This window comes from Capricornis sumatraensis, chromosome 14, assembly GCF_032405125.1.
Source record: "Capricornis sumatraensis isolate serow.1 chromosome 14, serow.2, whole genome shotgun sequence".
NCBI lineage: Eukaryota > Metazoa > Chordata > Mammalia > Artiodactyla > Bovidae > Capricornis > Capricornis sumatraensis.
In genome coordinates, this window is record NC_091082.1 from 29,113,836 (window position 1) to 29,185,924 (window position 72,089).

The following is a 72,089-nucleotide window of genomic DNA, read 5'->3' on the forward strand; positions in this document are numbered from 1 at the left end:
CGGTCATCCCCTTCTCCTCCCTCCCCCAATCCCTCCCAGCATCAAAGTCTTTTCCAATGAGTCAACTTTTCGCATGAGGTGGCCAAGGTACTGGAGTTTCAGCTTTAGCATCATTCCTTCCAAAGAAATCCCAGGGTTGATCTCCTTCAGAATGGACTGGTTGGATCTCCTTGCAGTCCAAGGGACTCTCAAGAGTCTTCTCCAATACCACAGTTCAAACGCATCAATTCTTTGGTGCTCAGCCTTCTTCACAGTCCAACTCTCACATCCATACACGACCATAGGAAAAACCATAGCCTTGACTAGACGGACTTTAGTCGGCAAAGTAATGTCTCTGCTTTTGAATATACTATCTAGGTTGGTCATAACTTTTCTTCCAAGGAGTAAGCATCTTTTAATTTCATGGCTGCAGTCACCATCTGCAGTGATTTTGGAGCCAAAAAAAAAAAAAAGTCTGACACTGTTTCCACTGTTTCCCCATCTATTTCCCATGAAGTGATGGGACAAGATGCCATGATCTTCATTTTCTGAATGTTGAGCTTTAAGCCAACTTTTTTGCTCTCCTCTTTCACTTTCATCAAGAGTCTTTTTAGTTCCTCTTCACTTTCTGCCATAAGGGTGGTGTCATCTGCATATCTGAGGTGATTGATATTTCTCCCGGCAATCTTGATTCCAGCTTGTGTTTCTTCCAGCCCAGCGTTTCTTATGATGTACTCTGCATATAAGTGAAATAAGCAGGGTGACAATATACAGCCTTGACATACTCCTTTTGCTACTTGGAACCAGTCTGTTGTTCCATGTCCACTTCTAACTGTTGCTTCCTGACCTGCATACAGATTTCTCAAGAGGCAGGTCAGGTGGTCTGGTATTCCCATCTCTCTCAGAATTTTCCACAGTTTATTGTGACCCACACAGTCAAAGGCTTTGGCAGAGTCAATAAAGCAGAAATAGATGTTTTTCTGGAACTCTCTTGCTTTTTCCATGATCCAGTGGATGTTCGCAATTTGATCTCTGGTTCCTCTGCCTTTTCTAAAACCAGCTTGAACATCTGGAAGTTCACGGTTCACATATTGTTGAAGTCTGGCTTGGAGAATTTTGAGCATTACTTTGCCAGTGTGTGAGTGAGTGCAATTGTGCAGTAGTTTGAGCATTCTTTGGCATTGTCTTTCTTTGGGATTGGAATGAAAACGGACCTTTTCTAGTCTTCTGGCCACTGCTGAGTTTTCCAAATTTGCTGGCATATTGAGTGCAGCACTTTCACAGCATCATCTTTCAAGATTTGAAATAGCTCCACTGGAATTCCATCACCTCCTCTATCTTTGTTCTTAGTGATGCTTTCTAAGGCCCACTTGACTTCACATTCCAGGATGTCTGGCTCTAGATGAGTGATCACACCATTGTGATTATCCGAGTCATGAAGATCTTTAACTTATATGCAGAGTACATCATGAGAAATGCTGGGCTGGAAGAAACACAAGCTGGAATCAAGATTGCTGGGAGAAATATCAATCACCTCAGATATGCAGATGACACCACCCTTATGGCAGAAAGTGAAGAGGAACTAAGAAGCCTCTTGATGAAAGTGAAAGAGGAGAGTGAAAAAGTTGGCTTAAAGCTCAACATTCAGAAAATGAAGATCATGGCATCTGGTCCCATCACTTCATGGGAAATAGATGAGGAAACAGTGGAAACATTGTCAGACTTAATCTTTTGGGGCTCCAAGATCACTGCAGATGGTGACTGCAGCCATGAAATTAAAAGATGCTTACTCCTTGGAAGAAAAGTTATGACCAACCTAGATAGTATATTCAAAAGCAGAGACTACTTTGCCAACAAAGGTCTGTTTAGTCAAGGCTATGGTTTTTCCTGTGGTCATGTATGGATGTGAGAGTTGGACTGTGAAGAAGGCTGAGCTCCAAAGAATTGATGCGTTTGAACTGTGGTGTTGGAGAAGACTCTTGAGAGTCCCTTGGACTGCAAGGAGATCCAACCAGTCCATTCTAAAGGAGATCAGCCCTGGGATTTCTTTGGAAGGAATGATGCTAAAGCTGAAACTCCAGTACTTTGGCTACCTCATGTGAAGAGTTGACTCATTGGAAAAGACTTTGATGCTGGGAGGGATTGGGGGCAGGAGGAGAAGGGGATGACCAAGGATGAGATGGCTGGATGGCATCACGTACTCGATGGATGTGAGTTTTAGTGAACTCCGGGAGTTGGTGATGGACAGGGAGGCCTGGCGTGCTGCAATTCATGGGGTCGCAAAGAGTCGGACACGACTGAGTGACTAAACTGAACTGAACTGAGTTACACATTTTGTGGTTCCATTGCTTAGCACTATTTTTTTAAACTAACTCTTTCCCATTTGGGGGTTTGTTGTTATAAATTATTCCACAGTCTTTTATAGTGTTTTCTTAGCGAGATCATTTTTTCAAAAAAAATTGAGAGTAATATATTTTTGTTTGTTCTTGTCCTGTTTGAGAATGTTTCTATTGCTTTTCATATAAGTGAAAAATGAATAGTATATAGAATTTTGCCTGGTGTCTCCTTCCATCAAAATTCTGGGAAGTTTGTTCCAAGCATTTCTAGTTAAATTTAGTAGTGCAAGGCAAAATCCAGTCCCAAGGGGAATTGTTTTACTTTTGCAAATATATGTTTTAAATATTCTTCCATATTTTTCTTGCCTAAATAGGTATAGATGTGTTTTTCTTTATCTTTTAAATTCAAACATCCCACCAGCTTAAATATATATATATTTTTTTTCCCCTTTGGTTTTCTCTAATCTTCAGTGAGCACTTCTAATATAATTTATTTATTCATCCAAAAAATATTCATTGAGTACTTTTTGTGTACCAGTCACCGTAAACTCTAAGGACATAATAATGAAGAGAAAAGACAAAAATCCCTGTCGTTGGGGAACTTACATTTCAATAGGAGAGAAACAAAACTGAACAAGCATTAGATTTTGTTACACAAAATTTCTATTTTTAAGTAAAAAAGTGGACTAATGTCATCTATTTCATATGACTCAACTTATTAAACTTATAGTAGGTAAGATGGTGGTGGGCTGAGGAGAATATTAAGTCTATATAAGGGGACTGGAGGTTACCTGGCAAAAAGGGTGGTTATTTTTCTCCATCGTCCATGGCACTCTGTATTTTGATGAAGCACATCAAACACATAACGTGGCTGACAGACTTTCACCTGCCCTAACTCTGCCTCCTTTTTCCAGTCTCATATCAATTCATTTTCTACCTCTGATCCAGCTGTACCGTTTGTCTTACTCTCCCCATAAATACGTCTGTTCTTTCTCTCCTAATCAGATGTCTCCAACTATTTTAAAGTTTATTCTTCCACTTGCATCGTTTTCTATTCCAAATCCTGCTCTTGTGATGTCCCTAATTCTACTTAACTCAGTTTCATATACTCCCCACTTGCCTGAGTCGTACTTTGAAAATCGGTTGAGAACCCCATATCCTTCAGGTCTGAGAACTGTTCTGAAGGGGGTTTGTCCCTCTGGTAATTAACATCATGCTCTAGTGGTTCTCCGTCTAGATTTTTTTCATTTAGAGGCTCTAAAAAATATCAGTCCCTGGCCGCATCCCAGAGGAATTAAGTCAGAATTTCCAGAAGCAGAGTCCTAGTATCATGACTGCTTAAAAACCATCCCAAGTGATGATAAGTTCTAAAACTTATCATCTGAAGAACTGAAGAAGCTCTGAAGAACTTTATAACCTCCCAAGGCCTTGTGTGAAATCTAAAAAAAGTATAACAAACCGGTAAGTATAACAATGACAACAAAAAGCAAGACTCACAGATATAATATGCAATAGAACAAATGAATGGTTGCCAGTGAGGAGGATGAAGGAGACACACAGTGGCTGGGAAGAAGGAGGTCAAATACTGACTGTAGGTGGAGATATATTAGACAAAACAGGGGAAATTGCCAATATTATATAATAACTGGAGCTGGAAAGTAAAACTTTTAAAATTGTGTAAAAACTTAGTTTTGGACTTCCCTGGTTGTCCAGTGATTAAGACTCCATGCTTCCACTACAGGGGACCAGAGTTCCAGCCCTGGTCAGAGAAGATCCACATGCTGTATAGCAAGGCAAAAAAAAAAAAAAAAAAAGCTTTTTTAAAAGAAAAAAATTTTAGAAAAATTCTATATTCTTAAAGAATATTTGGAAAAGTGGATATGCTTTTCTCTAATTTTTACCTTAATTCATGCACTTTAAAGATGTGACAAACTAAAAATGTGGAAGGAGGGTTGGGGAGAACAAACAGTGACACCACATTTATAACACACACACACACACACACAATAAGCAAATAATTCTGATCTGTTGATTTAGTAAAAAAGAAGAAAAATCCTAATGCCTGAGGCTCACCCCCTAGAGATCTGATTTGATCAGTTCTGGGGTTCTGCGTTAGTTGTTCATTCATGTCCAACTCTTTGCAGCCCCATGGACTGTAGCCCTCCAGGCTCCTCTGTCCATGGGATTTTCCAGGCAAGAATACTGGAGTGGGTTGTCATTCCCTTGTCCAGGGGATTTTCCTGACCCAGCGATCAAACCCAGGTCTCCTGTATGGCAGGCAGATTCTTTATGTTCTGAGCCAAAAGTCAAGATGTAAATCCAGCCTGGGTCCAGACTTCACCCTCACTCATCAGTCTAGACTACCTTGCCTCTAAGTGGCCTGGAATAGCCCCAAGGCAGGTTTTACATAACACTAAAAATATTTTTTAAATGGAACTTGACTCAAACTTAAATAAAACTGCATTTATAATTGCCTTTCTATATTTTATTTGTACATAAAATAATCCAACCACACAGCTGAACTCCATGTTCTAACCTGAAGATTTTGAAAATGTAATCAAATCCGTAAGTGACGCAGTCCAAGGCTATGTTTTCTAAAAGTGTCCTTGAAGACAGTAAAGAGGGAACATGAAATATTTTCATTATTTTTTACATCCTAATGCAAATCACATTAAGAACCTGTTTCATTTTGCCAACACAGGTCAATAAAGACGTCAACTTTTCTTTTGTCTGGAATTTTGAATACTAAAACTAGGATCTCCACTAACCTAAAACTGTCCACCAAATGTGAGCATATTCAATTATCTGAAAATAGACAAATGACCCAGTTATTATAGGCTGGTTCAGTAGACACAAACTTTCACAATACTGGGTACACAGAAGAAATAATAAAAGAATTGTTTGTAAAGAACTAGACGGCAATAATATATTAATTTTCTACAAAGGACAGAACATGTTAGTGACAAAGTTATTCAGAGACTCTGCTCACTTCTATCCTAGTTATTTGTAATTTTTTTTTCCATTTAGACATTAGGGCTAGTACAGGAGAGTTCATAAAAATGGTCCATCTTGCTTAACCAAGAAGTAAATGTGATGGCTCTTGCCATGAGGATGTTTGAGGTTGTGTAGCTATGGCTGAGTCTAGGACATATACTTTCTTCTTTCTGCAAGTATACTTTCTTCCTCTGGAGTTGCTATCTCCTATGTTGGGGTAGTCATGTGTGGATGTGAGAGTTGGACTGTGAAGAAAGCTGAGCGCCGAAGAATTGATGCTTTTGAACTGTGGTGTTGGAGAAGACTCTTGACAGTCCCTTGGGCTGCAAGGAGATCCAACCAGTCCATCCTAAGGGAGATCAGTCCTGCGATTTCTTTGGAAGGAATAATGCTAAAGCTGAAACTCCAGTACTTTGGCCACCTCATGCGAAGAGTTGACTCATTGGAAAAGACCCTGATTCTGGGAGAGGTTGGGGGCAGGAGGAGAAGGGGATGACAGAGGATGAGATGGCTGGATGGCATCACCGACTCGATGGATGTGAGTCTGAGTAAACTCCGGGAGTTGGTGATGGACAGGGAGGCCCAGCATGCTGCAATTCATGGGTTCGCAAAGAGTCGGACACGAATGAGAAAATGAACTGAACTGAACTGAACTGATGTTGGGGTTATTCTCAGGCAGATTCCTCACATGGTGACATAGAGCCCCACTAGCTACATTCAGACTAACTGGTCGGGAAGAAATAAAGAGTGCTTCTTTCTTGAGATTGCCAGTAAAATATTTCAGGAGAGCATGGATGGGACACTTTCAGAACTTGGGAGTAGAATCAGCCCTACTTGGTTCAAGGGGAGGCATTTTCCCAAAAAGATGTTAGTCTGGCCAATAGAGACTTCCCTAGTGGCTCAGTGGTAAAGAGTCTGCCTGCCAATGTAGGAGACGTGGGTTCATTCCCTAGGCCGAGAAGATCCCTTGGAGAAGGAAATGGCTACCTACTTCAGTGTTCTTGCCTGGGAAATCCCATGAGCCAAGGAACCTGGTGGAGTCACAGAGAGTCCTTCACAACTGAGCATGTAAATAGGTATTGCCATACTGCTGCTGCTGCTGCTGCTGCTAAGTCACTTCAGTCGTGTCCGACTCTGTGTGACCCCATAGACGGCAGCCCATTAGGCTCCCCCGTCCCTGGGATTCTCCAGGCAAGAACACTGGAGTGGGTGGCCATTTCTTTCTCCAATGCATGAAAGTGAAAAGTGAAAGTGAAGTCGCTCAGTTGTGTCCAACTCTGTGCGACCCCATGGACTGCAGCCTACCAGGCTCCTCCGTCTGTGGGATTTTCCAGGCAAGAGTACTGGAGTGGGTTGCCATTGCCTTCACAGGATCTTAAAAGACCTTCAGGTCAAAGTTCATCTAACCTTTTCCATGTGACATTATTTTCTGTGAAAGTTTTCCTATTTATCAAAATCATATAGAAGCTCAAGTGAGAGGAAATCATATAGTTGAACCATAAATGTTTGTGCTTTCTGAGACACAATTCCTTCTGTTAATTCCAAGTACTTTTTTTTAGGCCTTTAATTTTAGGAAATGTATTATAGTCTTAAAAAACGATCTTTGAAGTTTGACAGACTGCTCTTGCATTTCCTATTATGATCTGGGCATTTTTGTTCTCTATAAAGAATAAACTTTGAGATTCGATGTTGATCTGTATTGATCACTCTGAACTTATGATCCTAAGATTCAACACTGCTTTGCAGTCAGGGTATTCAGATAATCATTTTCATCCTGAATGAATCACTGAATCATTGAATCTCATTTAACACCCTAGTAAGATTTTTAAAGCAAAGACCAGGAACCATGTTGGATTTCATGTTTCAGTAAACCAAATTTTAAAAATAGAGAGATATAAGCCCAACAATGAGAATTTCACCATACTTCTTATTCTTCTGCTTTTCTTCAAAATAAGCCTCCCCTGTTTGGCTGGTGTCTTTAACCTTCAAACTGTCCTTTCTCCAACAGCCCTACTCCTTTAGAAGATACATGTTTACTTAGAGAAATCTAATTTGTGTTTTGTTAATGTGTGCTGTCTCTACTTGCTATATTACATTAAACAAGAAATAGAGTTACTAAAAAAATCATATCACTTGAAATCACTCATAAGCTATCAACAAGGGAATCCATATACCAATTTCCTTTTTGCTTTATAACCATCCCCAGCACTAAGTTGACCTTTACCTAAAAAGGACTATAATTGCAGTTAAGATTATATAATTTACAATAACAACAAAAAATTACTTTGGAGGAACTGCTACTGGGCACGAATGTCTCACAACCATTAAGTGTATCATTCATCTTGAGAAGAAAATTATTCTTATCCACATCGACATTTTTAACATAAACTGTAGTACTCTCCATTGGCACCTTTTTACGTACCCATTAATCTCAATAGGAAGGCCTCAGTCTCACCCACCTAGTCTCTGAAGTTTGGATGTCACTACTGTGTACAATAAAAATTGTATATTCATGAACTCCATTTGTTTTATGTCCTTCTCTCTGTCAAAGCTTCCCAAGCAGCATATGCTTTGCTCTGTGGAGAATAAAATCAAATTTGTCTGTCTTGTCATATTGTCATCAAAGTGATAGTATCACAATTAGATTAACATTTTGTGAAGGAGCTGGAGGGAGGGAATGAAATAGGAACACATTATAATAAAATCCACTTAACCCTTTCAGTCACAAAATCCCTTTTTCTCTAGCACCCGGAGGCAAAGAAGGCAATCAGACTCTAAAATAAGTGACACTGTCAAATTATTATGATCTATGTTGGAATCAAATAGGTCAGTTACTAGGCCTGCGAGGTACATTTTCATTTGAAAGGACCATTAAGATTTTTGTGACAACAACAATCTGACGAAGTAAGACACTTTCTGGGGTTCTTTAATCAGTTTGGGATTAAGTCAGCAAGAACTGGTCAGAGTGACTGGTGACAATATTTGACCCTTATATTGGTACTCATTGAAGTCTTAGGTTCCAACTCAAGAAAAATGTCATATCCTGTAATGGTTTGGCCCTAGGGAACTTATTGAGCTAAAATTTTTATGGACAGCATAAAAAAAACTTTTTCCCATTATTCTGAATAGCTTCAAAAGACTCTGAGGTTCAAACAGCAATTTTTGTGAGCCAGAACAGAGGCATGAAGAATCGGTTGAAACTGGATAACAACTCTAGTGCCGGTTATTCTTTGGACAAGTTTTTGCTCTTTCCCATTGTGTGGAGAACAATAGAACTCACATGTGCAAGAAAGTCATTTCAAAAGTGGAAACTACCTCTAGTGAGCTATCTTCACACCAGACTGTCTTCACTAAGGGCTTCCTGGAAGGACAGGAAATTCCTTGTTCCACTGCCTGTGAGGGCGTCGGGTGAAAGCTTTTGATCCCTGGGGCTGCCATGGTCCTTATGACCGGCACTGATGTTGGACCACGGTAGCCTCTTTATGACCTTTCTCCAGGGAGGGGGCATCTTTAGAGGATGAGAGTCATAGTTCTTGGAGTACAGTCATATCCCAGCCAGCCTCTTACATAACCTTTCCTCATCCCTGAGCTGTCTCTTGCCTGTATCTTTTTTACCATCAATTAATCCATCACTAAATCGTGTACTATGTGGTATTTTTCTCTCATTAATTTATATCCATCAGTCATGCCTGCCTCTCCAACATCATTTCCTACCATTTACCTACAACCCTACAGGTCACCTTATTTCCCTCATCACAGCAGCTGCCTCTTCTACACCTTTCATAAACAATTTTTCTTAGGATGACCTCACCTTCCTTCATCTTCAAGACTTAGCTCAAGTGTTCACATCTCTAAAGAGATACCGTATAAAACCCACCTTTGGTCCATTCATTTCCCTGTCACAATTTCCCCATAAAATTGTGATGATAACCTATATTTCCTTAGGCTGTAAGAAACCGAAATGATACCTTGCACCTATTTCTTTAACTCTAATATACAGGACATTACCCAGCTCATAGAAAGTACTCATTAAACCAAAAGAAGGAAAGAATCAATTCATGAAGAGTATCAAAACATGTATGAAAGACAGTGATGGTCTCTAGCATGTCAGACGTTCACAGAGAAGTCATATACGATGGAAATTTGTCTTGTGTTTGGACTGGAGTTATTTACTTATATCAGAAGACGACATGTGCTCTTTATTTGAGCAGCACATGTGACAAGAACTCACTTTATTCTTGAGAAGAAGGAGATGAACTGTGGGCTGGTCCAACTAAATGGATTTGTCACTGGCAAAACAAGCAAGCTCAAATAATTTTGATTATTAGATTAGTATTTCCTGGAAAGAGATTTGTAGTAGCATGTGGAGTGGTGTGCAAGCTTGATCTTTTTTTTTTTTTTTTAGTTTTCTATTATCTTAAATTTTTTTATTAAACAATGATAATAATAATAATATTTTATCTGTTGAGAAAAAGTGAAATTTAGTCAGTCGTGTCTGACTCTTTGAGACCCCATGGACTATAGTCTGCCAGGCTTCTTTGTGACCCTGTGGACTGTAGTCTGCCAGGTTTCTTTGTGACCCCATGGACTGTAGCCCACCAGGCTCTTCTGTTCATGAAATTCACCTGGCAAGAATACTGGAATGGGTTGCCATTTCCTTCTCCAGGGGATCTTCCCAATCCAGGCACTGAACCCAGGTTTCCTGCATTGCGGGTAGATTCTTTACTGTTTGAGCCACAGGGAAGCCCTGAAATGTTGCGAGTTTATTGTAAACTCTTCATGCATTAATTTCCTCAAGACTCAGAAGGACTCTTTGGATTAGATAGTATTATAATCCCCATTTTATAGATAAGGAAACTGGGTCACAGTGTGCCTAATGACATTCTGATCATATCTTCAAATGACATAAAGCTGAAATAAGGAGTTATCTATTGGATCATAAAGGCAGGCTTTCAACAGAGCTCAGTAGACTGGATTAATGGAAGAAAAATTCAATTACTAGTATAGGGAGTCTATGACAGAAGTTTGTTTGTAGAAAAATAGAGCTTGTATTAAAGGTTTTAGAAAGATCCCAAATAATGGTGGTATTAGGAAAAAATTCATAAGTTTATTTACTGGCTCATCTTAAGTACCCTGCCAATAGTCAGGGAAATTTCCAATATCACCTCTTCTTGGAGATGGAACTCAATAATTTGACACCAGATGCGTCAGGCATTTCTGCACGAGGAATTTCTGAAGCCAATCCAAGTGCTATTACAACATTTCACTACCATATTCCAGGATAACCTGCCAATTTCACCTCTTGTCCTTCAACTTTGTCATTTATCATCCTTAATGATGTCGTTTCCCGGTCTTGGAAGGAGCAGCTGTTAGGTATCTATAGGATCCCCTCCTCAGTTAATTCTTCTCAGGTGGTATCCCCTCACTCAAAGTGTTAGGTAACCAAGGCAATTTACAGATATCCAAGTTCAATACCATGTTAGCATCATCATTTAGATCATTTAGACAGGAGCATTTGGAACTTTCAGGCACATTTTGCATGAAAATTTGTAGTGATTCTCTTCTTCATTTTTCTTGAATAGAAATGCCTACAAAATAAGCAATTTAGAATAAATTGCACACATGTTATCTCAATCTTTTCTTAGACTAGGATCATTTTTACACAACCCTGAACATCTTCACCTCTAGTAAGGCTTCTAGAAACCTTATAACAACAGAGAAATAAACTTGTACCCCACAAATAATTCTAGGGATTAGGTAGATCTGAAAGTTGTGGTCTCAAGGTGTTCTCAAGGGCAGTGGTAAAACAGCCCAATCATGGAACATGGCCTCTTAGAACCACTCTTCAAATCCATTTGTTGAAATGGAGCAAAATGATAAATTGTTGCTTGGGTTTTCAAATGACATAATATTGATAAAATCTGTCTGTAATTTCTTTTTAATACAATTTATCATTATATTTCTGAATAGAAAAGTTATATATTTAAATTATTTTAGAAATAATACTCTATATTTTAAAAAATCTTTCCAGCTGGGTGGACTACAACAAAATTGCTTCACTAAGAACTAAACATCAGCTTACCAGGTGGCTAAGGAGGCAAAGAATCTGCCTGCAATGCAGGAGCCCTGGGTTCAATCCCTGGGTTAGGGAAACCTCTGGAGAATAGGTCTCTGACCCTCAAAGGAGCAGGGCACCAGTGTTTCTTATCCCTTCCTCCCACTTCCCAGCTCTGTGTTGTAGAAATTATATTCTGGGTTGGCATAGCCTAGAGAACTGCATTCTTTTTCCTTCCCTAGCTCCTAAAGTATGCTCTATTCAGCATGCCAGTCAGTTACTGGGGCCTGGTGGCTCCCTGCTCCATATGCCTGATCCCAGCATTCTTGTAGCACAGAGTTCATGCCAGTTAGAGAAGTTTTGAAGATCAGAAGCTAGTATGCCTCTCTCCAGTTTCTACAGAGATATCACTCCAGGAGAAAATGGTTACTGTCCCTACTCCTATCTGTGGTGCTGTGACCCCAAGGTCCTGCCCAGGGAAGAGAGATAAACTGTAAAGATGGTAAGCTCCACCTGGGGGAACTGACTTTATTTGGAACACAATGCAGAGAACTTCATGTCTCAGGCAATGGAGAACTTGGTGAAGAGTGATTAAAAGGAGACTTCTTGTTCTGTAAAACAAGAAAAAACACAGTGCAGCCAGAAATTTAGAAGAGAGATAGCCAGAAAGAACTCCCCTGGGATCACAGTCAATTCTGGTCTGGAAGCTATGTGCATACACTAGACTGTTCCCATATAGGACCAGTCAAAGAAGAACATGGACAGACTTGAAAGCATTTTCAAAACCACACACAGATCTGCAAGGGATAGAAGCCTAACTGGTTCCAGAGACTTCAGTAGAACCGCTGGCAATGAGCAACTTTAACTCAGGAGCAACAAGAGGTTCCTCTGATCCAGGAACACTAGAAATCTAGGCTTAAAAATAAATCACACTCATCCTCAATAGCTGGGAAGATTGGATGCATGACCAAGGCTATAGTCTCTCAGAAATGATCAGAGACAACCCCTCTAAGCTTATGGATAAACAAAAGACACAGGCATGAACCCCTTGAACTATGACACAGCCATCCAAAGAGTGAAAATACAACTGGCTGAGGGAGCTTAAGCGTAAACTTTGCCCAGCAAATGACTTCTGTTGACCTAAGGTGACCTCTAGAAATTTAAAAGATAAAGCAAGGAAAAAGTCTAAGAACATCATACCTGGACTGTGTAGGGAAAATGGACTTCATAGAAGTAGTTCAACCAATCACTAAGCAAATAAACAAACAGCCAACTAACAATAACCAGCCCCAGGATAGAATCAATATCTGGAGTTGTTGCAATATATTAAATAAAGGGCTCAGGTTCAGCAAAATAATAAATAAAAGACATACAAAGAAACAGAAAACATGATTCATATCAACTTTGGTTTATTGATAGTAACAAATGCACCTTACTAATGTCAGGTATTAAAAAGAGAGGAAAAAAAGTGTAGGAACTCATTGTCTTTGCAATTGCTCTGTAAATCTTACACTGTTCTAAAATGAAGTGAATGAAAGACAAAACAAAACAAAACAAATGGAATTACAAATTTGAAAAGTGCAATAATCAAAATGAAAAATTCACTAGAGGGTTTCAACAGTAGATTTGAGTTGGTAGAAGAATCAGTGAGTCTGTAGATCAATCCAGACTGCAAAATGTGAAAAAAAGAAACAAGAAAGAATGAAGAGAAATGAACAGAACTTCACAGAATTGGAGTACACCATGAAGTACACAGAATTGGAGTACACCATTAAGGCTTCCCAGGTGGCACTAATGGTAAAGCACCCGCCTGCTAATGCAGGAGATAAAAGAGATGCTGGTTTGATTCCTGGGTCGTAAAGATACCTTGGAGAAGAAAATGGCAACCCATTCCAGTATTTGTGCCTGGAGAATCCCATGGACAGAGGAGCCTGGCAGGCTCCATGGGGTCGCAGAGAGTCGGACACGACTGAGTGACTTAGCACACGCACATGCACACATTAAGTACACAAACCCATACATAAACAGAAGTATCAGAAGAGAGAGAAAAGGGGACATAAAAAATTAAGAAAATAATGGTTGAGAATGCACCACATTTGATGATAAATACTAATTTCCATGTTCAAGAAGCTTAACAGTCCATCTGTGGCTCTGTAAACACCCTCAGGAGGAAACCAGTAAATGTGAGCCTCAACAAACATGATTCCTTCACCAAGGATCAAATCTCTAACACTTTCTGCCTGCTTTTGATCTCTCAATGCCTGTGTATACATATTTAAGTGTGCGTGTATGTGTACAGAATTTATTATTGTCATCAGTAAGAAAATGAGTATAATAAAAGCTACCCCCACCATTATATGAACCTGGGACTTTTATAATTCTTCTAAACGTGAACCGTGAACTCCCTGATGTTCAAGCTGGTTTTAGAAAAGGCAGAGGAAACTGAGATCAAATTGCCAACATCCACTGGATCATCAAAAAAGCAGGAGAGTTCCAGAAAAACATCTATTTCTGCTTTATTGACTATGCCAAAGCCTTTGACTGTGTGGATCACAATAAATTGTGGAAAATTCTGAAAGAGATGGGAATACCAGACCACCTGACCTGCCTCTTGAGAAATCTGTATCCAGGTCAGGAAGCAACAGTTAGAACTGGACATGGAACAACAGACTGGTTCCAAATAGGAAAAGGAGTACGTCAAGGCTGTATATTGTCACCCTGCTTATTTAACTTCTATGCAGAGTACAACATGAGAAATGCTCGACTGGAAGAAACACAAGCTGGAATCAAGATTGCCAGGAGAAATATCAATAACCTTAGATATGCAGATGACACCACCGTTATGGCAGAAAGTGAAGAGGAGCTAAAAAACCTGTTGATGAAAGTGAAAGAGGAGAGTGAAAAAGTTGGCTTAAAGCTCAACATTCAGAAAACGAAGATCATGGCATCTGGTCCCATCACTTCATGGGAAATAGATGGGGAAAGAGTAGAAACAGTATCAGACTTTATTTTTTTAGGCTCCAAAATCACTGCAGATGGTGACTGCAGCCATGAAATTAAAAGATGCTTACTCCTTGGAAGAAAAGTTATGACCAACCTGGATAGTATATTCAAAAGCAGAGACATTACTTTGCCAACTAAGGTCCGTCTAGTCAAGGCTATGGTTTTTCCTGTGGTCATGTATGGATGTGAGAGTTGGACTGTGAAGAAGGCTGAGTGCCGAAGAATTGATGCTTTTGAACTGTGGTGTTGGAGAAGACTCTTGAGAGTCCCTTGGACTGCAAGGAGATCCAACCAGTCCATTCTGAAGGAGATCAACCCTGGGATTTCTTTGGATGGAATGATGCTAAAGCTGAAGCTCCAGTACTTTGGCCAACTCATGAGAAGAGTTGACTCATTGGAAAAGACTCTGATGCTGGGAGGGATTGGGGGCAGGAGGAGAAGGGGATGACCAAGGATGAGATGGCTGGATGGCATCACGGACTCAATGGACGTGAGTCTGAGTGAACTCCAGGAGTTGGTGATGGACATGAGTCTGAGTAAACTCCGGGAGTTGGTGATGGACAGGGAGGACTGGCGTGCTGTGATTCATGGGGTCGCAAAGAGTCGGACATGACTGAGCGACTGAACTGAACTGAAACTTTATTTTAAACGTTAAAATTGTGAAACATTTTGCAGTTTCATATACTGAAACTAGGATCAAGTCCTTCGACATAAAAAGATACTTCATGTTGAATATCACCTCCAATGGGACTCAACTAAAACATGCAAGCCAGGAATGGCAGCCTCTTAATTTGGTGAACTGGGTCAAAGTTAATGAATTTTGGAATGCTATAGACATAGATTGAAATTGTAACTCTAAAATGTACTAGCTGTGCGAGCTTGAATAATTTCACAATCTCATAGCATCTAGTTTGTAACCTTCAAAATGGGGATGATATCTGCCCAATAGGAGTGTAAGAGTTAAACAAATGTATGTAAAGCAGATATTATGGTGCCTGATACATGATTTTACTGTCCTAATGTCCCTCCCCACCATCTAATACAGTTGTTGTTGTTTCGTTGCTGTCAGATTCTCTCTTTTGCAACCCCAAGGTCTGCAGCCCTCCAGCCTCCTCTGTCCATTGAGTTTCCCAGGCAAGGATACTACAGTGGGTTGCCATTTGCTTCTCCAGAGGATCTTCCCCACCCAGGGATCAAACCACATCTCCTGCATTATCAGGCAAATTCCTTGCCAGTAAGCTGCCAGGAAAGCCCTTCCAATGTGGTAAACCACACAAAGCAAACAAACAAACTTCCTGGAAAAAAAAGTTCCAAAAGCCCTTCATACAAGTTCATTGTTAAAGATCATAGACTGTTAAGCTCCTTGTCAGAAGTCACCTATTTCAACCTTCTTGTTTCAGTGGTCAGAAGACAGATGTGCAGATTCACTCTACATGACTATAAAACTTAAGCGAGGAACGTTCCTCAGTTCCTAAGCCCAACTGTAATGGATCCTAGTAGGTGCTGGATAAAAACTTATTGCAGAGCAGAATGAATGAGTGTGTGACTGTATGAATTGTCAAGCATCACACTCACCATGTTTTAATGACTAAAATACCATGTATTGTACCATTATTTTATGCACTGCTGATAAAGAAAAACACTGTCAGTTAAACTATATATATCACAGACAGCCAGGTGCATCCTGATTTCATAGATATTAAAAGATGGCCAAATATATATTTTAGAATCTATGAAATAAATAATTAATCAGGGGTAGATCCAAATCTCCCTATTTCCAGCCCATTTTTTTTAACAATACCATACCATCTCATTCTTTCAATAAAAACACTTTGTATCCTCAAAGATACCTTCATCTTTAAAAATCATTCCATTAAGATATGTAAGCAAAGATTTTCCTATTCAAATATAAATACTCATAGACTTTAAATTCTGATTAGATTTTATCCAAAGATTTATAATTTCCAGACCCAAACAAAAACAAAACAGAAACAAAAATCAAAATATCTTGTGGATATGAAACACATGATAGGCAATTTTAAAAAAGAAATTAAAAGGATACAGTTTGGAAGTGGATGATGAGAAGCAGGTAAAGGAAAATTGAGAGACTATAAGAAAAATACTCCACCAACTTAATTTTTGTCCTGGTTGTTCTTGGTTACTGTAAGTTTTGTTTACCATGAATCCTGAAAGTGAAAGAAAGTTTTCTTGATGAAAATTATTTAATAACCTAGTGAAACTGGTTCTGAAATCAAAATTCCTCCTCTTTTCTTGCCATTGATTATAATATACAAGCCTTTTTAAAAACTCAAGTATAAGCCAAAATATACCCATAGTTTTATGGTTGCGTGAAGGAGGCTTACAACCACAATAATTACAGAACACTGCAGAAATTAACACAACAATGTTGCTCAAGGGGTCACTAGAGAAATCAAAGTAATGAGAAAATTTTGAGAGGAAAAATTTCTATAGGCACATAATCAAGTCAAATTGTATTTATTCATTCAATCTGAAATCAACTTGTACGACAGATCTGAAAGTGTCAGGCGTGACACTAGGCGCTAAACAATCAAAAGTACATCAAATGTGATTTAAGGCATGATCACTGCCTGAGAAGCTCATTCCAGTAGGGGAGCCAGATGTGTGGACAAAGAACACTTGTTCTGGGACCCACATTCCCAGAACACAAGAGGGAAAGGCAGGAAAAGACATTGCCCACTACTTGGTATTGAAATGGAGAGGGGGCAATTAACTCTGTGTTCCTAGGAACTGAAGTGAGGATTGATAAATTGGGGTAAGGCTATATTCCAGATGACTCTTGGAGGATGACCAGGTGTTGGCTAAATGGACAAATAGGGAAAACTACTCCGGTTTTCAGGTCAAAGTCTGCAAATAAAAATATGGAAAACAGGGCATCTGTCTCGTGATGCGTTCTTGAAAACTTATCTTCATTTTACTCTCTCACTCTTTGTGGTATTTCTTCCCCTTAGAAAATGTTAAGGCTTTTTAAAAATAGATCCTTGCACCTTATTTACTAGGTGTTCAGGGGAGAACTATTTGTCTCTGTTCCATCTGGGTCCTTGAACTTACTGCCAGGATGTTCTAATATCTTTTATACCATCATCACATGGCTTCTCCTGCTTGGTGTTGCTGTCTCCAGAATCTCTTCTCTGGTATGAACCACTAACTTGATCTGTACCTGAAATGTTCAAGGACATGCTGATGACACGTGGGTGTCTAGAAGCCAGATAGACGGCTTCAGGCCAGAGAGCTTCTGTGGGAAGCCGTCCACATCTACCTCAATTAGAACTGACAACCAGCCCTGGGTTCATAACACAAGATTCCTCAGTGTAGAACGTCAGAATCCGGATAGAAAAAAGCAACAACACAAACTGAATTTTTTCTGTTTCTTTGTTTTGCTTCAGGGCACCTCCTTTGTTGTCCTTTGTATAAATGTCTCTTTATTTTAAAGGAAATTATTTCCAATGTTCAAACGATTAATCAAAAGTTGTTATTCTGTTGGAATGTCCAAAGTGACTTGAATGTAGCCCATGGTTAGTGTATGCATTGTAGAAATAGAACAGGGCAAAGACTTCTGAAGTGTAATTTACCCTTCTGTTGACTTGGTATATAGCTTTGCTGTATAGAATTTATGTTATCAGGGAAAGTCGGCCATTATTAACATGTAGAACACATTTATACATTCTTATCTCTTAGTTTATTCTAATGATGGGCTGTTTTATCTTGGTAGCATGACTTTTGACATCTCTGTGACTAGGAGCCTCCAAAGCAGGGTACCTACATCCAGAGGATTTGTGAAAATCCTTTAAGCAGAGCAAATAATAGTAGTACAAGTACAACTTGTATTTTTGTTTACTTTCTGTCTAAAGTATAAAAAAAGAAATGAAGCTTTATTGATCTTTAATACAAGGATTGAGACTGCCTACACCTTTGGTCCTTGTGTGACATAAACAGGGAGGAGAAGGAGATGACAGAGAATGAGATGGTTGGATAGCATCACCAACTCAATGGACACGAGTTTGGGTAAATTCCGGGAGTTGGTGATGGACAGGGAGGCCTGGTGTGCTGTAGTTCATGGGGTCGCAAAGAGTAAGACACAACTGAGCAACTGAACTGAACTGAACTGAACTGAATGTATCCTGAAAGGAGACTAAAGAGCTACAAAGTGGAAGATCTGATAGTACACCCTTTGTTGTCATTGCTTAGTTGCTCATCCATGTCCAACTTACTCATGACCCCATGGACTGCAGCCCTCCAGACTCCTCTGTCCATGGGGTTTCCCAAGCAAGAAAACTGTAGTGGGTTACTATCTCCTTCTTCAAGGGATCTTCCCAACCGAGGGATTGAACCCAAGTCTCCTGCACTGGCAGGCAGATTCTTTACCACTGAACCACCTGGGAAGCCCAGTATATTCCTTACATCTCTATTTTTCAGCTGTAGTATGTTACAGCTTACATGCAATAGGATGTTATCAGTGTGGTTTAGTTTATAAAAATGTCATTTTAGCAACTTGAATTTTTTTAAAACAGCTAACACTTTCATACTGTACAAAATCCAAAATGCTTGAAAGTATGAAAAGTCATCCAACCACTCTTGTTTGTAATCATCATTACTCATTTTGAACAGGACCAGAGGTATGAAGATCTTATGAATCCTTTCAGAGACACATTGGGGGTATACAGCAAGCTGGCATATTTCCATGTTCCCTTTCCCATCCCCTCTCTTTTACAACAGAAGTAGTGGAATCCATACATATTTTGCCTCTTAGCTTTTTTCACTTGTAATATGAAAATAATTTCACATCAGTCCATAAAGAGTTTCCACGCTCTTTTTCATGGCTGAGCAATATTCCTTTTCCTTTTTATAGCTATACCATGGTTAATGCAACAGTCCCCAAGCAATTGACGTTTATATTACTTCCAGTCCTTTGTTGTTGCAAACAACACTGCACTGGATAACCCTTCTCTGTGTCACTTTAGACACATGCTTGGATGGGTGTCAGATAAATTTTTAAGAGGTTGAATACCTGAATCAAAAAGTGTGCGCTTTGTAATTTTGAAAGATACTTCCAGTTTAACTTTATAAATGTTGTACCAATTTATACTCCCACCAGCAATATATGAGAGTGTCTGCTTCCCCATAGCGCTGCCAACAATAAATACCTTTGCATAACTGGAGCTTGGGATTGAAAAATGAGTATCATGATCTAATGAGATGAGCCAAGAATGAACTTCTTCCATTTGGATCTATCTTTCTTTGTAAAATACCTCTTTCCAAGCAATGACATGCCTTAAAATTTTGTGCTAAAATTAAGACCTTAAAACCAGACGTTCAAATCACTAATTATAAAGCATTAACTGAAAAATTTCAGAACTAATGAAGCATGTTCAACCAGATTTCACATTACATGATGCTTTTCATATGATAAATAATAAATTTAAAATATTTTTGATATTTTTTATTTCATCCTTATCTTAACCTTCTTAAAATCTAATTTTGTCAGTTATATATGCACGTACATGTGTATGTGTGTCTTTATGATAAATATACTATTAGTATATCACAGTATTACATAATTTTTGAGTAAAAGTTTTTACAAATGAGGGTACCCAATATTTTTTTGTTGATAGCGTCTGAGCCAAAAACATCTTAAGGATCACTGACTGGTCTATATCATCTAGTGTTCATTTAAAATTTGAAATTAACAAGCATTTAAAGTATGCAAATTTGTCCTGTTTAACCTCTTTCCCCTGGCAACACAATTCTGTTTGAGAATCTGAGCATTGGTTTTACTTCTGGTCAGTCAGGTTCCACCCAGAATGCACTTCAAGTATTACTAGATTTCCAGAAGAAAAATACTTTTTCTCTCCTCAGAGAGGATTATAATGAAAAGTCTTCGGTCTTCATTCTGCCCTAAGATGATGAGTGGAAAAAAGAAAGCGGATTCTCTTCATTGTAATGATTCCAATCACGAGGACAGCAACGCTCAATGTCTTCCTGCATAAAAACTTCCTGTATTGATCCCACAGCAGGCATTTTGCTGATAAGGAAGTCTTCCAAAAGCTACTCCTGGAGGCTGTGGCTCTGGCCAAGGCTTCCTTCCTAGCAGCAAATGCTTCTCTTCCTGGTGTTACTGAGTCCAAACTTGTACTGCTCACTGCACCACAGGAAAATAAATAGAAAGATGAGGTGTTAGGACAAGGAATAGCGTCTTTATTCATAAAGCCAGCAGACCAAAGATGGTGGACTAGTGTCCCAAAGCTCAAACTCATCTTACCCAGTGTCCCAAAGTTCAAAGTTCATCTTACCCAAGTTCAAATTCAGGCTGCTATTATACTGAAAGGGAAGGCTGTGGGATTAGTTGTTGCAAACTTCTTGGTGTTGGAAATCTTTGTCATTGCAGCTGTCCAAATAGATCTGGTCCTGTGAAGCCCCAGTAAGACAGGTTATTCCCTATTTGGCAACTTTTCCCTCTATATATGAATGGGAAAGTGTTTGCTTTAAGAGGTCAGAGCCTTGAGAATGGACTCTCCTGTATATCTCAGTCTAAAGGCAACATTCTTATCTTGTAACAGAAGCACTAGAAAACAAAGGTTAAAGAAACAGATCTAATACGGAGTCAGATTTGTTCTTCTCTACTACACTGGCATCTGTGATCAACTTGATCACTGCTCCTACCGGAAACACGCGTCCCTTTGCCTTGAACAGATTATGGATTCCTCAGACTCTGGACAGCTAAGTACAATATCTCAGAGCATTGTAGAGAACACACCATGAAAAGCAGCCCTTTATGGTCTTAATTATTTAAAAATAGTTTTCCTGATTTTTAAAACTTGGATAACACAGGAAATAGTAAAGACAAAAATTAAAAGTGACCATGGTGGAAAAAATTTTTATTTACCATACTATTACAATATTGTTAGCCTTTTACCATGATTCCTTCCAGTCTTAGTATAAAATATAGCATTTGGTATAATGGGATTATATAACATGGCCAGTTTTACATTCTAATTTTTATGATTTATGTAATGACACGACTATTCAGCATGCCATTAAAGGCATTTTCAAAATATTTTTAAAATAATGAATTAATAGACCACTGTATGATGAATCTTATTTACCTATTCCACCTGTGTTGCAGTTCATGGGGTCGCAAAGAGTTGGACACTACTGAGCAACTGAACAACAAGAACAATCTGTGTTGGATGTTTCAGTTGTTCAGTTGCCCAGTCACGTCTGCCTCTCTCTTTCCAAACTAATGGACTGCAGCACGCCACTGTTTCCTGTCCTTCACCATCTCCTGAAGCTTGCTCAAAATCATATCCATTGAGTCGGTGATGCCATCCAACCATCTCATCCTCTGTCGTCCCCTTCTCCTCCCACCTTTGATTTTTCCCTGCCTCAGGGTCTTTTCTAATGAGTTGGCTCTTCCCGTCAGGTGGGCAAAGTACTGGAGTTTCAGCTTCAGCATCAGTCCTTTCAATGAATGTATAGGACTGATTTCCTTTAGGATTGACTGTTTGGATTCTCTTGCTGTCCAAGGGACTCTCAAGAGTCTTCTCCAACACCACAGTTCAAAAGCATCAATTCTTTGGTGCTCAGCCTTCATGGTCCAACTCTCCCATCCACATGACTACTGGAAAAACCATAGCTTTGACTAGATGGACCTTTGTTGGCAAAGTAATGTTTCTGCTTTTTAATATGCTGTCTAGGTTTGTCATAGCTTTTCTTCCAAGGAGCAAGTGTCTTTTAATTTCATGGGTACAGTTACCATCCACAGTGATTTTGAAGCCAAGAAAATAAAGTCTGTCACTGTTTCCATTGTTCCCCCATGTATTTGTCATGAAGTGATGGGACCAGATGCCATGATCTTAGTTTTTTGAATGTTGAGTTTTAAGCCAGCTTTTTCACTCTCTTCTTTCACCTTCATCAAGAGGCTCTTTAGTTCCTCTTCACTTTCTGCGATAAGGATGGTGTCATCTGCATATCTGAGGTTATTGACATTTCTCCTGGCAATCTTGATTCCAGCTTGTGCTTCATACTATAATTTTATCTAAGGAATGCCTTAGTATGATGAATCTTAGCTAACAATAATTTCAATTTCAGGTTGAGTGCTTAAGATGAATTCCTGAAAGTAGCCACATTGTATTGATATCTCTTAAGCCAAAGTCACTACATTTCTGCCAGAATTTCTGTCTCACTATGCTCACATTGATTAGCTGCATAGTCATGGATTTTGAATAAATAATGCTGATTTGATAAGGAAAAAAATGGTAAGTTGACACTGCTGTGATTTATATTTCTTTAATTGCCAGTTAGATTGAAAAGTTTTTATATTCAATTCTTAATTTGTGTATAACAAAAGTAGTACAAACTCAGTGTCAGAAATATGCAAACTAGAAGATTATAAATAAAAACCTTTTGTAATCTCACAGCTAAGAACTTGCACTCAATAATATTGCTTGTATTGTTCAAATTTTATTACAGTGAGAATTTATGTATACATATTTTACATGTTTGGATTATATAATATATATGATTTAGAAGCCTGTTTTTCATTTATAGCATTTTTCCTGTCTCAAAACTTCAATGTATTATCATTTATTTAAGCATTATCACTCTGTTAAGCATCTAGTTATGAAATTTTATTACAAATAATTGTATTCTCTTGTTTTAAGTGGTATGTATTGATTGCAAATAAAATTGAATTTCAAAACACTTATTGACTGCTGTACTTCTGCTTCTACAGGTTATCAGTTTATATCTCTCCCCTCATTTTCTAAGTGAAATTAATAGGTTTCTAAAAACTTGTTTGGAGACTTCCCTGGTGGTCCAGTGGCTAAGACTCTGAGCTCCCAGTGCAGGGGGCCCAGGTTTGATCCCTGGTCAGGGAGCTAGATCCCACATGCTACAACTAAGAACCAGAGCAGCCAAATAAATAAAATTTTAAAAATAAATAAATAAATAAAAACTTGTTTGTAGCAACTTTTTAGATTTTAAAGATATTACTTCCTTCTGTTATACTCAGTTATATTTATAATAAGTAATTTTCCCATTTTGGTTGTTTGATTTTTTTATTTGCGTTTATTGACATGCAAAAGCTTTATACTTTTATTTTGTCAAATCTATCTATACTTTCATTTGAGCCTTTGTTTATCATTTTCATGCATATAAAAAAAGTCTTTTTCATTTCAAGCTCAGCTAAATACTCAGCAGTATTCTTCTGTTGTGCGCAATTGCTCAGTCGTGCCCTACTCTTTGTGAACCTATGAACTGTAGCCCACCAGGCTCCTTATCCATGGAATTTTTCAGACAAGAATACTGGAGTGGATTGCTGTTTTCTACTCCAGGAGATCTTCCCAACTCAGGGATCGAACCTGTGTTTACTGCATTGGCAGGTGGGTTTTTTACCACTGAGCCACCAGGGAAGCCCATTCTTCTACTTCAGGGGTTAGTAGTTATATATTTCACATCAAACTATTTAATTTATGTAGAACTTGTTTCAGAATATAGAACTTTTTTTTCAAATAACAGCTTCCCAGATTTTTCTTTAGTCTGAGAACCTTCTTTCATGCAAGGAAGTCATTATATAATAGCGGAACTCATGTATAGTTAAAATTATCCTTGAAAAATCCCTCATACACCTCCCCAAATCTTATATGCCGATAGAAAGTCTCCTATAAGTTCAGCACACGGCCACAATCTTCTCCAGTGTTGGAACAATTGATATTTTTAATGTAGTGCACAATTTAAATATACTAGTTCAGGTTAGCATTCTTTAAGCTCTGGAATAACATGCAATGTGAGAGATCCTCACACTATGGGCACCTCAAAGGACCAGAGACTTAAGAAACATGAGATCTGGGCTGCCCTGGTGGTCCAGTGATTAAGAATCTGCCTTGCAGTGCAAGGGACACTGGTTCGATCCCTGAGCTGGGAAGACCCCACATGCCCCTGAACACCAAAGCTCCTGCGCCACAAGTACTGAAGCCCGCAGGCCCTAGAGCCTGTGCTCTGCAACAAGAGAAGCCACTGCAATGAGAAGCCTGTGCATTGCAATGAAGTGTAGCCCTTGCCCACTGCAACTGGAGAAAGTCCACGTGCAGCAACAAAGACCAGCACAGCCAAAACAAAATAAATTTAATTTAATAAATAAATAAATCTTAAAAAAACAACAACAACAATACAAGCTTCCTCTATCTCTTTCATGCTTGCTCACTCTAGAGTATGTGGTCAAAGAGTGGAATGAAAGACATGAAGAATCATTTGTTCTACATAAATTGTATACCCTCTCCACTTTAGTCTGTCTTTCTTTGTTTCTCACCCTCTATAGTAAGTTAAAACTACATTTGATGTGATGCTACTGTGTCTTCCCAGAAACCTGTTCAGATTCCTGAAGCTATGTGCTAGCCTAACCCTTCGGGGTATCATGTTTCTCTGCCCTCTTTTGTTCTTCTTGAGTTGGACCTCACTGTCTCCATTCTCAAAGGTGAACCCTAGTTGTTGTTGCTTGGTCACTAAATTTGCCCAACTCTTCTGCAACCTCATGGACAATAGACCGTCAGGCTCCTCTGTCCATGGGATTTCCCAGGCAAGAATACTACAATGGATTGCCATTTTCTTCTCCTGGGAATCTTCCCAACCTAGGGATTGAACCTGCATCTCCTGTATTGCAGATGGGTTCTTTACCACTGAGGCACCAGGGAAGCCTCAAGGGTAAACCATAGCAGCCCCTAAAATTATCCTCCAACCAAGGAGTTCCATCCTGAAATCCATCACTTTCCCTAAGTGATGTCAGGTATCTAGAGAAGCTCTGTCCAAGGAAATAGCATATTCAATTTCAAATTTCCTACAAGGTACATTTTTTTAAATTAAAAAAAAAAAAGTAAAAGTTTAATTTAAATAATAAATCTTAGTAAAATTTAAAAAAATTTTTTTAAATAAATAATAAATATTATTTAACACAATCATCTCAACATGTGAGCAACATAAAATAATTAATAAGATATTTTTAACCTTTCAAAATCACTAAGTCCTCAAAATCTGATGTATATTTGACATTTGCAGCACATCTCAGCGTGGCTTAGCAATGTTTCAAGTGCTCAAGAGCCACATATGGCTAATGGCTACTGTAGTGAGCAAGGAAGATCCAAAGGGCTGGCTAACAATCCTAAATTCATCATGAAACTCAGCAGTAGCTGTATGTTTCATGTAAGTGTTCTGGATAGCCTATATTTTTCAAGCCACATTGAAAAGCTAACTCCTCAATAACCCCATGCTACACCATTTAGAAAGTAAGTCAGTCAAAATGAATGGCTGCTTATTTCTTTTTCTCACCTCCTCTTCTATGCAATCCAATTCTTTTCTCTGGATCCACATCCTTTAAATTCCATGCTTTCCACAATCGTATCACTTTGTGTTGGTAGCAGGCAGTTCTGAATCAAGGGAAATGAATGAATCACTAAGATTCAAGAAAAGGGCCTCTCAGTGACAAACATGCACCAGAAACAAGACATCTTCTTTCCTTGATGGCTTGCAATCTCTTTTTTCCCAATATGTATTCTTTTCTCCAAAAGGAAAATAGATATAGTTTTATTTTTAACTGATATTTGTGAAAATCTGCATTTTCTGATTGTTACTTATTTTAAGTTTCTAAGTATTAGTAAACACAGAATATATACTTTCTATGATGGCTTTTTTTTTAGGAGCATGCAAATGTGGCTTTTGCTAGCGCTGTTTTAAAGTGAGTAGAAAGCTCTCAGTAAACTTTAACATTACTCTGCAACATGTTTTGTTAGAAAAGCCTGTCATAGTATCTAAAATTGTGTAAATCATCAGTTTTTAATCTGGCAGGAAGTAGATAGTGGCCCATTAAACTTTCGTAATTAAATTTTCCCTGTACTCCCCCATAGAACCATTATCTGAGTTTTCTAATTAACACAAGAGGAGGGAGTCAATTCAGATTGATGGGATCTAGAGCCATCCCCTTTCATTTTAATGACCTTTAATAAACTTTTATTACTATTGATATTGATAATTATAATACACCCTTTAATTCTGCAATGTGATTCTAAGGACCTTTTCAAAAATTACAAAATTCACGGTTAAAGCTAGAGTAGGCAGAATTATTATATTGCCAGATGCTGAGCATTTAAGGCAGTGATTTTAACAAGTCAGAAGGTATATAGGTATCGTGTCCATGGCTTTTCCTTATCTCCACTCATAGTGCAAGACTTCAGTCTTTACACAGCCTCCGAATTTCAGAGCACAGCTTTCCTCCAAGACCGGAAATCAGGCTGAATTGGAAGGTACGTCGTGATAAACAGTCCACAAGGAGCAAGGTGGAGTTTACTAAATTTGGTTTATTTTCAATTGGAAAGGCATTGAGACCAAGAGGCTAGATGCCCAAGAGGATAAGTCATTAGGCAAGTTAGGCTGGTTTCCCAGAATGTTTTCATGCCATTTTGCCTGAGTTTTACATAATTCTACAACCTCTCAGAACTGCCTTTCCTGTCATTGGAACTGATTCTTCCAGGTGAGAATATGAATTTGCTGATATGAACACATAAGCACGGAGAAGAACACTTCCATCTTTTCATTTGCTTTGGAAGCTGGATCACAGGGAGGATAAGCTACAGGGATCAGACGTGTAGTAAAGGATGGAGCCTTTTTTGTTGTTGTTTAGTAGCTCCTACGTATGTGTGTACTCGGTTGCTTCAGTCGTGTCATACCTTTTGCAATCCCGTGGACTGTAGCCTGTCAGTCTCCCCTGTCCGTGGCGTTTTCCAGGCAAGAATACTGGAGTGGGATGCCATTTCCTTCTCCAGGGGGTCTGCCCCACCCACGGATCGAACCCGTGCTTTTCTTGCATCTCCTGCATTGGCAGGAGGATCCTTTACCACTGAGCCACCTGGGAAAACTGGGAAGACAAAGGATGGGGCTAGGATTTAGCTACGTTGTAACCCATCAAGCTCTACTGTCTGCAGGATCATACTGGATGACCCATGTTGGACTGTTCACGCTTTGGTTAATGAAATCGAAAGTTTGGAAATTGAAATCAATCAAACTCATGGTATTTAGGGGAGACTGACTCCGACAGTCTCATAGTCTCATCTATTAAATGGGAATTAAATATATTTTATACCATAAAAATACTGTGAAGATTAAATGAGATAAGGTATATAACATGCTTAGCATAGTGCATGATCCAACAAATATTACCTCTCATTTTAATTATAATTCTTGTTTCCATAGTATCTCATTTCTTCTTTTTTTTTTTTAACTTCACTTCTTTGCTTTTTTAAAAAATTCAGGTGTTTTATAGTTTGATATCTCAGGATCTGGGAAAAAATGATATATCAAAAGTAATAGTCTAGACTTCCCTGAGAGAAGATGTATTAAGGATTTGCTCAAAATTACAAATATACGATATAATTACTGGATTCAAAGATTTATAATCTAGCTGTTGCAGTAATCTAAGGATGAAGTAGACCGACTTGTTCTTCTATAACAGCAGAAAGAATAGGAAAGAAAGAAAAATCCAAGAGACTTAAATAGCAATAATCACACTGCATTTCTTTCTAAATTTAATTTTCAGGGAAAATGGACATGTGTTAACTATTGATGGAAAAGCTCCATTTCATGGCATGTTGGACTATCTGGGACCAAACATACATTCTCAATGAAACAACCAGAAAAGTCTGTGTTGAGGGGATGGGGTGGGGGAGTGTATAAAACAAGATATTGGAGAGTGCAGAACTATGGTCCTTTAGAGAAAAATAATAAATGAAATGAGCCATATGACTGCCCTGATTTTCTGTCTGGAGTCACTGGCAGATTGTGGAGCCAGCCATAAGGAGATCTCAAAGAGAGCAAGGCAATTTCACTCAGTGGAGAAGACACAATCAGAGTTTCAGAAGATGGCTGGAGAGGAGAGAGCTGTGTGGAGAAAGAGTTCCAGAAATACCTGTAAGGGCCTATGAAATCTGTTATTCAGTACTAAACTACACGTGCGTAAAGTAAAAGTCTGCGAAGCCAGGCAAACACCTCAGGAGTTGCATGCCAAACAATTCCTAGAGCTGCAGGGCTGAGAGGCACCTTCATTGGAGACTCCAAAGAAGTTGCATTTTAGTAGTGATGCTAAACCAGTCCTAGCATGAAGGATATTCTAGATAGGGGATCGACGGTGAACGGTCCAAGAACCAAATCCAGTCCACAACCTCTTTTTGTATGGGTCCCCAGCTAAGAGTGGTTTTTTATCTTTTAAACAGGTTTTAAGAAGATGATGAAGAAGGAGGAGCAGAAGGAGGAGAAAGAGAAAGAAGGTATAGGATATATAACATTGATTGAGTGTAATCTACCAAACAAAATACTACCTAGCTCTTCATAGAAAAAGTTTAAAGACCCAGCTCTACACCCATCTTAAAAAGTCTAAAAGGTAATTCTTGAAATAGCCAAACTGATGCTCAGTTAATTCAAAGCATCCAACTGGACAAAGCCCAACAGTTAACAGTATACACTTCACAATTCTCAGCACCCAGTAAAAAGTTATTAGACATGCAAAGAAGCAGGAAAATGCTACCCATAACCAGAAGGAAAATCACTCAACAGAAACTGATTCAGAAATGATAGAGTTGATGGAACAATCAGACAAGTATTTTAAAGTAGCTCTTATAAATATCCTCAAGGATTTATAGAGAGCACTAATGTAAAGAGAAAAGAATTAAGGAATATATAAGTAGACCAAATAGAACTTCGAGAGATGAAAAATACATATCCTAAATGAGAAATTCACTATGTGGGATTCATGGTAAGTTAGATTCTGCAGAAGAAAAGATTGGTGAATTTGTGTACATGTCAACAGAAGTTATCCAAACTGAGGTACAAAACAAACAAACAAAAAAAGCCTGAACAAATGAATAGAACTTCAGTAACTTAAAGAACATATAAAACGAATCAATATATGTGAAGTTAGAATCCCAGAAAAGAAGGAAAGAGAGGGGAAAAAAGGTAAATAAATAAATAATGGTTAAAAATGTTCCAAATTTGATGAAAAATATAAATACTTATTGATTCAAGGACCTCAACAAACCCCAAACAGGTTAAATACAAAGAAACCATACCAAGACAAATCATAAGCAAATTGCTAAAAATCTGTGAGAGGAAAAAACATTAACACAGTAAAAAAAAAAAAAAAAGACCTATTACATATAGAACTAAAATAGGAATGACAGAAAACCTCTTGTCTCAGACTGTGCATATTCTGAAAATACACACACACACACACACACACACACACACACACACAGAGTTGTCAACCTAGAATCTTTATTCACTGAAAGCATCTTTTGAAAATGAAAGTTTATGCCAGCAGTGAACATTTGAAATTTGAAACTTTAAAAGTACCATTTACAATAGCACCCCAAAATGAAATACTTACATATAAATGTAGCAAAATATTTACAAGACACATATACAGAAAATAACATTTTGATTAAAGAAATCAAAGTAAGGATAAACGAGGAGAAATCCTGTGGATTCATGGATTGGTAGACTCAGTATTGTCATAACATCATTTCTGCCCAGCATGACCTTCAGATCTAGTGCAACACCCATAGGCTCTCTACCCAGTAGGCTCTTTTGTAAATACCATTAAAATGATTATAAAGTTTATACACAAAGGCAGAAGACCTAGAATAGTCAACACAACATGAAAGAAGAACAAATTGAAGGACTTATATGACCTGACTTCTAGCTATCAAGTTACGAAAAGACATGGGTGAATTTTTAAATGTATATTTCTCAGAAGTCTGCATACTATGATTCTGATTATATTCGGAAATGGCAAAGCTATAGAGACAATGAAAAAAAATCAATGGTTGCAGAGTATTTGGCAGTAGAGGAGGGAGGGTAGGATAAATTAAGCGTAGGGAACCTTTTCAGAGTGGTGAAACTATTCTGTAAATACCGTAACTGCAGATACATGATGCTATGCATTTTTCAAAAGCCATTTAACTTTACAGTTCAAAGAGTGAACATAAGATGGAAACATTATTTTAAGACACTGAGAAGGTTGGGAGAACCTTTTATCACATCAAGCTGTGTATGTGTGTTAGTTGCTCAGTTGTGTCAAATTCTTTGCAACCCTGTGGGATGTAGCCCACCAGGCTACTCTGTCCATGGGATTTTCCAGGCAAGAACACCGGAGTGGGTCGCTATTTCCTTCTCCTCATGACCCAGGGGTCAAACGTGGGTCTCCTGCATTGCAGGCAGACTCTTTACCATCTGAGTTACCAGGAAAGCCCCCAAACCAGCTAGCTGTATTACAAACATATGAAACAATCTCACTAAAGAGGGTGGAAGGAAATGTGCTGACCCCAGCAACTTTAGAAATAAGCATGGTCTTTAAAACTAAAAATAGATTGTACATAACCACTGTACTCTAGTTGATAAAGTTGTACCTCACTGTCGGAGTGGGAGCTTGCAGAACAGAAAGAAGGAAGAGGAGGCTAGAATAATCCATGTGGTAATGGATTACAGATGTTCACATGAATTATTTTATCTTAAATATAGATACAAATCTTTGCATATAGAAATGTTTATGCTGCTGCTGCTGCTAGGTTGCCTCAGTTGTGTCTGACTCTGTGCGACCCCATAGATAGCAGCCCACCAGGCTCCCCTGTCCCTGGGATTCTCCAGGCAAGAACACTGGAGTGGGTTGCATTTCCTTCTCCAATGCATGGAAATGAAAAGTGAAAGTGAAGTCACTCAGTCGTGCCCAACTCTTACCAACCCCATGGAGTGCAGCCCACAGGCTACTCCATCCATGGGATTTTCCAGGCAAGAGTACTGGAGTGGGGTGCCATTGCCTTTTCCAAGAAATGTTTATAGGTATGTATTTATTCACAGGTTAATATACACAAACAGATTTCCTTGCTCCAGAGGGCTCAGAAATAATGACATTGCCATATCAACAGCATACTTAGTACTCAGATCTTGATTTCTAGCACCATTCTCCAATAAAAAGAACAAGGGTTCCTTTGGTGAAAGGGCTGATTCTAGGAGTGGAGTAGAAATACGCCAAATAAACCTGGAGCATGTTGTGGTGCCAGAATGTAAGGTGGTTTTTGAAACAAATAAACCAATATCACAATGATGAGGGTATAGTTTGAGCAACAAGATAAATAAAGTGGTGTTGTCTTAAACCAGTCAATAAATACACTATTCAGAAAATAGAGGAGGAGCTCTAAGTCATTGCATCAGACAGCATTATTTTGAATCCGAAACCAGAAAAAGACACTACCAGATACTACTATGCTAGTAGTAGTATAGACAAACCTGTGTTTCTTAATTTTTAAAAAAATGCTCTATTTTAATAAAAATTATATATATATAGTAGAGGAATCAGTGGCCATATGCTATGGAAGAAAGCTTCTCTAGAGGCAAGTAGAGTTGAGTTATTAAAAAAAAATAAAACTAAACAAACAAAAAACCCAGCAACTACAAAAATCCTCATGGAAAAAGGTAAAAATCCCCAAATCCTACAATATATTATTTAAAACTCCAAGGTTTTAACAAAAAATTACAATAGAATATTATGACAACTCACCTCATCAAAGAAATCTTAGTAAAGAAGTAGAAAGTATTAAAAAACAATGAAATGAAATTTCACGGCTTTGCGTTTTCTGAAAAGAAAACCTCATCATATGGGCCTAATAACAAATTAGAGATGGCAGAATGAACAGTTAGCAAACCTGAAAGGAGATTAGTGGAAATTACCCAATCTGAAGAATGGAGAGGAAAAAGATGGAAGAATATTAAACAGAGCAAGAGAGGCATGTGGGACAATATGAAACATACCAAAATACATACAATGCCAGTCTCAGACATAGAAGGGAAAGATTAAAAAAAGAGGAAAAGCTTATTAAACCATAAGGGATAATTTCTTCCCAGATTTGATGAAGAATGTTAATCTACAGAACCAATAAAGTCAATAAAACATTACATAGGATAAAAACAGAGAGATTTACACTTTATAAGCATCCTATACAAAAGTGTTTGAAAACACACAGAAAGCTAGAGCAGAGAGAAGACTAACTCAATAATGTAGAGATAAATACTCATTTGTTTAAGAGTTGACTTCACTTCAGAAACAGCAGGACGCAGAAGTGAAATATGTAAGAAAAATACCTGCCTGCAAACCAAGAATTCTATAGCTAGCAAAACTATTCTTCCAAAGATAAATTCATACATAAAATCAGACATTAAAAAGGACTGAGAGATGGCTAACAAACACAGGAAAAGATATCCAGCCTCGCTCGTTATCAGAGAAATGCAGATCAAAACTACGACACGGTATAACCTCACACTGGCCAGAACGGCCAACGTTCAAACAATAAACACTGGAAAGAATGTGAAGAAGATTCTCTGGCGCTGTTAGTGGGAATGTCAACTGATACAAGCACAAAGGAGAACAGTGTGGAGTTACCTTAAGAAACTAGGAATAAAACTACTCTTTGACCCAGCAATCCCACCACTGGGCATATATTCTGAGAAAGCTACAATTTAAAAAGATACATGTACCCCAATGTTCACTGTAGCACTCTTTACAACAGCCAGGACATGGAAGCAAACTAGATGTCCATTGACAGATGAATGGATATAGAAGTTGTGGTGCATACATGCAATGGAATACTACTCGGCCATAAAAAGGAACAAATTTGAGTCAGTTGAAGTGAGGTGGGTGAACCTCAAGCCTGTTAGACAGAGTGAAGTAAGTCAGAAAGAGAAAAATATTGTATATTAATGCATACACATGGAATCTAGAAAAACAGTAGTGATGAACCTATTTGCTTGGCAGGAATAGAGATGCAGACATAGAGAACAGATTTGTAGACACAGTAGGAGAAGCAGAGGGTGGGACAAATTGAGAGGGTACCACTGACACATAAACACTCTATGTGCTGTGTGCTTAGGTGCTTCAATCGTGTCCAGTCTTTGCGACCCTGTGGACTGTAGCCTGCCTGGCACCTCTGTCCATTGGATTCTCCAGGCAAGAATACTGGAGTGGGTGTCCATGCCCTCCTCCAGGGGATCTTCCTGACGCAGAGATCAAAACCGTGTTTCTTATGTCTCCTGCATTGGCAGGCGGGTTCTTTACCACAAGCGTCACCTGGGAAGCCTGCATAGACACTACCATGTATAAAATAGATAGCTAGTGGGAAACTGCTATATAACACCAGGAGCTCAGCCCAGGCCCTGTGATGACCTAAAGGGGTGAGATGGGAGGTGGAGGGAGGAGGCTCAAGAGGGAGGGGACATATGTACACTTACAGAGGATTCATGTTGTTGTATGACAGAAACCGAACATTGTAAAGCAATTACCTTCCAATTAAAAAAAAAAAAAAAGACTGAGAGAATTCACTGTTAGCAGATCTTTCTTAAAAAGAACACTAGGGACTTCCCTGGTGGTCCAGCAGTTAAGAATCCACCTTCGGATACGTGGTGACATGGATTCAATATCTGAGCCAGGGATTATGATCTCACATGCCATAGGGCAACTAAGCCCAAATGCCACGAGAGAGACCCAGTGCAGCAAAGAAAAAATAAATAAATTAATTAAAATTATTATTTAAAAATAAAAATAAGTAAGTAACCACTAAAGGAAGCTCTTCCTACTGAAAGGAAATTATACCAGATGTTAAGCCAAAAAAAAGAAATAAATGGTAAAAGAATGACAAAGAAATTAAATTGCCATAATTTGTAGACAAATTGATTGTGTACAAAGAAAATCTTTTACAAATCAACATACAAATTATCAGAATTAGCAAACTATCTTAGCAAAGGAGACTAGATAAAATGCCCAATAAATAAAATAAATAAAAATCAATTGTATAGTATGTTTTAGCCCTGGTGACTCAGATGGTAAAGAATCTGCCTGCAGTGCAGGAGACCCAGGTTTGATCCCTGGGTTGAGAAGGTCCTCTGGAGTAGGAAATGGCAGCCCACTCCAGTATTCTTGCCTGGGAAATCCCATGAACAGAGGGGTCAGGTAGGCTACAGTCCATGAAGTCACAAAGGAGTCAAACATGACTTAGCAACTTAGCAACAACAGCAAATTCTTTATAGAAATGCCTGAGCTTTCATATGTGATTCTAATATCTTCTTCTTAGAAGAACACTCCAGGGATTTTCCCTCTGGTCCTCTGGTTAAGACTCCATGCTTCAATTACTGGGGGCATGGGTTCAATCCCTGGGAGGGGACCTAAGGGATGCCACATGGTGCAGCCAAAAAAGAAGAATGCCCCCAAATAACTGGCATAATAAAGAGTGGATAAAAGGTTTCTAATCTTGCTGACTTGGAGACCATCTTCCACCAAATCCATGTCTATCACACTAACCTCTGGGCACAGCCCCTGGGTCCACTCACTCACTGAAAGTTCCTAAGGAGAACTGCTTCTGCTCTCATAGCAAAAGCACCACACTTGAGAAGTCCCATCCCTCTTAGGGATTACTGGAAGAAAAATAAACCAACTGAGAGTATCATACTATTAGTAACTCTTCATCACAAGAACTCCACCTGGAACAGTCCTCAACAATAACTTCTTTAAAAACTTAGGGCTTCTTCCTCATATTTTGGTATGGCCTTTCAAACCCTTTAGGAAAGGCATGTCTCTTAAAGGAAGAAGAAATATGTGCAAACTTATTATGCAATTTCCCTCCTTAGCATAATTTCAACAGGTATGTGGGCCCATTATCATTTCACATGATACTCACCTTCTTGCTTCTTTGGATAATTGCCTGTTTCTATAATGATTTCACTTCTATTTCTGTTGATGGCTTTCAGACATAATGGGTTGATGCCTTCTTTAATGGGCTCAATGGTTATAAACCTCAATAAAGCAGAGATTTGTGTGCCTTGTACTAAAAGTGAGAGTTAATTGTTTTTACAATCATGATATGATGAGGAATGCATTTTTTTTTTTAAAATTGTTGGTACCCTGGTTAAAGTCTTCCATAGAAGAGAGAAAAAGTTTCTGCAAGGCCACTGATGAAGAACTTTGCTCTTTTTCAGCATTATATCCAGATTTTTCAGCACATATCTTCAGAATGTGGGTCCTATCCATTGATAGAGCCTCATCTCTCTACAGCATACCTGCATTATTGCACTCCTCTGGGACTGGGGAAAAGGAGGCTGGCTTTTTCCACATCTCTGCCTCCTCACTGGAGAAGGAAATGGAAACCCACTCCAGCATTCTTGCCTGGAGAATTCCACGGACAGAGGAACCTGGCAGGCTACAGTCCATGGGGTCGCAAAGAGTCGGACATGACTGAGCGACTAACACACACACACACACACACACACACACTGCCTCCTTTAGTCTCTGCTTCTCTGGATAGCAGCTTTCCACTTTATAATACAGTTAAGTCCCATACATTCAAATCATCACATTGCAAACTTTCAAAGATGTGAGCACGCATTCACATGTTCAATCATGTAAGTGAGCTCATACGTCTGCCGTACATTGCCACATATGCGCATCCTCTACAAGTGGTTGAGCTTTTGTGTAATGCTTTTGCATTACTGTATAGTATTGTACAGTAACCTACCTTACTGTACAGCACTGTATTGATTACAGTGGTCCAGTGTCTTTATTTCAAGCCCAGGATGTCTGGAAGCAAGCATAAAAGCAGCAGTGACGTAGTTGGTGCTGTACTGTACTTTTCAAGGTACTGTACCCTTTGATTAAAAATGTTTCCTTTAATTTTGTGTTTGTCTTTTGCATCCTGTTTGTGTGTAAAGCATCATAGACCTATTACAGTACAGCACTATATAGCCAGTTGTGTTAGTTGGATACCTAGGCTAACTTGGTTGGACTTACTAACAAATTGGACTTAATGGGCTCACAGAATGGACCTTGTTCACATGCAGGGGACTTACTGTTTTAACTCCTTCACAAAGCCCTTTGTAATATGCTGGTGAAAGTGTAGCTGCCTGACTCCTACCTTCAACATGCCCTGCTCAGCACTTGGCATATAATCCTGGGATGGTCTCTTTACTTCTCTGGCTACTATTTTAGACCCCAAGCTTTTGGGGCAGCGAGTTTAAACCTCAGTTATCACAGAGCCTGCAGAAGGCCCCTGTCGTGTTTGCTGAATGAAGCTAATAAGTGAACAAAACATCAAGAACATGACAAAATCAAGTGTATTTATTTAGTGTTTTAGTAGACTCGATTTCCTGTAACTTGTCTACTCTGGTGAGATGGATTGTGAGAGCCTGAACTTACAGGTTCCTGCTGTTCATGTTTAGTCATCTTAATGCATCATGGCTGATTGGACACACAGAAACTCTCAATTAGTCTTGTTTTGCCACGGTGCACACAGCTCTATCCTGAAATGGTAACAAAAATGTCAAACAGATGCCTGATACTGTAGAGGGGAAAATACCACATCTGACTCTATAATCTCAATGTACAGAAGACTGTTACCATTTGAAGGAGTCTAAACTTGATATATATCTGTTGGGAATACTCCCATAGCTGTTGTTGGAGGGGGGCTAGGTCTCCGAGTGCTGACTACTTCTAACTGTGCTTCAGCAGGTAAAAACTAGGAAGGGAGAGCTCAGCTATGGTGGCCAGAGGTTAAAGGGCCAAAATGGAAAGCTTAAGACAAATTGCTGCTGACCTCTTTATTAGCACCAATCAAAAACTTAGAAAATCCTGTTCTCTATAGCTCTGAGTTATCCATGTGGGATGCCTGGGTAAGTTCATGTCCAGTCCTGAAGGAAAGTTAAAATCAAACAAATAAAAATAAAAATCTTGCTTTCCACACCACTTCTACTCCCCACCCCAGAATTTCACCCGTACTCAGCTAAACTCATTTCTCTGTCTGTCAGAAAGGGAGCTGGTTTTGTAATATCTAAGGACATATGGGAAATTTTATTATTGAGAAGAAACTGGAACTCAAAATAGGGAGAATGATCTAAAATACATCACAGTTGGCACTGAATTTCATACCAACTGCATGATGCTACTTGGTTATGTACCAGATATGAGAAAGGGGGTCAACCTCTCTTAAGGCAAAAGTTCAAGGATTACTTGATATAATGTGTTGACCATATAGTGTCTAAAGGGAATGATGCAGAAAAAACAAACGTGAAAGCAGAGTAAGATGCTACTGCATTAAGTGACTCTCAGGATCCACAATGCATTCCCATTAACACACCTAATTTGAGATGAGTAGAAGTCCTAGGAAAGATGTGTGAATTAAGAATTAAATGTGGTAAGTGTCAGGTCAGACGTTTGATTGACTCTCCTACAGTACTTCCACTGAGAATAAAATTTACATAAGATGGAGTTGGAGGGGTTTTGAAAATTATCTAAACTGTGAGAGGTACCATGGGGACTCAAGGAAACAGAGAAAGAAAAGACACACATACACACACACACACATGAGAGAGTTCTGCAAAATCCATAAACAGGGACAAATATATTTAGTCCAGGATGATTAAAAGAGCAATCTTATTGAATCAAAAATAAAATGCTATTACATTTGTCACTGTTGGGATATTTACTAACGGTTGAAAATGAGTTTTGTAAACAATATCAAAAATGCTATGAAATTACTCTTTAAAGTTACCTATAATAGATATTTTAATTTATATACATTTTTTTTCATTTTTGCCCTCCTAAATTTAAGTCTATGTTATAAGTTAAATCAAAAGCAAAAGAAAGATAGTGGATAATAGAAAGAATGCTTTGTATTTCCATCACCTTTCTTTCAAGAGTCTAGGCATTTTTGTCATTAGAGCTGATGCTTAGATGTGAAATTGTTTTTCCGAAGTTATTGATGACTGTATCTACACAGAGCCTAACTCAAATTATAGTGTATTATGGAAGCAATAGCTTCCTTCAATTTTTTTGCATTATTGTACTATAAGAGCTACCTAAGCCCATTACAAAGCTGCCATGAATATTGAGACTAGACTATAAGTCATCTAGGTTTTAACCAAATTAAGTCTCCACTACATGACTCAGATTGAGTATCTTCTGAACATAGCAATGTAATCTGTAACTACAGAATTATTATAAGAAAAAAATGAAAACACACTGCCTTATCCACAATGGGCATTCAATAAATATTTGTTGAACTGAAGGTATGACCTGGTCCTACCACAAATCTCTCCTATTTTTCTCTTTTAAATGAATTAAGAGCTACCAATCTATAACACTTTTATCATGTCATCAGCCTTGATATTTGAAATGATATTCCTGAGGAGAATTTGGAACTCACATTAGACAGAATAGGATAGACTAAAACACATCTTCTGAAAGAACAATGCCTGCTTGTAATCTACACCAGCAGGTAATCAGTTTCTTAGTGATAATCAATATAGGTTAGACATTCTTCTTAAAACTGACTACACTGGCAAGGATTACTCCAAGAATATTCACAAATATGTTAAAGAATGTAAAGGTAAAGAGTGATTTCCATAAGTGTTTTTAAAAAATATACATTTAAAGGAGAAATGGGGAGAGGGAAAAAGTAGGAGCTTAGGATTGACATATACACACTATTATATGTAAAACAGATAATCAACAAGGACCTATCACACAGCACAGGAGACTCTAATCAATATTCTGTAATAATTAGCTGGGAAAAGAATCCAAAAAAGAATGGATGCATGAATATGTATAACTGAATCACTTTGCTGTACACCTGAAAATAACACGACTTTGTGACTCAACCATCCTCCAAAATAAAATAACAAATTAAATTGGAAAAAATGAAGGAGAAGCAATTATGTTTTTTTGAAGTCTAAACAATGTCTACTTTCTCTAAATGTCTAAATTTTTACTTGGCAAGTCTCAAACTAATCAAACCAGTGGAATGTTTTGTACCATGAGCATCTAAGGGAATTATCTTCCATCCATGGATGCTTAGCTTAAGATAGACCTAACCATTTAATTTAAAAGTGTTCTACGTAGAAAGAAATGCTCAGCTACAATTCATCTCCACTAAGAAGATAAAGGAAGGAAATGAATTTCAATAAAAGAATAAAGAAAATAGGTTAGGTAACTTGAACTTCTAGATGGATCATTCTATTTAGTGTAATTACTTAAAAAGCACTTATAAGAGACCCTTTGCTGGAAGACTTTAAAAACAAAATCTGTTCTGTCTCAGTGGGACTATAGCAAGAAGGCCTTGTCTAAAGGTAGGGAATGAGAACAAACTATATTTTGTAGTAATGAAATTTTGTAAGCTGGATCAGAGTTTGAGTTCAGATTTGTGATTAATTCTCTCTACAATCAGTTAATCACATTATATAATTAAACTCTCATTTTTTAAAAACTTTTTATTTTGTATTGGGGTATAGCAGATTAACAATTGTTGTGATAGTTTCAGATGAAGAGCAAAGGGACTCAGCCATACATGTACATGTATCCATTATCCCTCAAGCTCCCCTCCTATCCAGACTGCCAAATAACACTGAGCAGATTTCCCTGTGCCATACAGTAGGACCTTGTTGTTATCCATTTCAAATACAGCAGTGTGTACATGTGGATCCCAAACTCTCTAGCGACCCCTTCCCCACATTCTTTCCCCTGCAATCATCGTTCTCAAGGTCTGTGAGTCTATGTTGTAAGTACATTCATTTGTATCATTTCTTTTTAGATTCCACATAGAAGAGATGTCATACAGTATTTCTCCTCTGTCTGACTTACTTCATTTAGTATGACAATCTCTAGTTCCATCCATGTTGCTGCAAATGGGTTTATTTCATTCTTTTTAATGGCTGAGTAATATAAGGAGGCCAAGATCACCACTATATCTCTGTTTTTAATTCTGCATATTTAACTATGGATATAAACTTGTAACTATAAGTTCTTGAAATAATCAAGGGGACTCAATCAGAAAAGGATTATATCTGGAAAGCCTTGTTTTTTCTTGTTGTTGTTTTTTTTTTTTTTACTGAAATAAGCACTCTTGTTTGCAAATTTTTTCATTTTTAAAAATTCCTTTATGGGGACTTTCCTGGCAGTCTAGTAGTTAAGACTTTGCCTTCCAATGTAGAGGGTACTGGTTCGATCCTTGGTCAGGGAGCTAAGATCCACATGCCTCCTGACCAGAAAACCAAAACACAAAACAGAAGCAATATTGTAACAAATTGAAGACTTTAAAAATGGTCCACATCAAAAAAATCTTTTAAAAAAATAAATAAAAATTCCCATATGTACTAGGATCTTTTTTTTTCCAGCCTCCCTAGCAATAGAGACTAGGTTTTTCTCATGAAATTCCAGTTGAATTTTCCAAATTCTAATGGTCAGAACAGTTACCAGTCTCAATTAAACTGTTCAGAAGTCAAGCTATTTTCTGTTAAGCAAATACTCAACACCACTGAGCAACTGGTCTGCCAAGGTGCCTAAAGTGTTAAATGCAAAGCATGAGAATTAAAGTTGAGCGGTAAAAGCAATAAGTGTTTTACTTCTATCTCATTTGGGACCTCCTAAGGAAAGAAACTAGTGAGCTATGCAGACTTGAGGGGAAATAAAAAAAGAAATTGTCCCAATGCTATTCAGTAATCAATCGGAGAAAAAAAAAATCAGTCAGTATCAGGTAATAAAGTATGGAATTAGGGTAGAGCATTTGCCTGAGGATATATCCTGTAGTAAAGGTTATTTTTCATGATTTATAAGGGTTTTTAAAGAAGCTTGCGAATGCCACGGGAGAAATGAAGACTTCGGAAAGCTTTACATTGTTCGCAAGTGCTTTCATAATACTTGTTTATGTTTGAAGGTGGGGGTGGGGGGTGGGGGAGAAATTGTACAGTGAGGTGGAACGGTTATTGACCAGATTGATCATGGGAACAAATCTGCCGGTGGTAACCTTGTTTAATGATATGTTGCTGGGCTCAGCACCTTGCTGAGGCTGTGATTCTTCACCGGCTGGGGCCGCATGATGGATCGCGGCAGGAAGCTGATGGCGCAATCACTCACCGGCCGTCACCGCCACCGCACCTCCTGACACCGGTCCCCAGTCTCCGCCGAACAGGGGCGGCCAGGCCGCCCCGCCCACCAGGAGACCCGAGAGGAGCGCTCGGGAGCACTCCCTTCGCCCAGCAACTCCCTTTGTGGAGCCTGTCTTTTAAGGGTTCACGATATTTTTTTTCCTCCAAAACTTAACTCCAGTGACAGCTTAGGCTTCTGAATACTCATCGTCATCTCACGGCTCGTTAGGATTTATTTTATTTAAAATTGTTTTTCTCTTTGATTTGATGCAGTATAGTTGACTTACAACAGTTGTGTTAATTTCCACTGTAGAGGGAAGTGATTCAGATATACATTCTTTTCCCTATCCTTTTCCATGATAGTTTATCACAGGATGTTGAATATAGTTCATCACAGGATGTTGAATATAGTTCCCTGTGCTACAGAGTAGGACCTTATTGTTTATACAAGTTGATTTTCATGCAGCAAAACGGAAGACAAAGCAAAGCCTGTAAATTTGAAAAGATATTCCCCTAAATAGCTAAAAATTCAGGGAGTGCAATTATTTTATAGAAAAATTTGAAATCACATTTCATCTTATTTTTATATTTTTAATAAATTCATTACTTGGACCTGCTGCTTTTAAGGCTAGGAACTCTTTGAGTGCGGGGTCTCATTCATCTTTGTATATCCAGCATCTTACCAGTAATTGTTTGTCTAAAATAGAAAAACAAAAAAGAAAATGCAAGATGTGCTGTTGTTTTGAGAAAAAATGAAGTGGCATAAGTAAATATCTTTTGTGACTCCTTCACTCAGTCAATCTGTAATAATTCCCTATTGCTTATGCCGCTACACCTAAACTGGTCTCTCTTGCACAAGATGACCCCAGACAGTAAGCTTCACTCTTGTCCTCTCCAGCATGGTTGCCTTGGTTTAATCAGGACTGATCCATTGTTCTCACTATTCATACTTATTCATTGACTTTATACTTGCTTGTTCTTTCACCCTACTTGGAGTGTTCTCTCTTTTCGCTCCATTTACCAGCTCCTCTAGACCCAGCCTGGTGCCATTTCTTACAAGAAGTACTTTTTGATTATTCCAGCCTCTATTTACCCTTTACATTTGATCTTTGTTGTCTGCCTCCACATTCTCCATTCCCTCCGTCGTAAGTCCCATATTCTGTTTGGCAAAGCTTGTGGTTCCAAGGATGCAAAGTGCAGCTTCAGGTCTAAAAATGGGACTTGAGACCTGGGAATTTAATTAGTGCATCAAATTGTCTTGATGGTAAATTTGATTCAGATATTGTCATACAAAATTTATTTAGGTTTTGCTAAAATGCTGGGCTATGGTTTTTTCAGTAGTCATGTATGGATATGAGAGTTGGACTGTGAAGAAGGCTGAGCACCGAAGAATTCATGCTTTTGAACTGTGATGTTGGAGAAGATTCTTGAGAGTCCCTTGGACTGCAAGGAGATCCAACCAGTCCATTCTAGAGGAGATCAGCCCTGGGTGTTCTTTAGAAGGACTGATGTTGAAGCTGAAACTACAGTACTTTGGCCACCTCATGCGAAGAGTTGACTCATTGGAAAAGACTCTGATGCTGGGAGGGATTAGGGGCAGGAGGAGAAGGGGACGACCGAGGATGAGATGGCTGGATGGCATCATGGACTCGATGGACGTGAGTCTGAGTGAACTCCGGGAGATGGTGATGGACAGGGAGGCCTGGCATGCTGCAATTCATGGGACTGCAAAGAGTCAGACACGACTGAGCAACTGAACTGAACTGAACTGAAAATGCTGGGACAAAGATGTCCTTTTCTTACCGCACAAACAAGCATGTAGGTATGGGAGCTTCTGGAAAGCATCTTGGGACTCTCAGCAAGTTATCCTTAGGAAGCTGATACCACAGAAGATAAGGTGGAGAGAAGGAAATAAACAAGTCATCTGGTGAATCACTGAGATACTCAGGCCTTTCTGATGCCAGCTCAAAGACTACTCAGTTCTGTAAACAGAGTATTCTCTTTGGGTTTCAGCCAGTTTCTCAAGGATTCTGTTACTTGCAACAAAGACTGCCATCTTCTTTGAACTTAGTTTGCATTTATGATAAATAGACCTTGCTTTGTTTTGGCTTTCCTGTTTTTGAATAAGCAGCCAACCTCCCTTCAAAAACGTTGAAAACTTCTTGAGGGTCCAATAGACTGTCTTGACTGTTTTGTTTCTCTTCTTGACAGCTAATACTGTGCTAGTACACAGGAGATGCTCAATACACATTCATGGTTTAATTCCTAAAGATTAACCAAGCCTCTGTTTCGGCCATGGTGCCACATGTTTTACAGTTTGTTGGCTCCACTGGCAGAGAGTGCTCCACTGGACTGCAGTACAGAAGTCACTGTCATCTCCAGGATCAAGGAGATTTATAGACAAAAATGGTTCAGAGCTCTCCAAACATATTTTCACCATACTTCTATTCAACAAATATCAAATGGCCAAATCCAGGTTACATTAACTATTCTTTCATGAGCATCTCTGTCTTGAATAATCAGCCAAGGTGTTGCTCAAAACTGTCACTTGTTATTTTTGTCACAAAAGCCACCACTGTCCAGATTATTTCTTTTCTCCACTGTGTCTGCAGCTCTCCCACCTCCTTTGTGATCCAAGGTAGGAAGTGATACACAAGAGAACCAAGTTTGTTAAAGACCTTCGAAAGCTATTGCTGGTCAGTCATTACCTTTAGGGCTACTTATATTCTCATTAAAAACAAAACAAACGACTACTACATTTAGATCAAACTACTTAACACACTTGAGCTCTATGCTATCAAAACTAAGAAAGTTTATCTATTTTACAGACAGGGAAGTTTATACATTAGGTATGTAGGAAAGTTTGTACATCATTTCAACTTTAAAGACTTCAACTTCAGCAAATTCTATAAGGAGTCTATAAACTTAATTTGGATGGAAGTTCCAAATGTCTAAGGGCTTCCTAGGTGGCTCAGTGCTAAAGAATACACCTGTGAATGCAGGAGATGTGGGTTTGATCCCAGGGTTGGGAAGGTCCCCTAGAACAGGAAATGGCAACCCACTCCAGTATTCTTGCCTTGGAAATCCCATGGACAGTGGAGCCTGGTGGGCTACAGTCCATAGGGCCGCAGAGTCAGACACAACTTAGTGACTGAGCACGCACATTCAAATGTTGAGGACTTTCCACTTAGTCTCATTTTCTGTATGGGAAATATCTTCTGATATAAACATATTTAAGCTAATAACTATTTCAGGAACATAAGTTTCTGAAAAGACAGACATCTTGCTATGCTCCAAGATGGGTTTTCAAACTTTATTATGCTTAAGAATTACTTCAGTTCAGTTTTCATTTGCTCAGTTGTGTCCAACTCTTTGCAACCCCATGGACGACAGCACACCAGGCCTCCCTGTCCATCACCAACTCCCAGAGTTTACCCAAACTCATGTCCATTGAGTTGGTGACGCCTTCTCCTCTTGCCTTCAATCTTTCCCAGCATCAGGGTCTTTTCAAATGAGTCAGGTTTTCGCATCAGGTGGCCAAAGTATTGGAGTTTGAACTTCAACATCAGTCCTTCCAAAGAACACTCAGGATTGATCTCCTTTAGGATGGACTGGTTGGATCTCCTTGCAGTCCAAGGGACTCTCGAGTCTGCTCCAACACCACAGTTCAAAAGCATCAATTCTTTGGCTCTCAGCTTTCTTTATAGTCCAACTCTCATATCCATACATGACTACTGGAACAACCATAGTCTTAACAAGACAGACCTTTGTTGGCAAAGTAACATCTCTGCTTTTTAATATGCTATCTAGGTTGGTATAACTTTCCTGCCAAGGAGTAAGCATCTTTTAATTTCATGGCTGCAGTCACCATCTGCAGTCATTTTGGAGCCCCCAAAAATAAAGTCAGTCACTGTTTCCCCCTCTATTTCCCATGAAGTGATGGGACCAGATGCCAAGAATTACTTGATAGTTTGTTAAACCCTGGATTCCTGGGCCTTGCCTTGGAAGAATCTTATTCAGTAGGATGGGGGTGGGGCTCCAGGTGGTGAGATGTGAGATGATGCTGGTACCGCTGGTCCACAGTCCACACTTTGAGTAGCACCATTTTTCCAAGCACTCTACCTCAGCATAGCTATTAAATAGAGGATTCCCTGATGTCTCAAATGGTAAAGAATACGCCTGCACTGTGGGAGACCTGGGTTCCATCCCTAGGTTGGGAAGATCCTCTGGAGGAAGGCATGGCAACTCGCTCCAGTATTCTTGCTGGAGAATCCCTGTGGACCGAGGAGCCTGGCAAGCTGCAGTCCATAGCGTTGCAAAGAGTCAGACATGACTGAAAAACTAAGCATTATATTTTATCAGTTTTTCTGCCAACTTTGGTTATTAATGAGGCAAGTGGGTTGCAGTCATGCAATTGAAAAAAATCACACTTCTACCTAAAGGTCTTTGATTTTATTCAGTTTCTCTACACAATTTGGACCTGTAGTTCTATTAATTTTTCTAAATTACTTTTTAGCTAAAAAGTACATTATAAGCCTAATAGTCTACGTTCTTGCATTGAGCTGAAGTGATGCCTATAAGCTGATTTGTTACTCGTTTGGCTCCTCACATAGGCACTGGAGTCCTATCTCTTTTGTACTTTGTATAGATTGAATGATATTGCTGTCACTTGAGAAATATTCTATGTATATTATTATTAATACTCTTACTAATAAAACATCATGTCAGTTTACCATAAAAAGTTGCCCTAACAAGCTATGTGCACAATACCTGACAGGAATAAAAGAAGCTAGCCTTAGAAGTCATGAAGAATGAAAAGCTATTGATACAAGACATTCAACCAAAAAATGCCTGCACTGAGATGAACTGGGGGTAGGAGGGAGGGAGAAAGGTGAGAATTATGGCTTTCCAATAGAGATCTTTGGAGAAGGAAATGGCAAACCACTGCAGTATTCATGCCTGGAGAATTCCATGGACGACAGAGCCCGGTGGGCTACAGTTCATGAAGTCACCAAGAGTTGGACAAGACTGACCAACTAACACAATAGAGATCTTTGTTGTGGTATGGTTTCCTTAGCGAGCTAACTCAGCTCACTTGAGATACATTTTTAAGGGCACTTTCCTAGTTTTCAACCAAAAAGTGATAATGAGGTTCTACAGCCCCCGAGAAGCAAAAATTTTAACAAACAAAACTGGTATGACATTATTCAAGCTAATCAAAAACATGTATGAGCTCTAGGTTTTTTGTTGTTGTTGTTGTCGTTGTATTTTTTTTCTCCTTCGCTTTCACCGATGTGACATTACAGTATTATTCTTTGAAGAATGCCTCTATGTGTATGTGTTTGGAGAGAAAGAAATTCACTGACTTTTTATTCACTGAACAATATCCCTTATCATTTACAAGCAAACCCTCTCCGCTTCTTTTCCTTCTAAGGTGATCTCACCCCAAGCAGCTGCAAGACCATGAAAACATTCCCATGCTATAGCCTATGACTCTTGGGCTAACTCACTGAATGGCCACATTGGCAGCTTTGAGCCTGTTTATGAGTATAAAAGGCAAAAAGAGGATAACTTGCCCTCTGTGTGGTATCTCATTTTGACTTCGCAGTCAGTTTGGGGGCCTATTAAACAATATTGTCAAAAAAGCAGTGTGAAAGGACTGACACCTACTCACACCTAATGCCCATCCAAGTTTCTTTCACCCTCCCACAAAATTTGTTTCATTTAACTGTGATGGTGGTTTAGTCATCAAGTTGTATCCTGCTCTTTTGTGACCCCGTGGACTGTGGTCCGCCAGGCCCCTCTGTCCATGGAATTCTCCAGGCAAGAATACTGGAGTGGGTTGCCATTTCCTTCTCCAAGGAATCTTCCCCACCCAGGGATCGAACCTGGTCTCCTACATTGCAGGTACATTCTTTACCGACAGAGCGACCAGGGAAGCCTTTTTAACAGTAATCATCTTTCAATCTGCACTCATTTTTTGTAAGTCATAAATGTAATTCAAAGCAAAACCAAAACTTACTGGTAGTCAAAAAAGTGGTAGGTTTCTCTCCATGTGTACATAAAATTATTTCTTTTGGAATAAGAAATTTAACAGTAATATTGTAATATAAAGAAAAGTATTTTTCATCTTATAATAATAGATGACATTCTAAAGGAGCATTCTGTATCAGGAATACTTTATAACTACTGAACTTGAATGATGGTTAACATAAAATAAAATGGGCAGAATCAACTATGCATCTATTATACAGCCTGATGCTAATTGCAATACTGTACATTGTAAACATGTTTCTTTGTATTTTAACCTCTTAAAATGGACTGTTCTAATAGCTACAATACCATATTTAAAAGCCATCCAAACAATACTTAAAGTCTTGGGGAGGGTTTGTTTTTTAACATTGCTCCAAATAAAACTAATGCACATTTTTTTTTAAAGACAGTGGTTGACACTGTTTGTATTTCATGTGATATATCTGCAAATACAACTTTATGCTCATTTAATAATATCCATTGTTTTTCCAGTCATATGCTTACTAGAAAACATTTAAGATTTTATGCCCCCTTTATCTCAATTCTTATAAAAAAAGAGAAAATGGCATACAAATTACCTTTTATCAATCTAGCTTCATAAATATTCTTCTATAAACATTTTCCTGAAATGATTGATTATTCGGGCCATCAGATTTTTAAACTGTTGTATTATACCAGATGGTTGCTATAATAGGAAATATATAAACAAAAATGTTTTCTAGAAAGATATTTATCAGCTAAAATGTTTAATCCCTATATATCATATGGATTTATAGGTATCATTTGCCAGCTTAAGAAAAATAGACAAAGCATAAATTGATGTTTGGTAACATAATTATTTGGTAAATTTTAGAAGAAATTTAATATTCTTTGCTACAATTATAAAATTCAGACGGAGTGATGTAAAAGAACATTCTGGTGTTTTAAAAAAAAAGTGGGAACATTTTAAAGTGGGTTTATTTCCCACTCCTGTTCCATCAGTTTAATCAGTCTATCTGGCTGTATGTAGAAAGCACAAGGAAAAATATTAAAGCATTACAGTGGGTGCAGGAACATCTGCGGACATCATTGAAAACCACTTAATAATCCCAATGAAAGAATTTTACATTTTAAAATCTGAGACCTCCTTATGCAAATCATTTTGCCTTTAGCCATTTCAAAAAGAATTGAAGGACTAGAGGATTTTATAGTTTTACATAACACTGGTGAGATGGTTGTCAACTTTGATCTTACATTAATTAGTTAAGATCTTGAATGATCATAGCAAAGCAAACTCAAAAATCTGGTCCCCAGCTAAAACGAAGTACAGCCACAATCTATAATGATCAAAATTTCTGCTTTATCTTTTATATTATCTATGTTTAGTATATGATCGAATGGCATATAATAACCCAGTTCATTGTCTAGGAAAGTAATTCTTGATAATATAAATATATTTTTAACCTTATTGTATAGACATTAAGCACAGTATTAGGTGGTTGTGTACTTTAGCCATTGAGTGTATAAACCAAACATATTTTGAATTTTTTTCTATTTAAAGACCAAGATTTGAAAAAAATAACTTCACATTAGGAGGGCATTAGGTGTTGTTCTCTATAACATGTTAACTTTAAATTAAATGAAAACTATTGTGTTATGATTAGCTGTTTTGTTTCATAATTCCCAGCATAAAGTTTATGCTAAAATATAAAGCTTCAAGCTATATTTAACTTTTAAAAAATATGACCTTTCTATTATATATGAGAAACTAAAATTTGAAACTCCCTAAACAGCCAATCCCAGCGTAGAATCTCCTTTTCCCTACAGGTAGTATGAAATGGAGCCCAAATGACAGGACCCCATCTGAGCCTCCCTAGCTCCCCCAGTCTGCACAAACCCACTCTATCAATCATGGCAGGATAATGCATAGTGGTTGCACCTGTGACAGGAAATGATTGAGTGCTGAACACAGGGCCTGCTTCGCCTGTCGCTTTGTGCATTTGTATTTCTCCAGGGCTGGTTTGAGAATTTTCAGAACTTGGGGGTGGGGAAGGAGGGATTCCCATTGTATTTTGAGAAAAGAAAATAATAATGCATTTTGATTATGAAGATGTAACACAAAAGAGAAATTAGGCAGCAAAATGCCCTGGTCTGCTCAGGTGTAGAGCAGCATCAGAGCAACCCTGGATGTGATATTATTAAACCGTAATTTAGTTTAGGTAAGTAGAGGATGCTGACCATAATCATTCTTTTGGAGATGTCTCACCCAGTTGCAAAACAGACATTTGTTCCTTTATAATCACATAAAAGAAAAAGAACAGAAAATCAAGCCTCACCTATTGTCCAAAAAGACTGTATCATCTAAGTTAGTTCAAGATAGCATGGAAAAAATACTTTTTCATCTTTTAAACTCTTCTTGCACTTTTTTGGGAAATCTCCGATGTGATGTCCAGTTATTTAAGTGGCTTAAGGGCTATAATCTGTTAAGAAACTGTAATTATAGGATATGCAGTTTAATTTCCAGCTAATTCAGCATTTGCTGAAAATATGGGTGGTAAAAATATTTTTACAGTGCCTCTTCTACAGCATTCAATATTCCATTTGAGTTCATCCTTCTGTGCAGAAATACGTGTTTTTCTATTACAGAAGAATAAAATATTAATAATATGTTTAATTGTGGGCATTGTTCATACAATTCGAGTTTGAGCTTCTGAAATGACTAAATGAATACTTTTGTTAAAGTAATACTATTAGCTATTAAGAAAATGTTGGCGAGCAGGGAATAAACAACAAAGTAAAAAACTTACATTAATTGAAAATTCTCCCCACCAATGGGAAGGAGAGAGAACAGTAACAATAAACACCACCAATCTGGATATGAACACAGGTTCTCGGGTTAGAATTCACCTTTTTGTCTGAATCGCTGTTCTCTGACCTCGCCACAGGCGAGGTATTATAAAAATATTAATAAAAATTAATTAGGTATTATAAAAATATTTGTGTCAGCGAGTAAACGGTTTGCCGGTGCCCTTTTATTTTTTCCTATTCAGTATTATTATCTTCCACCTTCCTTAAATAGAGGCAAATACAATTATAAAGAAATGAAATGACTGCAGCGTTGAGAGGAATGACTCGTTCTAGGACAATCGTGTGGTGTACATGCAAACACACACATACAGGTCCTGTTTATTTCATTGTTTCCACTGCGGAGAATCTTTTTCACTGCTCTCCACGCCTTTGTTGACCAAACGCCAGCAAAGTTGTGTGGCTATAAATAGATCGGGGCAGAGGATTAAGAAACCGGGAAAAACTGACTCTCTCTGGTACCCACGGCCGGGATGGATCGCCGCGAAGCGGGCAGTGATTCGGGGGGCGGGGCGGGGGTGGAATAAACTAAACTGCCGGACACTTTGACTCAGTGAAACCCAATTCCTTAGCTCCAGAGCTGTAGTGGCCAGATGTGCGCGACGCTCTCGACCTTTTGCATCTCGGCCTTTTGCATCAGCCACTGGTCCCCGCCAAACCCAGGAAACGGGGTGGGCGGTCTGGCGGGTCCGAAATGGGGGAGAAGGGCGGGCTGATGGATGAGCCGGTGGGGCTCGGAGAACAGCTTAAGAGTCTTTGGGGCGCTCCCGCTTGAGCCCCGCTGGTTCGGCGGCTGGACCTGGCTCTTTCCTTCCCCTCCTGTCGCACACTTTCCCCGGCAGGGGGCCGGGGCCGAGCCCGGGTCCTGCCCGAGCGTGCGGGCCGGGGCCCCTCCCCCCCTGTCTAAAGCGCGCCCGCTTCCGTGCGCCCCAACTGCCGGTATCGTCTCCATAACCAGCCCCCCCAACCCAGCTTCGCTGCAGGAGCCGGTCGGCTGGGCGAGGGAGCTCGCTTCCCGGCTGCTGGGGCCTGGTAAGGCCAGGGCGCCCCGGGATTAGGGGAGCGAGGGGAAAGAGGTCTTGCGACCGCAGCTCGGAGGCGCGCCCTCTCCTCCTTCTTCCGGGGGCTCCCCGATCTCGGCGGCGCTGGAACCCCGAGAGGCCAGCCTCCCCACGCCGGGACACGGAAGGCAGGGGCATCTGGGGACCGCACCTTGGGGGGTCGTCTCCCCGCGCGGCACTCGTCACCTCCAACAGCCTCCTGGGGTCCCTCCTCCGCACCCCGTGTCGCGTAACTGACAAGGAGCCTTACGCTAATTGCCGAGTTCAACGTAAATCACTAGGTTCACGGAAACCTCGCCTTCCTTCCACTAATCAGCTAGAAAAGAAGGCCGGGGAAACAAAAGACGTAAAGGAAAATTAAGCTACTTCTCAGCGCTGAACTTGGAAGTTGGGGGCTGGGGGGGGGGAGTGCGGCGCGGGGCGCGCGGAGCAGGCGGCCGCGAGCAGGGCTTCCGAACGAACCCCGAGAAGGGAGAGGTGGGGGGAGCGAGGAAGGAAGAAAGACAAACATCTGGGGATTGGACCATATGCTGAAGCTTTGTCTTGTCCTTCAAAGTTCGGCTGCCCTTGAAGTGATTTGTCAGGCGGCCCACGGGTGACAGGGAGGATGTGCGGCGCGGAGCGGGGCGGGGGTGCGGGGGGGAAGGGGGCGGGAGACGCCGTGCGGGGAGAGGAGCGGGCGGGAAAGGAGGGGAGGAAACGGGGAGAAGTCGAGGAGAGGGGAGCAAAATGACCCCACCGCCCGAGGAAGAGAAGACTCCAGTGTCCGCGGAGGTGCAGAGCCAGAGACTGGGGAAGAGGGGTGGTTCCATCCAGACGGCGTTGGGGGCCGGGGGGAGGGGGTGGGGAGGGGAAGCAAGAGGGAACTAGAGGTGAAAGGGAAGGAAAGCTGAGTAGAAAGAAAGGGAGAGTGAAACGGGAAAGAAGAAAAAGACAGGGAGATAAACTGAAGATAGTAATTGAGGTGTCTTTAACAAGGGTGCGAATCTCGTATTTTAGGAAAAGTGGCTCTGAGCTACCCCCCTCCCCCTTTCCTTTCTTTCTCTTTTTGCCCGCCAACCGCTGAACTGATTAGACTGTAATTAAGGCCATAAAGCCCTCAGATTATCCACCTGTTTATTCACTAAAGTCGGGGTCTCATCAAGCAAATTAGCTGCTTCCAGGCTACACATTGGGCCTCGAGCTTGCCTGATTAATGAAGTTTATTGGGAGCTGTTAAAAGCATTAACTGGAGAAAATCTCAGCAATTCGTCATATTTAAGGGATGGAAATTAAATCTTACTGTGCAAATGAGAAAAAAATTCTAAAGCATCTTTAGGGGTTACTATCTGCATATTATTTTTCTTGAAGATTCTGTTGAGCAAATAGGCTTGAGAACAGAAAGCCTTGCTTGGACTTAAGTTATCAAAAATATTCAGTCCCAGTCTTATCTGGCATTGTGAAGAGGAGTGAAAAAGAAAAAGGAAGAATACTTCGGTTCCAAATGCAAAGCAGTTTTGAAGACATCCAATCATAAAGCCAACTCTCAGCAGCAACCCAGTTTTTAAATTAAAGTTAATGTATCCGTCTACAGAATGAGATTTGGGAGCATTTCTTCAAGGGGCTTAATGTTTGATTTAGGAGAGGGTCTGTGATGAAATCCAAAGGTAACTGACAGAGAAGAGGAGTTATGTCACTGGCCTTAAAAAAAAGCAAATGTGAGGAAAAACAGTAGAGTGACCTGAAAAAGCACCACAAATAAATGGTCTTATAAATCGGCTATAAAGTGTGTCTGTACCTAGTGTTTGTTATCATAACTGCTTTGGTTCTTGGTGTGGTTAAAAAATTCAACAAGAGAAGTGGAAGAACTGTAACTGAGTGAAAAGAGGATGGGTAGTGCAAATTGAGAACATAATCCAGAATTTGTAAAGTACCTATTGACTTTAGGTGAAGCTTGATGAGATTGCCACACAAATGTTTATTAACAGTTGCAGTTATAGAAGTGAAGAGAGTGATTTCAGTTTATTAGTTATCCTTGAAATGGGAAAATCTTTTCTGTAAGAACAGCAAAAGTCCACGTACAAATGTCTTCTATTTCAACAAAATATGGAAAATAAAAACGTGTAACAAGTAAACATTCCAGTCAATGAAAAACTTATAATAATGAAGTCTTTCAAGAAATGCTTTTAATCTCTTCTAATATTTTTTGTGGAGGCATTTTAAGTATTAGTGGAGTTTGAAATGTTTGCTTAACTAGTACATTATATACTTAAGGACAATGTTGTATGTTTTATAATTTCAGTGAAATGTATATTAGAGTATATAAAATTTAAACACTATGAAACAAAAGAGATAGGCATAGCTGATGGAAAATTTGAAAACTTTAAAAAATATTTATCTCATTATAATAGTTACCTCTTACAGATTCAATTCTAAGATAATGGATAGATTTTTATAGTTATTAATATTGTCATTCAAAATTGATCTTGTAGATAATTCTAACATTTTTATTTTAAAAACAAGCTGTTGAGATTTATTCATTTTTCTCACCTTAATTATGTTATTTACAGTTGACTGAGGAAAATAACAATAATCGCTTATATTAATTTTTATTTTAAAGATCCAAAAATTCCATTTTTTGTATCCTTCCCCTTTTGTGAATATGTTACAGCTTTGTGGGAAAAACTGTAAATTTGAAGTCTGTAAAATTCAATAACAGCACCCAACAGCACAGATAACCTTGAAAATCATCTTCATTTGTCTTAATCTTTAAAAATCTTTAAATTATTTGTTTACTGTCTCTCCCAAATTTCAACATTCTAAATACGAACCACAAAAAAATTCCCTTTTGTTTCTGTCAATTCTATGCATCACATTATTTGGCTTATAATATCCTTATTTTATAACAAATGAACTGTAAATCTTTTCATTTAATATTGGAAATAAAATAGTTATTTAATTCTTGATAATGACTAAGAAGTCTTGATAAATGCATCTGATACTGCCCATTGAATTATTTAGAAATTATTTAGAAATCATTGTACTTATATTCTAATTATTAAAGGATTATTCAGTAAAAAGCATATGTCAATTCATTACTGTTCATGTATATATAGATTTATGCAGACTTATTTCTCCTATAATTTTAAAGTAACTTGAAGAGAAGCAGTCTTCCTTTGTGCTGAAAATTGGTCATTTATTAGGACTTGACTTAATATCTGGCTTAAATGCATACATGAGAGACGAGAAACAAGTAAATTGTCAGGATATTTAAAGAGTATGTTTCATAAGCAATAAACTTTAAGTACACTCAACCTAATTTCTGTTGTATTTATTTCATGTAGCTCTTCATAAGTGCTTGAAACTGCTTTTTGTAAAATATCCCTTTCACTTTAAGAAACATGCTATTTTTTTTTGCTATAAACAAAATATAGGAAATATTTTATGTCTCACATTTTGAATATCAAAATATTTTAAAATCATATTATACTGATCTTAGAATCATGATATGATGTGTTTAACAGTTCATTTAAAATATGGATATTTTTGTACAAAGATAATTTGCCTTTAGAGGGTACAGTCATACAGAGTGGGTTTCTGAGCTGCTAACTAATGGATGTCAATTATTGTCATTTGTATTTCTGATCTCTAGAGTGGTATGGATAAAGAAGGTCAAAATGGTCCCTGATGAAAGGAAACTTTTAAAAACGTTTGGGAAAGTTAATGAATTAGATTTCCCCTGCACTTGACGATATTAGGATTGGGAGCTCGGGATTCCCGTCAGCCAACTCAAGAGTGTTCACAGTTGACAGGAAAACTCCAAGTTTCCTTCTTCTCCCACCAGAGCAATGCCCACCCGCCCCCCCATCATCATAGGAATTACCATTCCTATGGTAATTAATAGGAATGACTGTATTAGCTTAAAGAGTATGTTTCATAAGCAATACATTTTAAGTACACTCAACCTGATTTTTGTTTTATTTATTTCATGCAGCTCTTCATAAGTGCTTGAAACTGCTTTTTGTAAAATATCCCTTTCACTTTATGAAACATGCTTTCTGCTGTGAATAAAATTGCAATCTTAGTAAACCTTAATTATTGCTTTTATTTTGCAAAAATAATGAAAGTTCAATGAGATGAACAAAGCTAGAAAAAATGTACAACACTCTCCCTTTTTTCTTTGACTGCCTTTAAATGATTTATGAAATAAAAATGCTACTTCAGTTTGCCTTTAATAATCAGTACTTCCTTCATCATAAGTTCTCCATATTCTTAAATATTCAAAATATTAAGATAGAAAAGAACCTCTCTCCATGGTTTCTTTAAGACCTACTGCATTTTTATCAAAGTTTCCAAAAAATAGAAAATCTCCCAATGTATAGTTAACATGATCAATTGGTTTTAAAATATTTTTATTTGTTTTTTATAGAATAGTATTTGGAATAAAGAAATACAGCATGTACCTTTAAAGAGAAGCCTGCATGTCCTTAATATTCACCAAATACATTCAAAATGCTACATTTCATACTTTGGATTCTTAGAACCAATAGCTTCTCTGTAGAGACACTCAAATGTTAAAACTCACAGTTCAAAACTGTATTTTAGTCACTTTAATACTGTAGAATTCTTAATGGAAAAATAGGTACATGAGAATAATAAAGTTGCTAATATTTTCATTCTCAATGATGCAAATATTGCTCAAATGAAGTATGCTTCATCATTTTATATTTCCAGGGCAACCTTTTGAGTCTAGAAAGGTCAGTACTGGGATTTTATTTTGATACATGATATGACCTAATTCTTTCATGTGTTGCAGAAATCCGAAGGGGAAGAGGGTGCCCCTTTCTTGCTTGCTTTTTTTCTTTGCTGTAAGTCTAAATTGCAACTGCTAAAATGCCTTGCCATAATTGTAATGAGATCAGTGGGTTTTAAGTATGGAATGAATCAATTATTGTAAGCAGAGCTTCTGTGTAAATCACTGAATGCCAAACCAACCTCGGGATTATAAAATGAATCTTTGACAAGTATTCAAGGTTTCAGTGTAGGCTTAGTAATGAGGATTAAGTACTTACTATCAAGTGAAAGTAAAAGTTTTATTCAGTTACTAAGGAATGTGTGCATATTCATTAATAGAAGTCAGATGGATGAGGTTTTATAAAAAGAGGAGGCATCTGGCAGCAGCACCAAAGGTAAAAATCCAGGATAAATATGTTTAGCTTACGATTAAAAAATATATCCCCAAAGCCTATTTCATGAAATGGCGATACATTTGTTATTAAACAATACCTATGTTCACAATGGAAAGTAATAAAGTAGTTTTCTATATTTTTATCTTAATCAACTGTTAAAAATTTTTTTAAAAACAATGGATAATCTTAAAAGAAATTCTGACTACTCATCAGTCTGAGCAATTCTTAGAATTTGATATTTTTCAGCTGGGAAAAACAATAGAATGAAAAGTTTTAACAGAACGAAAGACACTGAAAAACCCTAATTTCATTATTTTTGACATATAGATTCTAACAGGGCAGGGAGGTTGGGTTTACATAAGATAGTTCCCTCGTGCGCATATTCTAGCTGAATCTCTGCTTTTCTTTCTGTTCGTTTCCTGTCCTTTCCTTTCGGGTAACTATCTTCTGTTAATTCCCTGCAACTAGTTCTTCAGTAACTTTACAATTTACCACTGTAAATGGCAAATCAGAAGCGTAAGCTGCAGCAGCGTATCCATGTGTCCTTACCAATTGACTACCATACTTGAACGTTTTTGTTTATGATAGAGTTTATGTGTTTTTTTAAAAAGAAAACATGAATGATCAAACAAAGTGTGTTTTATCCTGTCCCAGTTACACACATCTTGAAATTATTTAGGCTCTGCATCACATAGAATCAGAAATTAATTAAGCCAGTAAACATTAAACTTAAATTCTTAGTATACATAAAAACTGTAGCATCAATGTTCTTTATTTTTATATATTATTATATTTCTATGTAAGTATTTCAGGCATTATACATAGTAATTAAAAGCATAATTCTTTTAAAACATGGAAAAAACTCTTAGGCTAAACTAAATATTGACAACACTTTAAAAATCAATGAAAAAATAAATGTATATTTTAATAACTTTTCCTTATTCAGGCCACAGTATAGAAAGTATAAAAAGAAGCATAGTACTCTGTTTAATTTTTGCCAGTTGAAATTATGTTAAATTAAATATGCTAAATCAAACTGTGCTTATTTCTTTAATGAGAAAATTAGGAAATTTAGCATAGATGTAGATATTTGTGAAAAAATAGCACCTATGTAACAGTAAAAATATAATAATATTTTCCACTACAGTTTATATCAAAAATAAACTATCTTGATCATCTTAAATTTTAATTTTTCATTTTTATATACTTGTTTCAAATATTGAATATATTCTTATTTTTGGCATATATGTGTATCATTTTTAAGTCCAAAAGATCTGTTACTGATGTAGATGTATGAACTTAAACTGATATCTCAAAATGAATACAAAACTCACAAGAGGGGATGGAAAAAGAATACTTACATAGAAACTGAAAATGTATGCCTGCAACAGCTAAAATCAGTGTCTACAAATTCATTTTCAAAGGTAAGTTTTTAAGTCGTATGATGGACTTGAAAAGACAAAAGATTTTGGAATAGTGAACTGCTGCTGCTAAGTCGCTTCAGTTGTGTCCGACTCTGTGCGACCCCATAGACGGCAGCCCACCAGGCTCCCCTGTCCCTGGGATTCTCCAGGCAAGAACACTGGAGTGGGTTGCCATTTCCTTCTCCAATGCATGAAAGTGAAAAGTGAAAGTGAAGCCTCTCAGTCTTGTCCGACTCTTCGCGACCCCATGGACTGCAGCCTACCAGGCTCCTCCGTCCATGCGATTCTCCAGGCAAGAGTACTGGAGTGGGGTGCCAGCGCCTTCTCCGGAAATAGTGAACATTTACAAATAAAAAGGTAACGGTGTCCACGGTGCAAAGAAAGAATTTAAATTTGCAGTGAGAGTCTGACATCTGGTGGTAAGAAGAAGGAGCATCAGAAAAAAAGGAAGTTGTGAAGCACCTCGTGGCTTTTATACCCTAAAAATTCCATTAAAAATTCTAAGAAATTCTTTCATTTTTCTCTATATTTTAGATATTTTCATAGCATTTTTGCCTCTCTGTAATGAATTTACCAGGAGTCTTCTTTTATATTAACGTTTCCTAAATATCACTTGTGTTAAAGATGTTTTTCCAATAAGATAAAAATATTGATCAGCAATTGTCTTAAAAATAATAATAAATATGCACTTAGAAATAGTTTAATATTTATTAATAAAAAGGTAGATTTATATTACATATTTGGAATTTAAAATGAGCCTTTCCTGTCTTTCTAATAAACAAAAAATAAAAATTCAGAAAGAAATTTAAAGTCATTTTTAACAAAGAGCAAGAATGGCAACAAAAAAATTTTAAACTCTCAATTGCAAGATAATTTTAGTTACTGATAAATATTAAAAAGATAATTCATAGGACAAAACTATTGATAATATACTCTTAGCTCTATGTTCTAAGGCTAATAACCTATTACAATGGAATATTTATAAGAAATTAATCCTTCTTAAATTTTGCAATAATTACAATAACAATGAAAAATAAAATTAGCAATATTAACATTTCCTAAAGTAGATTTCTCTAAAATTATTTCATCTTATAATTTTATATTTTAGCATGTCCTTCAAATAATTTGAAAAGTATTGCCAAGCCAGAACAACAAGTTATTTTTTTACCCTTAAACGTCAAACTACAAAACTAGAAATGAATGCAGAATTGGTGTCTTCTTCTGCATATTGAAAAAGTGACATGAAGTAGCCAGAGAGGAAAGCTTTTGCCTAATTTTTGTTCCTTAAAAAAGCATTTGACTGAACGGTGTGAAACATGTTCATAGTTTAAAATATATACATATATATCCGAGTAATTGCCTCAAATCTCCGTTTTGTTCAGTGTACATAGGCAAAGTCTTATTAAAACAACATTAGTTGTTTCTGGAGTGGCTCTTTGATGTCTTCGTCTAAGAAGCCCAGTCACACTCAGAACAGAGAAGGTTCCAGTCATCGTAGCATTTTATAAATTCTTTTGTAACAGATACTAACTAGCAGGAGTATCCTAGTTCAACATTTGGTTCTTCCTCATCTCCTCGCAGCTTTAAATTGAATTAACGTATGAGGTGGATGGTCATACAGGGTCAGTTGGGCTTGTTCATTGATGCCCTTTATACAGTACAGGAGATTGAATTTGTTGTTTATCATGAATTTGCTGAATAAACTTTCAGGAGAACTTTTTGAATGCTTAGGAACACTCAGCAGTGTGAATGGGAAACATTCCCCTGTATCACTATAATCAAAGACATAAAAACATTTCTCTTAATTTATCCATGAAATGTTAATATCCTCACAAATTGATGAGCATCTTGAAAGAATTGTTTTAAAATGAGAAACATTTTTACCATTAATATAAAACATTGTTCTGTCAAGTCCAGGTAATTTTAGTCATGCTCATCAAATAATAGAAACCATAGATTTTTTTTGTTTCCTTTGGAGGTAATTCTTTTTATTCTTACACTGAGTAGTGATTGATGTAATTACATTATGTATGAAAACTCTCCAAGTGCTTTGAAGATAGGAAATCTTTCTTAGCAGAGCCTTGTGAATAAGTAATGCAAAGTAATTTCAAAGCATTTTAGAATAAAATTAACTCTGTGAGTCCACTAATGGTATTGCTCATTTCCCCCATAAAAATACCCCAATTTTTTCATAAAAATGAATGTATTTTTGTTCTGAAATATACTTTCTGAGGGCTCTTTGAATGGGAAGCCCATGTTCCTTTCTCCTAACATCCTAGCCCCACATGGTATGAATGCTCTTCTGTTTTCATAGGTCTGAGAAAAAAGGATGATAGTTTTTTTCTGGCCTTTGATTTCTTACTGCCTGGCACATAGTAGGATTTCAGTGAATCTTTAAAATGAATCAATCAATAATGAACGCAAAAGTACTTTTCTTTTTTTTCCCAGTATTAGTAATTTTCTCCTAAAAGAGAACATAAAAATCCAATCTGCATCTATCCATGCTTGAGATAAAACAGCAAGATAAGTTATAGTCACGTTATGTGTGAAGACTTTGAAAATTTTTTTCTTTGGAAAAAAAAAAAGGAAGAACCTTTACAATTAAGCAATCCCTAAGGTCCATGTTGTAGAAGTAGGTATATGAAATAGGTAACATTTTTGTGCTAATATCTGCACTGATAATGTTTATACAACGAGATGCCATCTGCTACATGAACATTTGCACACATTAATGGGCCCTCAGCTTGCAATGATATATTTTACATGCAGAAGCATGTCAGAAATTTGTAACAGATCAAATATGTGGGCCTATAATAGGCATTCCATTATCATATTAACCATAATCTGAGCATTTGGTTTTCTGATGATTTTACTATAAAATTATATATTTTTAGAGCCTGCTACATTCCACATCTTCCTTGATTGCTGCTGATCATGTTATTTTTTCCATTTGATTATATTATATAATATGAACTCTCTATGCTTCTCATTTACTATCAACAACACTATTTAATTATTTTACTCATGACAGAGTTGTCTTTCCCAGAGGGTTGCATGTTTCCCAGATCAGAGTGTGTGTCTCCCCTCATTGGTATCCATGTACTTCACAGAACCAGGGTTTTCAGGGACAATTTTAACTTTTGAAATACATGTACTAAATATTTTTTGGATATTTGTTTTTATAGAAATGCTATAAAAATATAAATAGACTCACTGAAACACAAAATATTTTCTTGTTAGTTGGTTCAGGTAATGTCGTCTGGACCCAATCTCAGTCATTCTCTGTATATTAGCCTATTTTTTTCCTATGGCACTAATCACTATCTAAAATTAACTGACTTGGTTATTCTCTTTAACTTTTAATCATCTATTTCCCTCACTAGAATCTAAGCTACATGAAGACAGGAACCTTTCTGCCTTATGTATAGCTTTATCCTCAGTGGTTAGAATTATGTCAGTTTATAGCAGGTGCTTAATAAGTGTTAATTTCCTCTAGACACTTCATTTGGAATTGACACCTTGCTAGGATTTGATTCAGTGTTTGGAGGGAATTTAGAGTTCATTTAACCTCATTCTATAATACCTTTGAGAGATACTCATACAACTTCCGCTTCTATTTTCATGTCAGGAGGCTCATCCCAAATGGTGACAACTCAAGCCATTGCTGAAAAGCTCTTGTTCTTAAAAAGATTTTCCTTATAATGACTTGAAACCTGTCTTGCTGATCCATTCACACCAGGGCTAGTTTTGTTCTATGGAATTACAAAAACAGGTCAGTTTCTCAGTTTCTACATAATTACTCTCCCATCACGTACTCATGTACACACACCACACACACAGTGTTATTTTCCTCTTTGAATAAAACATTACTGACATTGTTCATTCACTCTGTTAAGTTACACCAGACAGGAGCAATTCCTGTTTTCATGTCCGCATAGTCAAATGGGAGAGACAGATAATTAAACACATTATGTTCATAACACATGTTAAGCATAATGCTTGAATGAGAAGTACAAGATCAAAAAGAACCAAAGGAAAATCAGGTTCAGAAGAGAGGCAGCCCCAAGTTCTGCTGACTCAAACAGATGTACAAAGTAACACCCTCTTGTATCTCCCCCACGAGATGTACATTACACAGAAACACTTCTAAAATTGGATTGAATGGTTTTTTCTAGCTATGATAATATAGGAAGTATGGCCCCAACAGAGTCACAAGGCAAGAGGAAAGAGCTCATTACACTTGGTTTACTTATATGTAAAACTGAATGTTTCCATCATCTGCTAGAAATTCATTTTCTTCTAATGTATTTGATCTTTTGTAAGAGTGAATTGACTTTCTAAATATTGTTTCATATTTTTCCTAATAATGTGTGGTTATCAGGAAAAAATCTTCTATGTTTCTAGAAATTGCTTATTTCTAATATTTACTTTTTCTAATATGTAATATTTTCCATTATGGAGCTTCCTATTGCAAAAGTTTTCTCAACATTGCTAATCAAACAAGTAGCTTCTGAAACTAAATAATGCATATTATCAGTCATATCACAGAAAGTTGTTGGAAAAAATTTAAATACAGCTGCTTAGATGTTTTGATATATTCTTATAACTAGATTTAATCAGTTTGCAGGGTGAAAACTAACTGCTCTTATAAGAGTTTGCTTTCAAAACTTTTCCCCCAAATTTTTGCTTACCTTCAATCAATATTTTTATTTTCAAAAAGCTTATCTCTTATCATTAATACAAAGCACATTATTTTCTTCATATTCTCTCAACCAGTGCATGCACTTTCACATTATTCTCTTCCATTCTCTCACTTTCTGAACTTAGTTTGAGCCTTGATGTGGAATCCAGGTGAACCTGGAATTTAAAGGAAACAAAGAATGATTTCCTTAACTCCAAGGAACTTACAACTGTGGTCATTCCACAAAATTTAGACAGCAAAATCGACACAAAATAAAGAAAACACAAGCCTGTCTTAGTAGTTATGGCCGGTTGTGTTTTCCGAAGATGGACACCGCAATATCTCTCAAACCATATGCTCTTCTAGAATCTTGTCACTCCCCCATCAAGAAATGGAATATGATTCTCTCCCCCTTGATTCTGGGAAGGCTTGTGTCTCTCTTGAAAAAATGAAATGAACTAAAGATTAGGCTGTATGACTCTGGGGCAAGATCATAAAAGGCAATGGCTCGCTTCTCTCTAGAAACCTCCAGGCTGTGTAAGCAACCTGATTACCCTGAGGCCACCATGTTGTGAGGAAGCCCAAACTACCCAGGAGCAGGAATGGCTTGAAGAGGTCCTTAGCCTGTATGAAGAGATCCTGTAGCTAATTACTGCTACAACCCCTTGTATGCCACTGTTCCAGCTCCAGCCACCATTTGACTGTAATCTGAGTGCCACAGGTAGAACCACCCAACCCAGTCCTTCCCAAAGTCTTGATCCACAGAATTCATGAGGAATAATAAAATGGATGTTGTTGTTTTAAGGCACAAAATTTGGGTGTCACTTGTTATGTAACGGTAAATAAGCACAATGGCTTTCAGAAACTTGATGTTGAAATGAAGATAGTGAAGGATAGTGTTGCCCTATGCACAGCTTTAAGAGGTTAAATTCTCTTAAATTCTCTGGTCCTCTAGAAAGGTCTACCAGCTTTTGATACTTGTTCTGTGGCGGTACCGAAAACTATGTTTTATCATGATTTGTTAAATATTAATGAATTTTATACAATGTATATCATTAGTTATAATGATATACTAACTAATTATAGTTAGCATAATTCCTTTAAAAAAGTGTCTACCTTTTTATTAAATGTAGCAAGAGATTTTATTATTATGTCCTCTAATGGTAGGTAGACAAATGCAGGTTTTATAAATTCTTTTATATGTATTGCTCACCAAATGTAACTCTTGGTACAAAACAGCATATATCATTGAAGATTATTTCAGCAATAATGATAGAAACCCTCAACTTAAATTGACTTAAGAAGGAAATTTATTACCCCAAGAAATCCAGAAGTCAGGGCTCTTCCATGATGACTTTGTGCTCTTGTGGGTTAGCATCACCCTTACACTGGTAACAAGATGGCTGCAGCAGTTCTGTGCACATGCAGACCCAGCAATGGCCTGGAAAGAACAAGTCTGATCCAATAAATTCTTATTTTTGAATGAAAAACTCTTTAGTATTTAAAATTCATTTATTCAATAATTATTTATTCAACTCTTGATAAACACCCACCAATAGTTTAAATGCTTAAAATGAAGCTATGAACAAAATCAGAGAAGGCAATGGCACCCCACTCCAGTACTCTTGCCTGGAAAATCCCATGGACGGAGGAGCCTGGTAGGCTGCAGTCCATGGGGTCACTAAGAGTTGGACACTACTGAACGACTTCACTTTCACTTTTCACTTTCATGCATTGGAGAAGGAAATGGCAACCCACCCCAGTGTTCTTGCCTGGAGAATCCCAGGGACAGGGGAGCCTGGTGGGCTACCGTCTATGGGGTCGCACAGAGTCAGACACGACTGAAGTGACTTAGCAGCAGTAGCAGCAGCATAAGCAAAATAGTAGACCATGCCCTTATATGTCACTATATGGACATAAGTGGGTCACATGGTAAACTGTAGCCATTCAATGTAAAGAGTTATAAGACCACTATGATTGATTGAGGCCCAATTCAAGATATTCCAAGGGGAAAGAATCACTCTTCCCTAAATAATGCATAAGAGGCATAATCACTTGAACAGACTGGGGCTTTTCTAGGAAAGATTTAAAGGGGAAAAAGATATCCAGTAGATAATTTAGCAGTGTCTATAAACAGAATTTATATATTGTTATTTATGAAGAATTTATAATAGCATAGCTGTGTATTGTTACATAATATTAGGTTAAATAACCAGGACTTTTAAAAGATATATATACAAAATGATCACAACTGCATATTTTTAAATCTCAGCATATTCAAAAAGACCAAATAGTAATACTAAAATACTAGTAACTATTTCCTGTATATATTTGGTGATGGAAATATTGTATATTTGTATATTCTCTTTCCATCCCCCCCCGCCAAATTTTCTTTAGTGAGCTTATTCTCCTTTAAATAGTTCTTTAAATGAAAAATAATTTCTTGTCAGCTGTGTCCAGTTACATTATCTACTGCCTAATCTAAATCAAATAAAACAAATTTATGAAGCTTGAAGTTTCCCAACCTCAGATCATAGCAATGACATCTTTTTTCCCCCCCAGTGCTCCCAGCTCCACCAAGAGATAAGCACTTTTAAATAAAGAAATAGAACTCCCTTGCCAAGAATCTTCAGGTCAATGATCTAAAATACATGATATTTTAGAGTTTAAATATCTGTCAAAGATTAAGATGATTATAAATTCACTAAATATGTATTCTTGCAACTATGCTAGGTTTTGGTTAATATTAACATATATTATGTTTGAATTAATTAATCATTTACCAGAAAATCTGTTTTATAATATAGAGAGATGCCTGGAAACTATTGAAGATAAGATCAAAAAATAAATTGTATATATTTAATCCATCTCTCCTTTCCATTATCCTTAAGTTTCAGTTTTCATGGGGACTTAATATTTGAGAGGCCAATAATGACCATGCAGGCTGTTGAGAGAGACACATTTTCTTGGGAAGAAAAGCTATGAGGCCAAAAAATAGCAAGGCTTCTTTATCCCACTGCAATCAGGATAATCCACAAAATAACTCAGTAAGAGGTGTTTGCAAGCTTAAAAAAAAAAAAACCCAGTATCCCAGTTTCTCAGTTGCACTAACATGCCTATGCTCATTAGCAGGGCTCAACTGAAGGCTTTGAAAAAGTAGTTATAGGAAACATTCAGTAATTTGCTTTTTAAAGGTGATGACCTATAAAGCAAACTCTTCATGGCAAATGTAAATTGATAACCTCTGGCACTCATCTAAAGGACAGAAGCCTGTCTCTGGTCATACAGATGTGTTAACTGTGGACCTCTCAAAACCATTTGCAAGAACCTAGGAGCACTGCTTTTCCTTATCAGTTTGACATCTAAACAGCTCAGAGCGGATAGGATTCTTCATCAATCACCTTGATCACAATGGCTGTATGGACAGGGAATTTAAGAGAGCTGATCTGCTCTGTCACTTTGGGCTACATTGTTCTTTTTTTTTCTTTCTTACTTTTCTTTAGGCCATCTCATCCATCAACTGAACTGCACAATTGAGACCTAAAACTAAAAACACATATAATGACACTTGGTTAAATGATTGGGCATTGCTAAACCCACAGGGAATCAGACTAACCTTTCAGTTTGACTTAAGGAATTGGTCCACCAGTTGTGAGATACTCATGCAAATAAATGAGTGTTTGGCGTCACACATCCTATAGCTAATAGTCTCTGGTATTGTTGTTTAGTCGTTAAGTTCCATCTGACTCTTTGGTGACCCCGTGGACTGTAACCTACCAGGCTTCTCTATCTGTGGGATTTTCAAGGCAAGAATCCTGGAGTGGGTTGCAATTTCCTTCTCCAGGGGATCATCCCAACCCAGGTATTGAACCTGCATCTTTTGCACTGGCCCTGCGGATTCTTTACCACTGGGCCACCCAGGAAGCCCTAGTCTCTGATATTACAAAGACCTTAAATATCCAGTGTGATAGAATACAATTTCAAAATAAAATCAAAGAGATCAGATGTGTGGTTACCAGAGTCAGTGGGTGGAAGGAGTGAGAATTGGATGAAGGTAGTTCAAAGGTCCAAACTTCCAGTTATAAGATAAATAAGTACTAGTTATGTACAACAATAAATAAAATCAACACTCTTATATGTTATATATGAAAGTTATATATGAAAGAGAGTAAATTCTAAGAGTTCTCATCACAATGAAAATATTTTTGCCTATTTCTTCAATTTTGTCTCTGCATGAGATAATGGATATTTACTAAACTTATTGTGGTTATAATTTCCTGACATTGTTTAGTCGCTCAGTCATGTCTGACTCTTTCCAACCCCACAGACTGTAGCATGCCAGACTTCCCTCTCCTTTGCAATTTCCTGGAGCTTGCTCAAATTCATGTCCATTGAGTCAGTGATGCCATCCAGCGATCTCATCCTCTGTCATCCCCTTCTCCTCCTGCCTTCAATACTTCCCCCCATCAGGGTCTTTTTCAACTAGTTGGTTCTTTGCATCAGGTGGCCAAAGTATTGGAGCTTCAGCTTCAGCATCAGCCCTTCCAGTGAGTATTCAGGGTTGATTTCCTCTAGGATTGACTGGCTTGATCTCCTTGCTGTCCAAGGGACTCTCAAGAGTCTTCTCCAGCACCACAGCTCAAAAGCATCAATTCTATGGTGCTCAGCCTTTTTTATTGTCCAGCTCTCACATTAGTACATGACTACTGGAAAAACCATTGCTTTGACCATATGGACCTTTGTCGGCAAGGTGGTATCTTTGCTTCTTAATATGCTGTATAGGTTTGTCATTGCTTTTCTTCCAAGGAGCCAGTGTCTTTTAATTCATGACTGTAGTCCCCATCTGAGTGATTTTGGAGCCCAAAAAAATAAAGTCTGTCACTGTATCCATTGTTTCCCCAACTATTTGCCATGAAGTGATGGGACCAGATGCCATGATCTTAGTTTTTTGAATATTGAGTTTTAAGCCAACTTTTTCACTCTCCTCTTTCACTTTCGTCAAGAGGCTTTTTAGTTCTTCCTCACTTTCTGCCATAAGGATGATATCATCTGCATATCTGAGGTTATTGATATTTCTCCCGGCAATCTTAATTCCAGCTTGTGCTTCATCCAGCCTGGCATTTCACATGATGTACTCTGCATAGAAGTTAAATAAGCAGGGTGACAATATACAGCCTTGGCGTACTCTTTTCCCAATTTTGAACCAGTCGGTTGTTCTATGTCCAGCTCTCACTGTTGTTTCTTGACCCGCATACAGGTTTCTCAGGAGGCAGGTAAGGCGGTCTGGTATTCCCATCTCTTTTAGAATTTTCCTCAGTTTGTTGTGATCCACACAGTTAAAGCCTTTAGCGTAGTTGTTTGTAAGTCAAATTATTATGCTGTACACCTTACACGCACACAGTGCTGTATATCAGTTATTTCCCAGTAAAACTGGTGGTCAGTTAAATCAAAGACGTTGAAATCTTGTAATGAAAACTATTCTGAATACACCAAAAAGGACATTGTTAGTAAAGAAAAAAAATGAATATCAAGTATAATAGTCCTGATAAGTGAGTTTCAAAATGTGGACCACGAGCAGAAGTTTGAAGCCAGTAAGATCAAGGATAAACAGTGGGTAGATGTGTCAGTGACAAGATGTATCAATAGTGATGCATCATGAAAAACACAAGTACCACAGCTTCAGCTGTCCCCAGCGACAGCCAGGGAATCTCTGAAGGCTCTGATACCTTGGAGGTCATATCTCCTTCTGAATTTAAAGGTGCCTTATTTTGTCTTTTACATTTGTGAATATGATTAAACTCCTGCTGTTGTGCTAAATTTCCAAGATTGTAAAAAGCCAGGGGAATTAAAAAGGTCACTGTAGTATTTCATTTCACTAGCAAATCTGTGGACTGATGTTATAGGAGGACATAGGAAATTGTCTGAAAAAAGAACTGGTATCCAGATTTGGGAAAATGTGAGTGGGAAAAGCCTAGGTGGAAAAGAGATTCCTTTAGGTGTGTAAGAACAGGACCTCTTACCAGGAATGTCTTTAAGCAATAAAAATAAAATGCCATTTTGACAGTAAAAAAAAAAAAAAGTTAGATTCTGGTCACTTCATGGGACGATTTGCCAGGAGTTAGTTGCAATATCCATCTTTCTGGACACCTGGACTTATTTATAAATTTAAAATGTTACTTTTATACCTTAGAACTACAAATCTTAAAGGAAATCAACCCTGAATATTCACTGGAAGGACTGATACTAAAGCTGAAGTTCCTATACTTTGGCCACCTGATGCAAAGAGCCACCTCAGTGGAAAAGACCCTGATTGATGCTGGGATAGACTGAAGGCAGGAGGAGAAGGGGACGACAGAGGATGAGACGGTTGGATGGCATGGTCGTCTCAATAGGCATGAGTCTGAGCAAACTCTGGGAGATAGTGAAGGACAGGGACTGTACTGCAGTCCATGGGGTCTCAAAGAGTCAGACATGACTGAGCAATGGAACAACATACATACACACGGGCTTTGCTGGTGGCTTTGTGGTGAAGAACTTGCCTGCCAATGCAGGAGACACAGGTTCAATCCCTGGGTCAGGAAGATCAGCTGGAGAAGGAAATGGCATCCCTTTCCAGTATTCTTGTCTGGGAAATCCCAAGGACAGAGGAGCCTGCCAGGCTACTGTCCATGGGGTCACAAGAATTGGACACAACTTAATAGACTAAAATAACAACAAAGCATACAGATAAGCTTAAAGAATTATCAGTGAAAAAAAATCATTTATCTACCACCTAGGTTCTGCATTTAACATTTTACTGTACCTTCAGTTTCTTGTTTGGATGCAAATCAAATTAAGTTGTAGATATTTATACCTGTTGCCACTTTGGGCTTATTTTAAATGATTATTGGAGGTGCTGGAGCAAATTATGAAAACATTTTTTCCAAACCTGAATCCAAACAGAAGAAGTTTTAAGATTTTACCGGTCGATATCTCTCAAGTTGAAACATTACCTTTACAGGTTCTTAATACAATATGCATGTTCACTTAGCATCTGACAGAGCATCAAAAATAATTTACAGAGAATTCACTCCATAATTTTCTAGTTCACATTTAATGGTAATATCCGTATCTATCTGATAGTCATTCCATTTCTAATGGACTATAATTTTTAGGTAACAATTTCTATTTTAGAAAGAAAAGAATAATTAAAAAATTAAGAAATGAAACCAACCAGATGTGAAATCTGACTTATGGTACAAACCTCTATTGCATCCCAGGATAGAAAAATCATCAAAGATTGCAAACAATATTGTAGTTCCAAGTGATGTGAAACTATTATTCAATTTTATTTATGCTTTCAGATTTTTGTATTTTAACACTGGTAATGAATTTTAAAATAAATTCCTTGAAAATAGTGAGGCATGTGCTCAATGTTCTTAAGTGTAGCTTATATTATACATAAGACTTTAAGGAGTAAAACATTGATATCATTGTTTGTAGTACTTCATGAAAGTGATAGATATGTGATACCACTAATATATGGGCTCATATTCCAAGTTTATAATTGTACATATTAGGATATCTCATCATCACAAAACTAGATTTAAAAAATAATGGAGGCTTGAGAACTGAATATTTGTTCCTTTATTCTACACTTGCAGAGGAGAATATTTAAAGAAATAAAGGAGAAATAAAGTCTCTTTCTCCCTCTTTTCCTAATTGTAAAAGTAGATCTCATGGGTTTGTTTACCATATTGGTTGAATAGAATCATAGAACCAAGTATCCAGGTACTTAAGGACCAAAAATGCCCACATTCAGTAAGAATATACATATATTTCTAAATTCTTAGTTAATAATCTGACCATCTTGACAAAATGACCATCTACACTAAAAATTGAGATTATACTATGTATAGATAAATCATATACTTATGTGCTGTGTGCACGCTAAGTTGCTTCGGTTTTGTGTGACTATGCAACCCCGTGAACTGTAGCACGCCAGGCTCTTCTGTCCATGGGATTCTCCAGGCAAGAATACTGGAGTGAGTTCTCATTTCCTCCTCCAGGGGATCTTCCTGACCCAGAGATCGGACCCACGTGTCATGTCTCCTGTATTGGCAGGTGGGTTCTTTACCAGTAGCACCATCTAGGAAACCATATATACTTATACAGAGATAATATATAATTTATATGTATAGGTCGGTATGCATATATACACAAATATGTATCTTGCAAGCCAATATTATATTCAGAGTGACTGAGACAGTTTCAGTCTTTTCAATAATATGAATGGTTTTTTCAATTTATTGCTTCATTTTGCTAGAGAAGACATGAGTATGGTCAAGTTACTAACCTGTTAGTTTGTTGCCCTGGCAGATACACTTATATGATTACTTTCACAATGTGTTAAACATTTGTATAAAGTGGAAAGAAGAAGGATGGAGCCAGAAGAAATAAAGTTAAGGAAAACCTTTAATTTGCTATGGGAAAAGCCCATTTACATAAATATTCACTTTTTTTCTAAAGAGCTATCTAATTTTCACTGTCATTCCCATTTCTTAATTAATGTGGATCACAGACAATTTGGGAAACACTCTGGTCAAATTTTCCCTGTCAAAAAGAAAAGCACATCTGTCTTTTAGTGAAAGCACATAAATATCTCAACTATAAAATCACCAAATTCTGCCAATATTCAATTTCCTTTTAGAATGTGGTATATCAATTCTGACATAAAAGAATAATGTTACATAGTATAAACCTATATTAATATGTGTATAAAGAAAATATTCAATGGGAATGATAGTTTTTGTATGCAAAGTATTTCAAGGGTTAAATCAATAACATGATGCCTTCAAATCCTTGCTTAAAATATGCCCCTTCTTAGGGGGGGAAAAAAAGAAAAATGATGAGTATTCACATGATTGACAACCTTTCCAAATAGAAGTGTTGCTATAATTAAGCAATAATGTATGAGTGAGTGTACATTATGACAAATTGGAAGCTTGGTTGATTAGATTGAGCATATAAGTTGTCAGTATGATTATCATATTTTAATCATTTTTCTCCATTTTTTATAACAGCATTGTCTTCAGCCTCATTTGGTGCTTATTAGATTTATACTCTAAGAGGAATTATACAACATAAAACATGTCCTTAAACAGGATGAACTTTAGATAAGGCTTTACTTATGTCTATAAACATTCATAATGATTGCTGTTATGATTCTACTTTCTTCTACTATTTCACTTTGTATAAAAATGAGAAAAATTCAAGATAAAATGGATTGACTTGAACATATCTGCCTCTGTGAAACACCACTATATTTCAATAGAAACAAATAAAATATTTATTAAAACTGCCTTCAAAATGTAGGGCTTTTTCCTTCCACTGCCTGCTCTGTGTGTAGACAGATCATTTAAATAGATAACTCAGTCCTTTAGGGTGAACACTTTACTTCTGTTTCTTGGTTAGGTTCTCATTAATCATAAATGTTGCATCTGTG